This window comes from Helianthus annuus, chromosome 4 (assembly GCF_002127325.2).
Source record: "Helianthus annuus cultivar XRQ/B chromosome 4, HanXRQr2.0-SUNRISE, whole genome shotgun sequence".
In the NCBI taxonomy this organism is placed as follows: domain Eukaryota; kingdom Viridiplantae; phylum Streptophyta; class Magnoliopsida; order Asterales; family Asteraceae; genus Helianthus; species Helianthus annuus.
The window spans coordinates 165,308,151-165,380,239 of NC_035436.2; the positions used below are offsets into that span (position 1 = coordinate 165,308,151).

The 72,089-nt window shown below is 35.6% G+C and overlaps 1 protein-coding gene and 4 long non-coding RNA genes across 20 annotated transcripts; 4 read left to right on the forward strand and 1 right to left on the reverse strand.

Annotated features, from left to right (window-relative positions):
* Positions 1 to 9,939: 9,939 nt before the first annotated feature.
* LOC110933844 lies at positions 9,940 to 10,998 on the reverse strand. Its single transcript, XM_022177047.1, has one exon. The coding sequence runs from the start codon at positions 10,996 to 10,998 to the stop codon at positions 9,940 to 9,942; it is 1,059 nt and encodes a 352-aa protein (XP_022032739.1).
* Positions 10,999 to 19,395: 8,397 nt separating this feature from the next.
* On the forward strand, positions 19,396 to 24,705 carry LOC110937168. 12 transcript variants are annotated; one of them, XR_002590602.2, is made up of 15 exons: positions 19,396 to 19,501; positions 19,649 to 19,721; positions 19,799 to 19,875; positions 20,020 to 20,152; positions 20,281 to 20,463; positions 20,644 to 20,698; positions 20,914 to 21,174; positions 21,377 to 21,767; positions 22,190 to 22,281; positions 22,515 to 22,944; positions 23,130 to 23,245; positions 23,342 to 23,414; positions 23,497 to 23,581; positions 24,315 to 24,347; positions 24,431 to 24,705. It is a non-coding gene; the product is annotated as an uncharacterized LOC110937168 (long non-coding RNA). The 12 variants fall into 12 exon arrangements; XR_002590604.2 differs by having other exon boundaries at positions 19,814 to 20,152; positions 21,377 to 21,540; positions 21,629 to 21,767; XR_002590605.2 differs by having other exon boundaries at positions 19,814 to 20,152; positions 21,377 to 21,532; positions 21,629 to 21,767.
* A 591-nt stretch (positions 24,706 to 25,296) lies between these two features.
* LOC110937170 lies at positions 25,297 to 27,662 on the forward strand. 2 transcript variants are annotated; one of them, XR_002590609.2, is made up of 5 exons: positions 25,297 to 25,565; positions 25,655 to 25,703; positions 26,101 to 26,201; positions 26,640 to 26,710; positions 27,330 to 27,662. It is a non-coding gene; the product is annotated as an uncharacterized LOC110937170 (long non-coding RNA). The 2 variants fall into 2 exon arrangements; XR_002590610.2 differs by lacking the exon at positions 25,655 to 25,703 and having other exon boundaries at positions 25,298 to 25,565.
* Positions 27,663 to 28,932: 1,270 nt separating this feature from the next.
* On the forward strand, positions 28,933 to 39,943 carry LOC118491122. The gene is made up of 5 exons (XR_004890448.1): positions 28,933 to 29,072; positions 29,195 to 29,276; positions 29,409 to 29,453; positions 29,554 to 29,626; positions 39,848 to 39,943. It is a non-coding gene; the product is annotated as an uncharacterized LOC118491122 (long non-coding RNA).
* On the forward strand, positions 30,597 to 35,187 carry LOC110937171. Of its 4 annotated transcripts, XR_004890446.1 has the most exons (8): positions 30,597 to 30,695; positions 30,928 to 31,053; positions 31,153 to 31,211; positions 31,376 to 31,422; positions 32,092 to 32,176; positions 32,409 to 32,591; positions 32,681 to 34,108; positions 35,037 to 35,183. It is a non-coding gene; the product is annotated as an uncharacterized LOC110937171 (long non-coding RNA). The 4 variants fall into 4 exon arrangements; XR_004890447.1 differs by having other exon boundaries at positions 31,139 to 31,422; positions 35,037 to 35,187; XR_004890445.1 differs by having other exon boundaries at positions 31,153 to 31,422; positions 35,037 to 35,185.
* Positions 39,944 to 72,089: the final 32,146 nt, after the last annotated feature.

Below are 72,089 nucleotides of genomic sequence, written 5' to 3' on the forward strand. Positions count from 1 at the left end.
GATTTGTTACCACCATTGAAATCATCTCTTGGCTTTTCTCTGTTCAGCTCATCATCTGTACAAATCTCAAACACTTCATAAGAAATAGTTTCAGATTTAACATTTTAAAGACTATGAAGATCAATATGTAGGTTTACATACAACTTAGAATGCAAGTTTAATGAACCATTTTGACGTTTTAATCTTCACATTTTCACTCACTCTCTCCCAAACCACAAGCTCAACATGTTTAGCATTTGAAATGTTGAAAATCAGTTCTTCACACACTGTTGTCGAAAATCTTTTTGGAGTTTTCAATTTTCAAACAAAAAAATACACTATTTTTGGATTTTTGGATTTAAAGTAATACAAAAAAGAAACACTATTTTTGAGAGATTGTGCAAGAGGATCATATCGGATTTTGAGACATATCACTAACACCGTTGATCTTGATTAATCAGCATATGTTTAAACAAATTTACTTCTGATCGTCAGTATTGTTGTCCACTTAAACCTCTACACAAGTTTTCAATTGATTCAAGATACGTATTTAATATTTTAGAACTAAAACTTATTTGCGTGTCCCACCAATTGAATATACTCCCGTATCCAGATTCCAATATTCTGATTTACAGGTAAGTATACTACGAATGATATCTGTATATAAATTAGGGGATATGCGAGAACTGAGGGATCTCAGGTCGACACTTCCGTATGCGCAGAGAGATATCAGTTTCGACTTTGCGGTGTGTCCCCTTTAGGAGATCTTTTAGCTACAACAACTGATTATCAATTTTATTGTCTAATCAGCTGAGGGCTTTATGCTATGTTTCAAGCATATGAAGAAAGTATTATCCAAGGACTAGGTCAGAACTTCCATTCAGCAGAAGTCCCGGAATAATACCCCAGACATCATTGAGTAGAAAAACCTAGTATATCAGAATAAGAAACTTTTCAAACGAGATTTCAGGGGTTACCTATATACCAAGTAGTGTTCCCCACAAACTAAGCAAGTTTGAATTTAGGTTTATATCTCGAATACAATTTACTAACTGTGTGAAGTCTACTGACACATCATTAGTAAGACTTGTTTAAAAACATTTTTGACTTTACAAATCTCTAGCATGCTGTGATAGTCCACTGATATACTATCATCTCCTCTTTTTGCAACAAAACTCATTTTCATTTTTCAATTTTTAAATTTTTCAAAATTTTATTACTCCCCCTAAAATCAAAATATGTTTCAATTTTGATTTTCTGAGGAAAAATTGAAAACAAGCTATACAAGAAATTTGACAACATTATGTGAATTACCTCAATTCACCATCTTCATGCAAAAGCAATCAGAACTCCCCCTCACAACAAACTATTTTCCCATTATGATTTCAAAACACTTAAGTTTGTTTTAATCAAAATGGTTTTTCCGGAAAATATAAGTTTGTTTACCAAACAGTTTAGGTACGGGGTTACTTCATCATCTTGTTTTCTACACAAAAGTAGGAAAATCCAAGTACAAATTAATGTCCTTGATTTACCATTTGCAGTTCAGAATCCTCTGTACCACTTGCAAAACATAAACTCGTCTAATACCACTTGTAAGAAAAACACATACAAACCTTTTTACCGTTTGAATGATTGACATTGCCGAATAGATTTTGAAAAAGATGCCGATTCATGATCCACGATACCATCTTGAGATCTCCGGCAAGTCAGGTTTTTTCTATTTGAATAGTTTCACCCAAGCCTGACCAACCTTGGGTGATTTTGAATTCTTGTTCAACAATGGTGGAAAGTTTTTCTCATCCATTGTTAAACTAGAATTCTCGACCTTTACCTCAACACATAGCTCTTCTGGTTTTACCATACCAGAATCATTTCCTGACTTAGGCTTGTCTGATTTTGATGAGTCAGATTCATCGCCTGAAGGTGGCTTGTCTGACTTCGGCACGTCAGATTCATCGCCGACCTTTTCCTTCTTCTTCTCCTCTTTTGTCCCCAGATTTGTATCTGATGAATTCTTTTTGCTTGTCTTTACAGCTGAGGGAGTAGATTAATCAGAACTTTTATTCTTTTTGTCCCGTGAATCCGAGGACAAAATCTTTTCGAGATATTCTCTCGGTTTCTTTCTCTTTTTCCTTAGTCGGTCTTTCTGCCCCTGAGAAATCTTCACTTTTGTTTCTTGAACTTTAGGTTCTTTGACCTTCTGTTCTTTGACGTTTTGGCCCGAAGCTTTCAATTCTTTGGGCTTGACAACGACTGGTATCTTCTTTGCCATTTTCTGAGAATTAGCCCTCAATCTGTCATTCAATCTTCTTGGGCAATCTCTGGCAATGTGACCTTTGATGTTGCAGTTAAAGCACCTCCTGGTCTCATACCTCCAATACTGGCAGTTAACAGCAATGTGCCCCTGATAGCCGCAGCTGTAGCACACCCTGTTATCGTACCAGTTACCACCTTTTACACACCAAAAGCTCAGATCATAACATTGTTTTGCTTGGTGGTATTCTTTCTTCCTCAAGTTTGCTGGTTTTGGCGCTTGAGCATTGTGGTCCAACCCGCACCACTTATTACCAACATTTTTTGAATTTTCATTTTTTACTTTTTGTAATTTTTCATTTTGATTGGATGATTGATCTGATGAGCTTTTATTATCTTTTTGAACAATTTTCTCATTTTTAATTTTTTGTTTCTGTTCCGCTTTCTTCTTCAAAGGTTTTTGCTTCGAGCATTCACCCTTTTCAGTCGATTGCAGAACAGTTTTCTGAAACTTTTTCTTTTTATCATCAGATTTTTCACCACAATCTTTAACTTTGACTTTGTCAAAGTTTGTGACATCGTCACTTATTTGAATTGAATTGATTGGTTTTGGACAAGGAATATTCAACTTGTCAGATTTAGTCACAAAACTGATCAATTTCTTCTCAAGTTCATCTATCTTGATCCTAGAATTCTCAGCTTCTTTCTCAAGCTGAGATATTCTCTCAAGATGAGACTTGATAGAATTTTCATTCTCAATCTTCAAATTTTCAAGAACAAATGTTTTATTCTCCAGAACTTTTATCTGTTCTTGAAATTTTGATTCATTCGCTTTCAAATTCTTGTTTTCCAACTTGATCCAGAAATCTTCATCTTCTGATGATTTCTGTTTGCTTTCAAGCTCTTTTTCCAACTTTTTGATTTTCATTTGAGCATACTCACCTTCTTTTTCAAGTTCGATGATTTTCTGAAGATGGGAATTTATCATTTTCTGTTTTTCAATGTTGTTTTTACTGAACACATTTCTCCCATCTTCAAGAATTTTCATTTGCTCTTCAAATTCTTGATATTTCAATGTTAAACTGTTAAAATCATTTAACAGTTTGTCATTTTCTGCTTTTAGGTTTTCACAATTTTCATGTAACCAAAGAATCTGGTTTTCAGCAGTGTGCTTCTCGTCTTTCAACTTTTTGACTTCAGATGCCAAACTTCCCATGTCTTTCACGAGTTTGTCATTATCAGTCTTGACGTTATCGCATTTTGAGCACATTGTTTCATTCTTCACCAATTCTTCAGCTTTTGGAACTTCTTCTTCCTTTGCTATGAATGTATCTGCACAAAAAATTTTAACGAAATCAAGAGGATTTCCATTATTATCAATATAACAACCTTGTTTGAAATCGTATTTCAGCACATATTTTGCCCTGACACATTTAGCAACCCTTTTGTGCATCTCTTCAATCACATCTGAACTCAGATCTAGTACATTATTCTCCAAAACCTTGATCATTTCTTTCTTTTTCTTTCTGGTTTCAAGTTCATGAGCTTTAAGTTTGCTGATGAATTGATTTAGAGGTAGTTTTAAAAAATTTGAGTCCTCCCTTAAATTTTTCAAACATTCACCCCATTCAATCGGTAATGCATCTGCAAACTTCTCTAATTTCTCAGCATTTAACGGATATATCTCATGATCTTTCAAATAATTCAGTAAGACACTATATCGGTCTTTAAGATCTTCCAACGTTTCGTCTTTCAGACACACAAAATATTTAAACCTTTTTGCCCATCCATCTTTGCTCACTTTTCTATAACCCTCATCGAAAAATCCGTGATGCCAATCATTAAATCTTTCGAAATAATAGTTCTCCTGTTCATCAAACACCATTTCCATTTTTCACAAAAACCCGACATGTGTTTGTTGACTGATAAGCGAATCAGGATGACAGAAAAGCGGACCAAATAGTCAATCGGACACAAAAGCGAACCAGACGGGTCAAAAAAGCGAATCGGTCGTATATGCGGACCGAACAAGCTGATTCGGAGCGGACCGGACAGATAAGCGGATCGGATGAGTTGATCTGAAGTGGACCGGACGGATAAGCGGACCGGACAGGTACTTGGAGCGAACCGATCGGACAAATAAGCGAATCTGTTCTTTCGACCGGATAAGCGAACCACTATTCGACCGGATAAGCGAACCACTATTCGACCGGATAAGTGAACCTCCTGGTTTGACCCATTTTTCCTTCGAATTTCAACACCAAACTTTCCAGGGTTTGTCTCGATACAATTGCGCACAATCTGTGAAAATTTGGACCAATTTTGACCGTGAAATCTTCCCGAATCAATAAAAGAAGTTGTAGAAGTAAGAAAAAGTGATGAAATCCGGCTATTTTCGGCAGAGAACCTCCTCCTGAGCTCTGATACCAATTGTAGGATCGTTTCGCGACCTAAACGAGTCGTTCAGAGGCTTTCTCCTTGGTTTCAGGTGTGGAATTACAAGAAACTAAGGTAGAAATAGCACGCAAATCACTTTAACTACTTGTTTATTGATATGACAATCTTTTACAGCTCAAATCTCACACCGGCAGAGCTTCGGCGTGGAAATCACCAACTAACTAACTCTGATTCGCTCCAACAGACCTATTTATATGGGTTTGGGTTCGCTTATTGGACAGGCCCAATAAGCGAACCATGCACACACCGTACGAGCGAACCAGCTATCTTGCCGTTCGAGCGGACCCAACACAATGTTATACAAGCGGACCAGTTGACCTGCCGTTCGAGCGGACCACCCATATGTCCGCTCGAGCGAACCTAACTCTAATGGGCCTAATGAGCGAACCTATTGTCTAATTCTCATACAATCCCGTATTTTCTCGTACAACGAGCCCTAAAATGACATTCTAAGACAAAGACTTGATCCAAGACGAAATCAGCAGATGAAATGCACCAACAATTTACAACTCAGCCCAGTGGGCCCGGTTGGGAGTATTGTGACGTAAGATTAGTATCGTCATGGTCAAACATACACAGAATAGCACAGCGGAAGTCTTAGAATATAAAATATTATTACGTACACAAATGTCTGAAAATATCAAAGTATTACGTATAGACAAGCTTGCAATAATCCACAGGCAGATCATTTAAAACAAAAGAAGTTTATCAGACTAATGGCTTATGCGAAGGAGTTGCAAGTTCCTCGTCTAACAATCCCGAGCAGCTTCCAGCCTATTTACGTATTTGTACCTGTCACTTAGACTTTTGAAAATACGTCAGTTTTCACTGGTAAATACAATCAACCGACACATTTGAAAATGTTTATGAAAATTGGTTTAGGTGCAAAGGGGCATGAAATATTTTATACTTGGGACAAACTATATCTCATGTTATCAGTTTTACATAACTTGCTCTACATACGAGGACCGGTACTATGCCAGTTCATGATTAACCGACACACCACTTATTCCCTTATTGGGAAACCCATATTGGGTATAAAATTATTTAATAAACCATATTGCATCTATCGGGTGTATGCCGACACCCCATGCTTAGGTGGTGGCCATTTGCAATTAATAAGTCAAGGATATCCAGGACACGGTCGCATTAACCTCCAATGTTTCAGTCAAGCAATACGAATTAAAACAGGTTATTTGAATTTCCTGACTTATTGGTCTTCGAATCCCATACCTGACCATGCGGTAATTATATTACCGTATCCCAAGCCCGTATAAGGGAAAATAGGTTAAGATTATTTACCTGAGCTAGCTGCTGTCTTAAATTGCAAGATTTATGATAACTCAGCCATATTAAATTAAGTAAGCGTAGGTACAATTTACCGGAAGGCTCTAGTTCTAGTCTGGAATGATGGTATAAATAACCAATTTAGAATGCTAACGAGTCTTGTTTAGGTCATAGACCCAGACCGGTTAACTTAAAGTATTAGAAACGGTACGATACGCTAGATTAAGCGATGACCGGAATAAAATGTAATTTAGACCCAACAAGTATGAAGACTTATATAATATGGGTAAACTAAATTCATTCTGGATTTTAAAGTAAAAATGATAAGGTTTAGCCCGCTTCGGTAAACTTACGCAAACTAGTTACATAAGTCTAACCGTACGCGTATATGCGATAACGAGTAACCGGATAAGTCATGAACAAGTTCCATATGCCGATATACTTTAGACAAGTCATAATATCAGTAGGATATCAACTCGTATGCCCGTTAAGGTTTTAAAATCAAACTATGCCTCATAAGGGCGTTTTGATCATTTTACGACGTATAAAAGAAAGTGGAGCACAAGCTGATGTTGCAATCATAAACAATATTTGAAAACACTTTATTTATGATATAATATTAGTATGATACCAAACATATGTGTGTTTTATAGTTTAAAACCAAACTATGCTCCGTAGGGGCATTTTGGTAATTTCACACATAGTTTTGAAGGCTAATTTGGGAATCTGAGTTTATAATATATACCTACTGTAAAAATATTTAAAATGATTTACAAAATCAGTAGGTAACAAGTCTTGATTGGTAGTTATGGTTTAAAATCTCACTATGCGCCGAAACGGCGCTAAAGTCGTTAAATGACGATATTTGCGATCTTTTAGGAAAACTAATGTTAAGATCAGGTTTATATGACCAAAATATGTTAATTAATATAACATATTGGTAATAAAAAGGTTTTGTATGAAAATTGTGCTTTTAAATCATTTTAGGTGCAAAAAGGGCATTATCGTCATTTAAGGGTGTAATTCAAGAACGTATGCGTAAACTCAGCCTGTAAACTGAATGAACATCCCAAATTATCCTAATTATGATATTACATCATTAGAAAATGAGTTTGGTATGAAAAATTATGCTTAAAACCGATCTACGCGCATAAAGGGCATTTTGATCAATTTAAAGCATAATTTACGATATTATATGCAAACTCAGTTTATGATCAGATTTGTAACATCAAAATATGTTAAACATGTTAACATATCAGTACCTAAGTTGTTTGAAAGCTTATTGATGTCTAAAACCTTATTTTTACTAAAAAGGGCATAATAGTCAAAGTACGGCATATTAACGGAATATGTGTAGAAACTCAGATTTCTAATATGATCATGTAATATAATCTTAGGAGTTTACGTATCTAGCATGAGAATTTAGATGAAGAAATGATTGAAAACATAATATTAGGGAGTCTCGTATTGGAGACTCTGGGCGTTGGAGCATTGGTATGGCTACATGCGGTTAAATATCATTTCAAAGAGTGTAAGAACTTGGTGTTTGCTGGATACATACATTCTAGTAATCCTGATATTGTCGATATCAGTGCTCCTAATATTTTGTCACTAAAAATTCAACCTGATATCATTTTGTGGAAGCTTTTGTTGCTTAATATGTCTTCTTTAGTTGAAGCTCGCTTAGATTAGATTATACGGAGATTTTATTTCATCATGGAACACCCGCTGAAGAAGCTCAAGAAGAGATGCTTACAGGATTAATACGAACCCTTCTACATTTACCATTCAAAAAAAAAAATGCAAAATTTTCAAGTATGAGAGAATGAGAACCGCTATCAAGTATATCTATAATACTAGGTTATCACATGGGATTGCTTCCCGGGCTGAAGAAAGTAACTTATATTATTATTTATTTTTTAATGCATAATGTTTTGAAAAAAAATAAATTAAAAACTTTAAGTTTGAAAGAAGGTTTGAAGTTATATGTTTAAAATATCATTTTGCAGTTTATACAGATATTATATTAATCGATTCTTTAAATAAATAACATTTTTGTACGATTATCTTTTGATTCTTTTGAATATATTGAGTAAACATTATTTGAGTATATCAAAATGCAACACAACCATTTATAATCTAAAAAAATGTAAACACATATATATCATTTATGGTCAATACTAGGTTAGAATCCCGTGTATTACACGAGTTAAATAAATATAATTTTACATATTAAATAATAAAAGGTTATATTTTTATGAACCCCGTATATTGTACGGGTTAAATAAATGTAATTTTATATACCAAATAATAAAAAAGTTATATATCTTTAAAAACCATGTGTATTATACACAAATTAAATAAATGTAGTTTTGTGTACTAAATACTAAAAACGTTGTATCTTTAAAAAAAACCGTGTATAATCGGGCTGAATAAATCTACCAAATAATAAAAAAATACATCCTTAAAAACCCCGTATGTTACACGTGTTGAACAGATCTACAAAAGAGTTATATCTTTAAAACCATGTGAATTACACATATTAAATAAATGTAATTTTGCATATTAAATACTAAAAACATAGTATCTTTAAAAAACACGTGTATAGTTGGGTTGAAAAATCTACCAAATAATAAAAACATTATATCCTTAAAAACACCGTGTATTACACGTGTTGAATAAATCTAATTTTACATACCAAATGATAAAAAGTTATATCTTTAAAAACTTCGTGTATTACACGGGTTATATAAATATAACTTTGTATAGTTAATAATAAAAAAAGTTATATTTTTCAAAACCCTGCATTTACACTTGTTGAATAAATATAATTTAGTATACCAAATGATAAAAAAATTTAATAAATTACGATAACATTTAATATTAATTTATTATTTATATATTTAATACAAGGTAAGTAGGAAAGAGAGGTATTTGTTTTAAAAATATATTAAATTTAGATTTGAGGATAATATTTTATTAAAGTATGATAAGATTTAATATTAATTTATTATTTATTTATTTAATATAAGATAAGTATAAATTTCAGGATACCTTCAATGAATGACATGTGTCCAAAAGTTGGGATAGATGTATAAAACGAAATAATCTATTTATGGTTGATGTACACAATGAAATTAAAAAACCTTACAAAATTTAAAGATTTGGTAATTATTATTTTAATATCTCATTGTATTATAGCTTCAAACTTTATGGATGTATAAATTAGGCATTATATTTTCATCAATTGTATACCAATTTTTGGTCTCCTGTTTTTTTTTTAACGGCCAACAAACTCAATCCTGAGTACTCTCGGGGCACCCACTGGACAAACGGAGTACTTCGAGAGTAACCCGAGTCCACCACCAATTCCGGGGAAAACCCGGTAACCCACCCGCCCGTAGGCACGACGGTAAAATTACCGGTAAAACCCGTTTGGCTCAAGGATCCAACCCAGGTTTCCCTGGGTCTCCTATCATTGCCCACCAATGCCTCGCTCTGCACCAAGTGAGAGTCGAACCTGGATCTCTCAAGAGAAATGCAAGCCCTCCACCACTTGATCTAGAGATCATTGGACTTTTGGTCTTCTGTTTTACTTCCTTAAACGAAGGTATTAGCCAAATACATCTTGTTTACTTACATTTTGAATGTATTGCATATTAATGCCTTGTGTATTAGATTGAATGTAATGAGAAATGTGATTTGAAATGTTTGTAGTGCATCAGTTTATAATATACCGTGTGAATAAAAAATTGGAATTTAGAAATGATATTGATAATAAAGGAAGGTATACAATTATATTATATACTAGTCTAAGTACCCGTGTGTTACACGGGTGGACCAACAATAATTAATATTAGTCAACACCATCTAAGTAAACATCTTAATTAAATAAACGTTGAACTATGAACATCTTTATCAACATTACACGTAATTGAAAACAAACAAAGAAGACAAAGTTCACAATTTGTTAAACACTTCCTTATAAACGACATTTGATGTTTTATCGGTAGGTTTGCCGTCCTTGTCTAATATAAGCAATTTGACTCTGTCTCTAGATTTTACCCTTGATAAAGCCACATACAACTGACCATGCGTAAAAACAGGTTGTCTCAAGTACAGACCAACCCTTGATAGCGACTGCCCTTGACTTTTGTTGATAGTCATCGCAAAACACACAGCTATCGGAAATTGCCTCCTTTGAAACGCAAAAGGAATCTTTTTGTCTGAAGGTATCAAATTAAGTCTCGGTATGTAGGTGCGAGTGCCAATATTTCCTCCAGATATGATTTCTGCTTCTATGACACGGTTGTATAATCTTTTTATCTGTAACCTCGTACCGTTGCATAAACCATTTTGTTGGTCAATGTTACGTAATAGCATTACTGGCACACCAACTTTAAGTACTAACATGTGATTAGGCAAACCTGATACTTTAAGACCATTCAACACATCTGGTGAGTATAGTTTTAGCTGTGTTGAATTAGGATTCTCAGTCTGACAAAGACTATCGGAGCTTGAATACTCTCTTTCTTCGCCTGGGAATAACGCCAACAACCTGTCATTTATCTCATGCACAACCTCGTTCTTAGGCGCAAGTATAGCCCTCTCGCTAAAGTAGTTATGGTTGTTGTAGTTATCTAAAATTGAAGGGGACACGAAATAAATTAAAGATGAAATGGGATCAGAGGTGTCCTTAATTAGAAGATCCGGTGGTATTTCAATTGATGCTTCCCCGTCATTAGGACAACCAACATTTCCCTCACCCAAATCCAAAAGCCACTTGGCAAAATTATTGATATCTTTAATATCAGATGTAGAGCGTCCAATGGTTAATCTCATGTTTTTTGTTAGCCTTAGCAACTTGCATTTACTCCACAAATATGACGAACATAGCGAGGCATTCACTATCTCTTGTCTTCCACCATTGGGGACAACAGGAAGAATTTGTCTAAAATCACCACCAAAAACAATAACCTTACCTCCAAATGATATTTCAGAACCTATGGAAGTGTCCATATTCAAAAAAACAGGTCCCAAACAGACAATACACGACCCTAACCGGTACAAACCCAAAACCGAACTGGTATGCGTTAAAAAAGTTCAACTCCAAACAGTTCGTTTCTAAATGGTTCGCGTTAAAACGCTTCGAGTCGAAATGGTACGGGTTGAAACCGTTTGGGTTTAAATGGTGCGGGATCGAAACGGTCGAAGATTCCATAAGATCAACATGAACTTGATAAAACCTTACAGATATTCGTATACATTGCCTAAAAACACAATAATTTTCATAGCAAAACACATTTATCTTAAACATGATCAGTTCAGAAGCTAAACATCCTCAAAAAATCATTTTTTCCTAAACAGCCCATAAGATCAATATCACAAACCTAAGCATTTGAAAATAGTAACATACTTTTTCATCCTTACATCCTTAACCACTTGTTAATCCAATTTCTTTCATGAACTTCTCCCATCCTCTCAGAGCATACCTCTTCTTAGTTCTTACCTTCAGATCGTTCCACTCGCATTTGTATTTTCGCAATTGATGCATCGAAAATCTTCACTTTGAGTTGCTCGACTTTATCCAATCAAGCCAAAGTAATAAACTTCTCTGGAAAATGATATAACAAAATTTAACAAAATATTTTAAAATTAATTAATGTATTTAAATATGTATTCAATATTTGAATTATAAATTAAAAATGAAGTTTAAAAGTAACATTACAAAGCTGTAGGACAAAAGTATGACTTCCAATTTCAACTACATGGTGCCCGGATTGATCTTTATCATCTTCAATATTTAATTTCAATAACCTCAACTTTGGAAATGATCTTCTATCATCTTCATTAACTGGCTTTTCTGGCTCACAAAGTTGTAGACCATCAGGATGTAGAAGTGACATGGTAAAAAGTAAAAAGATAGTCATCAACACTTCCAAACAAAAGAAAATGTCCAAAGGTTAGACAAAGATCTTTTCCTTTGGTCCATTCGTCCCTTAAGTAGTACAAATTCCCAAACTTCATAATCACCACAGACCACCAGGTCCATTCCAGAAACGTATGATTAGGGATAAGCATTTGGTACTTGGTACCGATACCGGATTTTTTCAGTATTGAAAATATTTATTGGTACCAATTTGGTACCTACTTTTTCCGTACCGGTACTTTCGGTTCGGTACAGTATTAATAAAATACCGATTTAATTATAAATGTATGCAAGTAAAATAATAAATGTATGCAAGTAAAAAAAATAAGTCATGAGAATAGAGGTCTTTGCGCGACTTAATTATAAATGTATGCAAGTAAAATAATAAACAGAAAAATAAAATAACTGAATCAAGCAACTTGTTTTTTAAATGTGTGATGCGCTTGGATGCGTTTTGATCCCAAAAGCCAATGCGCAATGCGTGACATGACCACCAGTTATTTTTAAAAGAAAGCCCCTTTGTGGTGTCATATGCGTGTAAAGGTCACCACTAAGTGCATCCAACATGTTTTAAAAAGCTTTCAAAACATGTCACCCAACACGACTACCAACTATTTCGCCGCCTCTACTGAACATACTACTTCGCCACCTCTACTAAACACTGGACATATATTCTAGAAACATACCTCGACTTCAAGGCAAGACCAGCAACTGCAATAATCAGTAATCACTCCAACTTCACTGATGGTTTAAGCGGGTACCTGAATTATTAGATAAAAAGTAAGTATCACACTTGTTTCATTAAGAACCGAATAGAACCACCTTTTAACTGCTGCTTAGCATCATGAAAAGCTTTTGCAAGTGATAAAATAATGATAACTAATTAACTAAATCATTTTATTCAAAAAACGTAAATTTTTTGAAATAATAGAATTTTGTCTGTAGCAGATTTGACACATTAAATATATATAAAATTTCTGCAGAAAAAGAATTTGAAGCCAAACCGACCCGTCTAACTCTTAACAAAAAAGATATCATCACCTAGCCTAACTAACCCACCCGTTTATCACCTCTAGTCAAGGTCAACTTGTTTAAAAAATCCATTCAATCTAGAAAACAAATAAAAATCTCAAATGCAGCTCTTAAACCATCAAATACACAACTTACAGAGTTTTATTCAATGAGAGCATGATCATCTGTAGGGATTCCCTCTATAAAGAAAGATCAGTTTGGGTGAGTCTATTTATTTAATAACTTTCTTTCTGAAACTGGTCAAACTAAAAACACGCAAAGAGTCACAAGTATCCTAATATTACAATTTCTCTAATCATATATAACACTTTATTTGTACATAACTAAATATATAAAATGGATAAAGTGTTTATCATTACAATTTGAAGTCCGTCTTGCCATCACATGAACGCTACCTGAACCAAGAAGTCCAACATTAGAGAGCTTTCAAAATAAATATTAAATAAAACATAAATATTAGTCCTAAAATGACCAAAGCATAACAACTTTAGGCTCAAATATATATTACACCGGATATTGTAATAGAATGAGTTTTGTAAGCATTGTTAAGAAGCACATTATATATTAAAAAATATATAGCAAGTCTTTTGAGCAGACCTAACCCAGCTTAAAGCAAAATCACTTGCTTTGACTTGTTACACCTGATATTAGTTCCAAACATCTTCAAAACCAAACTTTCATTAGACTAAATAAGTCATAAATTCCCTCGTAATTATGTAAATAGTTTTGACGACAAACCTCGGAAAGCTGAACAATAACATCAATTTGAAGAGGAATGTAAACATCGTGTACATTAGGAACTCTGAGCATCAACTGCTGAAACATAAATACCATGAAAAAAACGACACTTTGTCAGAACTTATATGACGAATGTTTATTAAAAGTAAATTAACTAAAATACTTTCCTTGTCCTCGAACTTAGTCTCGCATTGACCAACAAAGTAATTTCTTCCATAATTTCTTGGTCTTGTGCATTCAACAAACACAGCAGCAAGGCTGCCGCCTCTGTGTCCCAACCGTTGAAACCTACCAAAAATTCTACTAAAAGCCATCAAGTAAAACCCTTTCTAATCGATTACAAATCCATGTGGGCCCTTGTTTTTCCTTCGATTGATTGACCCAAATAAACAACCCACAAATTAAATGTTGGCCTCCAATTCTCATCTAGCAGAATGTAAGAGCCCTAAAAATTCAGTGGAAAATCAATACAAAATTCAGTGATTCATATGTTTACTTATGTTATTCAGTGGAAATCGATACAAAAATAGAGATTGATACAAAAACATATTAAAAAAAAAAAGCCCTAAAAATTTATACAACATCAGAATAAGTCAATATAAGAAAACCCTAAGAGCCCTAAAAATTGATACAAATCAGTGGAAATTGATACAAAATCAGAGATTGATACAAAAACATATTCAAAAAAAGCCCTAAAATTTGATACAGATTAAAGACCAGAGAAATATGCATACATATTAAAGAATCGTACCTTAAATAATGCTTGACAAATCGATTGACAACCAAATCGATGTGAAGAAACAGAGGATGATAATAAATCGATTAACAACCGAATCGATGTGAAGAAACGGCAAAATACGTATGGATTTATAGATCTAGGGTTTATGCAACCAATCATCATTAAACATGGAAACTCATTCATATTTTGGAAGATGATTATAGAGAAAGATGGAATTCGGATCTCTGGTAGAATTATTTGAGATAATATGTGAGAAGGATGGAAACTTTCATTATTTGAGATAAAATGAAAGCGAAAAGCAGGATGCCAAAACACGTACAATACATTGCCGCTCAAATGAATATTCATACATACAATCAGATGACACGTGGCAATAAAGTTTTTAAGAATAGGACAAATGGTATAAGTTTGTTTTGTTTTATTATAAGGTATAGATATTAACACAAAGTTACGAGGGTAAATTACATTTTTCGTCCTTTATGTTTGTATGAGATTGCAATGGATAGCCTTTAATTTCAATAATTACAGTCACAATCCTTTATTTAGAAAACTCATTACACTATACATCCTTTAGCACTAACCAAGTTAAAAATTTCAATTAAGTTTAGCATGTGCCTTGCACATGAGGGTAATTTAGTAATTTTACTAGTATAAAGGACCAAAAGGGTAATTTACCCTTAAACAAACAAACAATCACCACCACCAAATCCCACCCCCACCACCACTTTGACAGTCACAACCACCACCAAATCCCCGAAATCATTCACCACCACCGCCACGAAATCTCACAAATCCAACCACCATCACCATGTGACAGTAACCGAATGGCCTTCTCTTTATTCACATCCATTTCTGCACCTGAATATCATATATCAGACAATAAATAAATATCGTGTGATTCTCCCTTCAACCGAAACAACACTAAAACCAAAACAACAATATCAACACCAAAATCAAACCGCTTTTAGTTTGTTTTAATAATAAATAAACGATATAAAACCTGAAAAGAGCCTTCTCGGCACCGAGGATTTGAAGGGTAGAAGAAGGACATTTTGTAAGATTTGTAAGACTACCAGCATGAGATATTAAACGAGCACCGACAACTTCACCGATTAACGCAGCTAAATTAGGCGCAATGTCACCCATTTTAGTGGTGAGATAATCAAAAAGTTTCTTCCTGTACTCAGCAAGTTCCATCACACGTTGTGCAAACATCTTAACATTGATCAAATCAACTGGTGACAAATCTGACCTGAAAGAACATACATAAACATTATGAATTGCATAAAACACTAAAATAATATAAGCTATAGCATACCCATTGATGCTTTGGCAGCTTCTAGTACTTCCTTTGCTTTATCTTGGTCCCCAATTAACCAGAACCTTGAACATATCAAACACAAAACTCACAAAATCAACATTAATTAATCAATTTTCATCTATCAAATAAAAAAAAACATCAAAGTTTAAGCATGAAACACACCTACCTGTAAGCTAAAAGATGCTGATACAACCCTTGAACCACACCGGTTTGTTTTGCAAACCTTCAGCAGTGTTTTGTGATGATAAACTCGAATCAAATTTGATTCAAGAAACAAGGGTTTAGCATGGGATGAAGATATAACTTTGCCCTAATTTTCCAATTAACCTGGTGAAGTGTTCTATGTAGTGGGTGTGGAAGGGTTAAATGGGGTAGTTCCCGGCGGAGATAGGGTCGATGGTGGGGTGGAGGAGGGTGTGGACGGCGGCGCGGTGGTGGGTGTGGGTGGCACCGACGGTGAAGATGATAAAAGGATGAGTAACTGGTGGGGGTGGAGAAGAGGAGGTGACAGGATTTGGTGTGGGTGTGGACGTAGCTGGAGGTAGATGTTGCCGGCGGTGGTCGTGGCAGTGAGGCGGTGTGGATGGAGGTGCGACAGAAGAAGTAGGTGGTGGTGAAGTGGTCTCTGGGGAAGATGATTTATATGCAATTTTTTATTTATTAAACATTTAAATAAAAGTGTGAATTGACCTTATTACCCTTAAGTGCATAAATTTAATAAAATTTAACTAGGTTAGTGTTAAAGGACGTACAGTGTTACGAGTCTTGCAAATAAAGGATTGTGACTGTAATTATTGAAGTAAAAGGCTATCCATTGCAATCCAGTACAAACATAAAGGACGAAAAGTGTAATTTATCCAAGTTACGATGAACAGTACTTGAGATATTTCAGTATTGGTTTTTATTTAATAATATTTTCTCAATTATTCATTTAATTGTTTAGTAATAAGATAATTATATATTTATTCTTTTTATTATTAGCATTTTATTTAGCACTCGGTTTGATTTTTTTTTTTTTATAATAATTTACGTTAGGATTACTACGATAGCGACACGATATATGTTATCAAACAAAAAAAACATAAAAATTAATATATACCAGTACCAATGTTGTTCAGTTCGGTACGGTATGATAGCAATACGATCTTAGTTTATCGAAAGGAAAAACAATAAAAATAAATCCTGGTAATGATACAAATGGTGTTTAGTCGGTTTCAGTTTGAGTTGGTACGATAGCGGCACAATAGACGTTTTCCATAATGTTTATATGGCAACGTTGAAAAAAAATATTCATAGAATGCAAACCAATCAAACTGATAACATCTGAACAACATACAAATCAAATGATGTGTTGTGAGGGTTGATGCGTTGTATTGCAAGCAGCCGACGAAAGTTGGATTGTTGTTGTGTCCGATTCTATGTTTTGCCAATGTGGGGCTAGCCCACTTGGTAGAGGTATATGCCTCTTAAGGGAGATGTTCCTATAAATGTTAGAATTATTGGTGAATAGAGCAGACCAGATGTTGTCCTCAAAAAAAAAAAAATGAACAACATATTCGTTTTTATTGTTTTCGATCGTTGTAAGATTTTCTCTTTCGATTACTATAGCGAGTGTAGGTACCATAACGAACCGAATAGATACTAACCGAATTTTCACCGCAAAGCGCGGATGGAAAATCACTAGTTATACATATTAAAACATACTTATCATGAACAGTACCCAAACATTATTATAATATTATATTATATATACTTTTGATTATAAATTATTTTATTACTTAATTGATTTCATTAACTTTATAACATTTATGAATTATTATTATACATTATACATATTAAAACATACTTGTCATGAACAGTACCCAAACATTATTATAACATTAAATTATATACTTTTGATTATTAATTATTTTATTACTAAATTGATTTCATTAACTTTATAATATTTAGGAAATTTGATGAACAATAGTTCACCTAATTTAGGCCAAATCAAATTACGATTTTGTCCCCGTTTTAAAATTACGATTTTGTCATCAGTTTAAAATTATGTTTTTACCTCCAGTTCAAAATAAAATTATGCTTTTACCCCAGTTAAAAATTACAATTTTGTCCTCGGGTCAAAATTACGATTTTGCCCCATTTAAATTTACAGTTTCGACATTAGTTTTGTTTTTTTCCTCCCAGCTAAATTACCATTTTGCCCTCAATTTAAATTTACATTTTTCTCATCGTTTTTTGTTTGCTTTCCCAGTAAAATTACGATTTTGCCCCCAGTGTATAACTACAGACACAAGATTGGGGAATAGTGTCAGCAAGCTGCCTGGTACTCCCCATTGGCCCAACCAATTTACGATTTTATCCTCGCTATAAAATTACGATTTTACCATCAGTTCAAAATTACTTTTTTACCCCCAGTTCAAAATAAAATTATGCTTTTGCCCCCAACTAAAAATTAACATTTTGCCCTCGATTCAAGATTACGAGTTTGACCCGTTTAAATTTACAGTTTTGCCATTAGTTTTGTTTTCCCCACCCAGCCAAATTACAATTTTGCCCTCAATCTAAATTTACATTTTTGCCATCGTTTTCCTTTGCTTTCTCAGTCAAATTACGATTTTGACCCGGTATAAAATTACAGTCATGCCATCGCTTTAGTTTTTTTTTTTTTTTACAAAATTATAGTAATGCTTTGTTTTAATTGTTTTACTCGGTGTAATTTTTATTTTTCCCCCAGTTTAAAAGTATTGTTTTTCTATCGTTTTTGTTTTTCTTAAGCAAAAGTATGATAGTGTTTTAAATTCAATTGGTTGACTCAATGTAATTTTTTTTGAGATCGTGTTATGAGTAGTATGTACAAGTAATCAAAACACAGACGGACATGTTATGACAGAGAAATATTCGACTTAGTGCCCCGCATCGCGGGCGGGGCCAAATCTAGTTTTAATTACTAACAGTTGTATATTGGCTTATATTTGGTAAGCATATATATGCTAATGTCAAAAAGTCAAATAATTTGTAATGTATAATGTCTATATGATTTTATGTATTTAAACTGCATATTCATATCAATACATATTCGTATCAAAATAATATATGAGAATTAATAAAATATTCGTATTTATCAATAGAATACTTACCGTCAAAATTTCATATTTCAAGATATTAATTATTGATTTGATGTGGTGTAAGTTGTCATCATGACATTCTTTTTTCTTGAGACAATCAAAATAATAATGTTTATTGTCTTACACCATATAATAATTTTTTATTTTAACTACAATTGAAATCATAAGAACAATGTTGGTGAAATTCTTATTTAATCCGAATGTAACGGTTATAAAAATCGCAATTTAATGAAAATTCTACTTTCATTTGATAACCTACTTACAAAAAATGGAAATGATTTATCACTAAGTAACGACAACAATAAAAAGGAAATTGTCAATTTAAATTTCAAATTTGAATTAGAAGAAAATGGAAAGATGAAAACTATTGTGGATTAATCTATACAACCTAATAAAAGCCTTAATTAGGGGACACATGTCCACCTACTAGGGCCTCCATACCTCATTTTCCCGCCAAAATATTGTAAACTCTTCATTTCCCTGAGGTGAACCCGTACGCGGGATCCGAATCATTCAATCGGGTCGATAAGTTCATTCCATATATAAAGAACAACCCGCTCCTTTCATTCGCAAACTAGGGTTTCCAACATTGAGCGTCTTCTCCAAGCTTCCTCTCTCAATCTCAAACGTCTGATAAGGTAAATCAAATATGTTCTTTATAGATCCAACATAAATTTTGCAATATATATTGATGATTCTTCATGCTTGATTACTTATTTTGTGTAGATGCCATCTTTTCCATGATTTAGGGTTTTTTTTAAGCCTTTTTTTTACTGGATTCGTAGGTGAATGATTGAGGGCTCATTCTTTCCTTTTCAATGTCGCAACATATTTCGCTTCGATTTGTTCAAATCACAAGTACGGTTCTAAGATTAAGTAACAATCATTGTTTATTTTGTTAAGGTTTTTGTTGAATATAACTGTTTTGATTTTAGGGTTTTTTTATTCAGGTTCTAATGTGTTGTTTTGATATTGATGATATATACTGTAAATGTCTTGCTGATCATATCAGGTTCTAATGTTACTTTCATGCTATATCATCATTTTTCACATAATCACATTCAATTGTTATTCACCAGGTTCAAAATGTTGCTTGAATAGTGCATGTTTACTGTTTGATGAAATTCCTTTGAGAGACATTTGTTTTATTTATTAGGTTTTGTCAATCTTTCTTTGAGTTCATCATTTTTTATCACTTGATTGATGTTTATCGTGAATGTTGCGGCATAATATTGGTGACACATTTTGTTGCTGAGAATCTTATGCTGAAAAGGGGAGAAAACAAGGAGGTACCTTTGATGTTCAAACACTTTTGCTTTGAGTTTTTTTTTTAACAAGTTTGACTTATGGTTGCTAACATCTTTATATAATAATGTCAACTGAAATCAATATAATACATATTGGTGTGTCATTGCAGATTTCTATGGCATAGAGGCTTAATCGTAATAATGTCATTGAGATACTAGGATATTGTGTAGATGGTGGTTCGAGATTACTTGCTTACGAGTACGCTTGAAATGGAATGTTGTTCAATGTAAAACCATCTTTCATGGTCAAGTATATGTGTGTGAATGGGAACCATCCTTTGATGTACGCTCAGGTATATTTTCACTGTAGAACCATCTTTCGGTTAACAACTAATTTGTAAAAATGAGAGAAACCATTGTACCTGAATAGAATAAAAGAGACCTTTAGGATTTTTAATTTACAAAATTCATATGCTCTTTTATTTTTTCATGATCATAACTAACTGAGAATGTTTAATTATGAATTTATACAGAGCCCAACCAAATTTCAAGCATCTTAACATCATAATCTTACATATATATGATAAGGTAAGAGATCTAAACCGGCAGATTGGTTTGTTTTTAACTACAATTTCTAATACATTATTAAATTGTTAGCTTAGTTTGTTTTTCTCCTTTTTAGTAATTCTGGATGCTTTTTTTATGATGTCAAAGAAAAGCTAGCCTTTGCTTGAGAAGTGAACTCAAAAGTAAATTTTTTTTTAAAGTGTAATTGTTCTCACCATGTGTGTTCTAAACTACAGGCTTTAATCAAGAAATTGTTTCCTCTTGCAATGGTTGTTGGAGTTGTTATTCTATATTTTGGGTCACGAAGAAAATTTATTGATCGGTTTGTTTCATAGAATACCATTAAATTCAGTCATAAAACCGATGTTTTTGGGTTACAAGATTCAATATTCGGGGAGTAAACGCAGTCACTCTAATCTGGGTTGCATGCGCCTTCAAGATTAGAAGGTATCCCCTAATCGCGACCGGATTTACCCAAAACCTCACATTTGATGAAGGTATTCATGCTATATTATACCTTGCATAGATACTATTTGTTGAAATGCTTAAATGAGATGTCACAATTTTAATGTATGATGTTCAACCTTTTGTTATGGTTAGACGCTGAGAAATGTGGGGGCCATAGATACTATTTGTTGAAATGCTTAAATGAGATGTCACAATTTTAATGTATGATGTTCAACCTTTTGTTATGGTTAGACGCTGAGAAATGTGGGGGCAAAGCGGCCTAATTGACCCCACGAGGACAAGCCATTCATAGGGGTGCACCAAATGAGGCCAACGTCGCCATCTCATATGGCACAACCTGCGAATGAATCGAAATGGGAACGAGCGATTCCCGTGAACGTTGGGCCTGTACTGCAGTATCCTCCCTGTGCTGTTTCATACGACTATCAACCTGTTTCAAAATAATACAAAGATCCTAACGTGGGTTCCCCTTTGATTTCCCAGTGATCATGGATCTAAAACGGAACTAAAGGGTCTGGGATTTTGAGTGTGGTTAATGTTAGTGGCTGAGTGGCTTAAGCAAGTAGTACAAACTAAAGTCGTTGATTAGCAATATCGAACCTAATGCTTTAACTCCACCTCTGTAAGCATTATAACTCTATTCAATTCACACATAAAGTTGACCTTTAACTTGCGATTTATCATTTTCAATGCTGATTTTCTAAATGAACATTATCTTTTTAACTTATATGTTACAATAATACGATCTTCATTTTCCTAGATCTAAATGAACATTATCTTTTTAATTGCATATATCTTTGTTTAATTTAAAGATACACTTTAAAGGAGGATTCACGTAACCATCATATTTGTTAGTAACAGATGATGTTGGTTTGGTATCATAAGGACTTGGGGAATACTTTAACCCTCCTTAACTTCACCTAAAGCTGAAGGGTTTAATGCTCATATCCTTATCTGATTACTTTACAAACTATTTGTCTTTTTTATTGTGTAGAGTTTAGATGCAGCTTCACAAAAAAAATTTTGTTTTTTTTTTACCTATAGGAGAGGATTTTAGTGACTTGGCAGTGGAATATTGAGTTTGTCCATCCAAGAAGGAAGATGGCATGCTTGGTTGGGTGAGAAAGGGCCAGATGGTATGATTTTTTTTTTTTTTTTGTATTCTATGTGGTTGGATAACGGGTCAAGATGGGTCTTTTTTAGTGTCGGTCATGTCTGATTTTGGTTTACCCATCCAACATTTTTTTACCCATCATATTTATAATAATAATTTAGTTCTTTAAAAAATATTTAATAAACTGGTGGCACATTGCAAGTCTATAATGTGTGTCTGGTCTGTCCTTCATTGTTTTATGATGAATCATTGTAGGTGCCAGAGTTTTAGCAAGATGCATTTAACGCCCCATTAAACAAGAACGTATGGAGTGGAATGTCTGGAGTTAGTTTGACTTGAGCAGGGTTGGTTGGTAAGCTGGTGCAAGGGTCCAACCTTCTTTAGAGTCTTTAAGACTGGAGGGTATGGAGAGCCTCATCCCCAAGGGGATGGGCTGCCACATCACCGCCACGTAAGCGGGGCTTGAGGGGGATGGACCTAGGGGGTGGGGGATGAACCCCTTTATATATATGTATGTATGTATAGTTATATGTGAGAGAAGGAGGCACAACGAGTCCGGCTTGTGGGAGACGGATGGGACGAGCCGACCCTATGGGGGGCGGTGTGGGGGACCGGCGCCGGGCCAGGCCGGGCCTAAGCCGCCCCCATACCCTTTAGTCTAAGTGACCCACCATAGCTATACATGGTAATCATATATTCATAATATCTGTGTTTCTTCATTTAAATATATTTATGTAATTTGTAATCTTTAATATTCATCTTGAATTTATTTACTTTTTATAGGAAAATGTCAATTATAATTGAACCTGATCATAAGATATACGATAACAATTACCCGTTACGAATCTTACTAACAAGATGTTTATGCAGCCATTATGCACTTCTTTTGGGATGTGCATTGCATCTGGAAGTCTTCTGAGTTCAATAATGGACGACCTTTAGCTTCTTTTGCTAGAATCCTGAGCCTTGGAATTGGAGATATTATGGTACGGCTCCATTTATATGTTTATATATTTTGTATTTCTTAAAGATTTCATATGCAATGATGATGATGATGAGATCAATTATGTCATTTCCATAAGGATGACTTGAATGATTTATAGGAATCTATGGTTGGGCATGAGTATGGTGTTCTTCGGTGGAGTAAAGCAGGCAGTGAGTTTAACTTATTTCAGCTACAAAGTTAATATATTGAATAATTTTCGTCTAATTTTTTTTTTCAAAAAAAATGTTGAAGGCAAAACTACTAGAATAACGTTTTTCCAACCTGCTTGATCTGCCATGCTTCCACTTCTTGCTGCCACAGGACCGATTTCACTCAGGTATATTATCTCTGTATCTATTTGTATCTATCATCGGTAAAGGCGAAGCAAGGGACGGGTCGAGTTGTGAGCAGGTTGGGTAACGAGTCACAATGGAATGGTACTAAGAGATAAAAAATTAGTATAAGTGAAGGCTAGCTGGGCCGACTCAAAACAATTTTATCCATCTTTAATCATTTTCTATAATGATTAGTTCGTTAGGTATAAATAAAAACACTACACTAATAATAATCTGAAAATTTTGGAGATTGTATGCATTAATATAACACTTTGGGCATGTTTAGACATGTTTGGTTATGGGTGTTTTTGTTGGCAGGGGTTTGGAGATGTAGACGTGTGTTGATGTTTAGTAACAGTGATTTATTATAGTGGTTTTTTTGCCTGATTGATGTTTCGTGTAAAATTTTCGGGTTTAGGTCGGGTTGGACACACCAACCCGCGAACCCGTCCCACTTAGCACCCCTACTATAAGTTCATCCCTGTGGTTTGATAATTGGTATGCAGTTTATTGATTTTTCAGTTTTTCAATGTGTTCATTTGTGATGAGTTTCTTGGTAATTTTGAGGTTTAGATCTGTATCTTAGTGGTGTATTTTGAACCATAATTGTTCCTCACAATAGTTATTTGATAATAATGATTTACACTACTTTCCTTGTGTTGCTAGATATGTGTGGATATATATTGTATGTATGCTGTATTTTTGTATTAATGACGAATCGGTTGCTTTATTCAGGTGGGTCTTTTTAGAAGATCGCTTTCATTCAAGGTAAATTAGACCATGCAAACTCCTAAGACAAGGCATGAGATCTTAAATTTCTTTTATTTATTACTTTTCTATTCCGATAGTAGATTGTTGGTGGTACATGAGCTAGACAAAGTCGGAAGATATTTCGTTCAGTGACGATTGTTTTTTCAACTGGTCTACAAGGAATGCCAGGTTATTGGTTACGAAGCTCCAAAAAGCAAAATTATTAGATTAATAGGTTATTCATTGTTATTTCGCACAAGAGACACTTAATTTCAACGTTTATTTATGTTTTCATTATGATTATATCCATAGTACGTGGATTGTCTTATTTACTTTATGAACCTTTTGCATTCGATAACAATTTCTTTTAAAGATTTTCGATATGTTCGTTATAAACATGTAATGTTCTGTCAATACCTCAAAAACATATTATTTTGTTAAAACCGCGAAATTCGCGGGTATTAACACTAGTTACATATCAATCACATATCTATCATCTAAAAATATCAATGATTTAGTTTTCTTTTGATCATTAATTAATTAAAGAAAAATATCCATCACGGATATAATAAATTCGAATGGTTGAAGAACGGTAATGAGGTTATACGATAAAGTATAAATTAGAATTATAAATTTTTAACACTGAGTAAGTCATATGATGTAAAACATAAACGAAGTTGAATGTATAGCGACACCTATTCAATAGACAATGAAGTAATTTATTGGTGTAAACTAGATAAATAACATTTACCATTAAAAAATGCAAAATTTTGAAGTACGAGAGAATGAGAACCGCTATCAAGTATCTATTATCTATTATATATAATAAATGAAAAAAATTTGGGCCACGTGTCAGCGTGATATTGCACCTCAGATTGTTTTGGGCGGGAAAAATTTTGGGTAAAAGTTATATTCTTTATGCGTTGAGCGGGATCCGACTTTTAACCCGGTTATATAAACCTTCTAAAATACCCAAATTCTAATTTCATTCGATCAGATCTCATTCGTCACCCTCAAAACCCTAGCTGCGCATACACATCTTCTCCAATAAATCCACAGATCCAGCCGCTACAATCCTTTCTTTCGCTAATTCATATTCTGATTGTTATTTTATATATCTTAGATCGTTCTTTCCAATTTTTAACCACAAATCACTTCCTTTCTAAAAACCCTAGGTATTAGAAGCGTTTTCATTCTGATTGAATCATATACAATTCAGACAATACAATCAATCAGGTATGAAATCTCACTTTAATCACTCATTGATTTCATTTTTTTTCTTTAGCAAGGAATTAAACTTTTGATTTTGTTTTTATCATCACTAGATTCATAAAAGATAGGTTGGTTTTAGTCGATGCTAAATGGAGACGAGAGGTAACATACAATAAGTTTACCTCATTTTTTTTTGTGTTTTGGGCGTATGATTGTAGTTGTAGCCCAATTGAATTTTATCATGTGTATAATTGATCTACGGTAAATGGTGTGAGCTTGTGTTCTTAATTGTTGATTTAGGGTTCCTAATAGTTCTATCCATGTAGTTGATTTGGGTTATGGCTTTTGAAGTCTTCATTAAGGGTTCACGTGTGTTGTATTTTGGATATAATTCATAATTGCTTCATATGTTTGATTATTGTAAACATTTAAGTAAAGTGTTGTATGCAAGAATGGGCCATTCGGTAATGAATGTGATTTCGTTCTCCTTGAACAGTGGTTTGTTTGTCTGGTATGTTAGATGTGTGTTTATAATCATTTTGGTTATGTACTTATGTAGGTGTCCAAGATATAGACCATAAATATTTAACATAGAGTCGTGGAAAATGGAGACGGTAGCCTGTTTGGTGCGGTCGTGGTTCAGAATATGATGAGATTGTTGTGAGTCCCCTAATATATTGTAAATGTTTTTTTTTTCATGAAAAACTTTAAAGTTTTGTTGGTCTTCAATCCGGTCTTGCAGCTCACATTAACCTACGAGTAATTGAACTAAGGTCTGTGCTCCTTTGGTTGTGTCTCAATGGTCTATATCTTAACAACCGGGTACTACCCATAATGTTATTTTGGATCCATATAAAACATTTAGGTTGGAACAAGATTTTTCTCAATACCCTACCACCGCTTCCTTCGTACCTCAAAATTCTTCGTTGTCAGCTCTTTTTATGTTTATGATGTATATCATTACAGTTTCGATTGCAAAAGGAGCATCGATAGTCGCTAGGCGTTTTGAAGTCGATCAAATATACTCTTTTTACCTATGTCTATGATTTTGAAGGGGAATTGAAGAACTTTACTTTCTTTTATTTTCTTGAATTACAGGAGTTGGCCTTTTCAATGGGAAGAATCGGTTCCTTGGTGTCATGTTCAAGCACGACTTTATGCTGATTCAGGTTTGGGGCTATAATCTAATTAATTAGAAGTTATCAGTCTTGATCTGTGTTAGTTTTGGTAACTTGAATTGTGTTCGAACTCTAATATCGTTTAATTTGAAGTTAAAATTTATAGGTATTATCATTATTTATGAATTTATTTGTGTTTTTGAGCTTTAAACATGCTTTGATGATTGTTATATATTTTTGTCTATTTCGGAGGCTGGTAGTATAGATATGGAAGAACGTGCTCTGATCCGTAAGAGTTGTACTAATTTCAAACTGCATTTTTGTGTCATTTTTATTAATAGGATGTTTGTATGGTAAATACAGTTCACAATAGTTGAGTTAGCTCATAAATCCTTCTGTTGAGCGTATTCGTTTTTCAAAATATTGAGAGCTGAGATATGTTAGTGCCAAGGCCGGCTCAACCTATTTAGGGGCCTAAAGAGTACTCTAAAATCAAGGACCTTTTCAAAAAGCCCAATATTGGTCAGTGCAGTACGCCTAAAATGTAATATAATGTTCATTTTCTCTCTCTGAGTTGATCCCCTTCCTTTTATGAATACATCCCTTTAAAAAAATCCTTAGGTGTTCTTCGGTGTTTTTTAATGTAAGTGTTGTAAATTTTGAAGTGCAGTATACCCCTGCTATTGATACATGGAGCTTGCTAAGGAGAAGACCAATTGATACATATGGAGACAAAGTTGGGATACTTATGAAACTGAACTAAAAAATTGTGGTGGAGAAGGGAAAGAGGATACTTAAGAGATTCAAAGTGTTATTTATGTACTTTTGTTTATTGTAAATTAAATTTTCCTAGCCCGGGAAGTTCCCGTGTTTGAAAATCATGTTTTTGATGGGGGGTATTGTTGTATGTCAAGATAGTAGATAAATACAAAGCATGAGTGGAAGTCTTTTGCTTTTCATTGTCAGGGTGGCTTAATTTGTGAGATTTTGATTTCAGTTTTCATCTCTTGATCATCATATTTTAGTTTATAATAGTTCAAATTCTTAGTTTGTTCACACTTCTTAATATTGTTCATAGCAACTCCATGCCTCCATGGTGCATGCATATTAATCATAAATCTACTACTTCTAATAAAACAAAATAAACTTAGGCCACTTGTCATCCTCTTACACCCTTAATTGCCACCTGTCCTCCTTATAGCCTCTAATTTCACAAAATCCCGCTCAAACTAAAACCCTAAACCAAAACACGCGTAGATGGCTTCCTTCTCCTACAATCTTCTTTCATTATCGCAAAATAGGTAACTCTTTTTTTCCTTCTTTTAGTGTTCATCTCTTTCGTTACCATACACACTTTCCATAAATTTGAAATCATTTTTCTTTCCTTCTTAATTCCAATCAAAAACCCTAATCAAAGCTGATTTCACCATCAATCTTTCTGTTGGTTCTCTTCTGTTGTTTTCTTCAAACCCTAGAATTGATTGTTCTTTGTTGAGGCTTGATCTAGAGCTCGAATTGATTGTTCTTTGATTGGTCTTGGGCTCGAATTGATTGTTCTTTGTTCATGTCAGCGATGATGGCTATTGAATAAACCCTAGATGATGGCTATTGAACAAACCAAACAACCCAGGTAACTTTCTCTTCATCTTCTTGACCTGAAGAGTTCTAGGGCTAATGTACGTTTAATGTACCCTAGCGACCGAAGAATCATGTTTAATGTACGTTTAATGTTAATTCATGATTCCTACATCCATCTTTTTGTTCGATTGTGAATTGTACCATGTGTGTTTGAATTGTTATTTTTGTTTGTGTGTTGGTTTTATTTGATTTGGGAATCTAGGGTGTCTGTTTGTTCAATTTACAAGTTAGGGTTATTTTTTTTCTTTCACAATTTAGGTGAAATTCAGATCTGTATTGCAATTAGGTAGGTAGAGATCATTGCTTTGGTTTCAGATGGCTAAAACCCTCTTGGAATCGGTCAGTCACAACTAGAGTTAATGCGATCTATCTTCATCCTGTATCTGATTCTCTCTCTCTCTCTCTTTTTTTTTTTTTTTTTTTTTTTGCATTTGTTTCTGTTTATATCAACATAACTTGCAGAGTTATTGTTTCAATTAAGCTTTCATGCAATTGAAACAAATTGTGTTACATATTGATACACAGAAGATGAATTATTCTAATATTTGCTGATGTAAAATGTTTGTGAAACGTATTTGAGCTTATGTTAAGAAATACGGTTCAGGTTTTTAGAATTAAACCCTAGATCTCTCGTATGTGATATTTTTTTTTGAATCACCTCTTCCATTCTTGGTCCCTATTAACGCTTTCTTATTGTGTGCCATCACTGAAACATACCACGTCAAGCAAGGGTGTTAATATCTCTGAAGTTATCAGCCTCCGGCTTCTTTGACGGGTAATTTTTCTCTGTTTCTTCTTTAATTCAATGTGTTTTCTATACCAGATTGTTTAATTTGATAGATTGTTTGATTTAGGATTATTATCATGAATCAATTATTGAAGAACATGTTATTTTAGGTGACTGATACGATTGAGATGTTGGTTCGTATGTGACATAAAGGTGTTTGTGGATGTGACACGGACACCAGCAATGGTAAAGGTAAGAAGTTCTCCATTTTATAAACTACATGGCTTTTTATAATCTAATTTTCTTTGTAATCAGCCCGCTAATTGCGTACCATTACTTCTTTCCTATGTGATGATCAAGATTTTTGTTTTGTGTGTGTTCAAGAAATAGCCACCAATGTGTATTTTGATTATCTATCCTTCCCCTCAGGTACCTTCAACTACATTTTGATCTAGATATTTGTTGTGTGTTGTTCTTAGATTTGTTGAAATTATTAAAGCGTCTGTGAATGGTGATATTATTGATTCAGGAATTCAGTCCATTCGCCTATCAGAATCTGTTATATCAAACGGGTTGCTGAGCAAGGGTTTCAAGCTATTGAAGTAAGTTAACATCTGATTAGTTTTTAATACTGGGTTTTCAATATAATTGTTATGAAATTTTTAAGTTAAATCAATTAACGTTTTCTTATTACACATACCTTATAAGCTGTTTGGCATTTTAGATGAATATTGAGTGGATAAATGGTACATTTGTCAAGCATAAACTTTTTGAAGCCCTAGAATCTCACCGGCTCATGGTTTGTCAAACTTATTTATCTGCAAATGAAAGTCAAAGATAGATTTGAGTTAGAAATTTGGATGTAAACTGTTAGGCATTAGCTAGGAACGGAGATATGAATTCAACCCATACATGGGAAAGTGAAATTTGATCATTTTGAGTGGTATTCTATTTCTAACGAGTCAAAGTAATAACATAAAAAGAAGTTTTGCTATAAAGAAAACAGGTTAAGGAAGCCAAATGGGTTAGAAGTTCGCCTACCAGGGATGAGCAAATGGTACCGGGTACCAGTTCGAAACCAGTACGAAATTTCCCGAACCGACTCAAATTTCGGTACTACTGACCTTTTGCATTTTCGGCATCGGCAATTACCGGATTTTTTATTCAAATATCGGTTCGTACCGTTACTGAAATGTACCATACCAGGTATTTTCGGTACCAGTACCCATTTTTGGGGATTTTCGGTACCGGTATTTTCGGTGCCGGTTGGTACCAAGCTCATCCCTATCACCAACCACATTCTCAAGTCTTTACCACCTAGCATGTTTTAGCAAATGAATGATACTTATAGTCACATCCTCATTTCTGTTCACACTATTGAAATACAAAATAACTTGTGTTATTCTTAATGATTTATTTGCTTTATCTATCTATTATACTAAAGCAAAATAAAGATTGACTTTTTGACTTTGATGTGGCTATTCTCTTTGGCCAGAGAATTACAATTTGGGCGGCATTCTTAGTATCTATATATTTCCTTCTATATTCATTCAATGCTATTCATTTCATCAATAATTTCCACAGCCTTCTCTCTTCCATTCTTTTCTAATTCGACTTCTTCATCTTCTTCAAACGATTTCTCATTTTCTTCATTGATCCATATCCAAATCTGTAAGTGTAGATGTTAATTTCTTAGTTTAATCATTCTTTTTTTGTTCTGAATCTGAATTATTTTTTCAAAAACTATTTTTCTGTTCAAGAAACCCTAGCTCCGATTGTCATTCTAGATTTGTTGTTTATGGTTATTATCTTTATGTTTTTTGGTATAGAATTTGATGTTTACTCATAGCCCTAAACCGATTGTAATGTATAATAGCTTTTGTTTCATATGTTATCTATCCAGATCTGTGTTTATGATAACTTTTGAAACCCTAGAAACCGATACGTAAACAACCGTTCGATCATCTGTGTTCTTCCTTCAATGATCTCGGCAACGATTGGAACCCTAGATCTCTAAAGCAACGATTCGGTAAGTTTTTTTATCTATAATATAATCTATGTATGTTTTTTTTTTTGTATAAATCTGGAACCTAAGGCAATTGTTATGTTGATAGTTTTCGGATGTCAGAAGAACGGTGCCGGAATACTCTCTGGTCTCTCACATGACTTCTACAAGCAGTGAAGCAGGTACACAAGTTATTGTTATCAATAAGGTTTTGGATTTGAACTCATTAAGGTAGTAATCTCTCTATTTTCTTATGATATTATTCTTTGGTTTTGGTTCATATAATTTATTACTGTTTATATATTTTATTATGGCTTATACTGAACTTATTGGTTTGATTGTGGAGTGGTTGGGATTATGGTCTCTGGGTAATCAGATGGATTAAAGCTTAAGGTATAGCACTTTTCATGTTCTGGTTCAACGTTTTTGTTCATGTATTGAAGGTTTTTCTTAATGAATTGAATGTTGCGTGTGTTCTGGTTGGTTTGGGCATGTCTATAAGGTGTTCGATGAAATGCCAATAGTTTATTTTCATTCTATTTTGGTCCAGAAATACAAATACTTCTTTTTATTGATAATATCATTGATTTTAGTCTAATTATGTATAGAATTATTACTGTGTGTAATTATTAAATGTGAGGATTGCTACATTCTAAGTTAGACAAATATAGATAAATAATCTTTTTTAAGTTTTCATTTTCTAAAGGTTCATTACAAACATGGGAAATGGTCATATCATATGCTCCTGGCTTGGTTCTCATGTTTATGTGTGTATAAGTTTACAAAATTGAAAGTTATGGTGTTACATTTGTCATGCTACCTGCTCATTATCTATGACTTTTGGTGCAAGTCATGACCAGCAAATGGATCATGAATGCATCATAATGATCAGATTAATAAATGCATTCTTGGCCACCAATCTATATGCTTTCTTGAAATTGATCTTGATAATGACTTATATGTGAGGTTGAGGCTATTCATCAAAATTCCTTACATCAGCAAATCGAACCTTGCTATCATGTCCATCTGTTCTCATTTGTACTTTAATTTTTTGTTGTTAAGAGTGAATGTTGATGGAAGGAAACAAGAACTAATTGATGCTTCCGAAGCAAGTGTGTTTTTTTCTGGTTTGCTGACACAAAGAAAGGTACATATAGCAATTATTTGCATTCTGTTGGATTTTCAGTATCAAATTCATCACCTTTTTTCAATTGTTTAAAAGATTCTGGTTTTTTGATGTTCTATACTTTACTACTTATGTGTGGCTGATCCGCCACTAATAGGCAAACAACTTTTGTTGTATAGATGGTTAGACCTTGGTTTATATTTTATTTATTTTATATATAAGTTTGTGATGATGATATTATCTTAATTTTTAGGTACATCTTTACTGGTCTTTGTATGCAACCAAAGGACTAAATTCAGCTAGGATATGCGATTTTGACTATTAAGGAACTACACCAGCATGAGTGAAAACATTTTTTGCTCTTGACATTCACCACCTTATTTGTCTAGATAGGATGCAGGTCCACTCATCATTTGACAGAATCAATCATGTTAAGGTATTGTAGTCCAATGTCATTTTCTTTCTTTTTCTTTTTATTAGATATTTGTTTGTGTGTACTTATTAACATACTCTGTGATGTTTTAGGATGCAATCGTGCTCTCTAATATTGTTACAACGATATCACCAACATATGCACAAGCGTTGCGGACTTCACAGTTAGGGGTGTTTACCGGATTTTCTTCGGGTTTCGGGTTTTCGGGTCAAGTAGTTCTGGTTTTTGTCTAGAAAAAACTGACCCGATCACCAACCCATTTAAAGCTCGGGTTAGTCGGTTTTGGATCGTTCAAGCCAGGTTGTTCGATTTTCGAGTTATAGATGTAAAACGAAATTAAATGTTTTTTTACAAAATATAATCAAAATTCATATTGCTACTTTAAAAACATCATCAAAGTTATTATGATATTTAAAAGTTTCAAAACTTGATGTTCTATATATTAAAGAGTCCTACCAAAACATTTTTATAAGAAAAAAACTCTAAATAGTCTCAAAACTTAATGTTCCATATATTAAAGACTCCATACCAAAAGATTTCTACAAGAAAAAAACAATAAATGTTTAGTTTTATTCGGGTTTTATGTTTCGGGTTCGGGTTCGGGTCGGGTTGTTTGGGTTTTTGGCCTGAAAAAAGTAACCTGAACCGAACTATTGAAATAGTGGGTTGGTCGGGTTCGGGTTTTTCGCTAAATCTGGTTCGGATAAAAATGAAGAGCCTTATTCACAGGTAATGATATTTCATCAAATTTATTGCATTCAGTGTATAAATATATATATACAGAAATTTTAATCTATCATACAAGTAGGATAAGGGCTTCATGAAACCATTAATGCTCATGCTCAAAAGTGTGTTGGGATTCTGAATGGAATTGATACTGATTATTGGAATACTTCTACCAACAGTTATCTTATACTGAATGGAATTTGTTTTTTCTCAAAATCTTATGCTACTAAAAACATGTTTTTAGAATGATGGATTTGATAAGGAGGTGGAACTACGAACACTTTTAGTTGAGGCAAAACACAATATTTAGCATATTTTAGACTTTTTTACTTTTAAGGTCGATCTTTCTTCATTCTTCCTTCCTGTCCATAAGCTATTGAATTTTAGTGTAATATCCCAACCAATAGTATTTGCTATACAGTTTACCATAATTATACATGTTTTATACTTCTATAAAAACCTCAACGAATAAAACTTATTTTTGGCACATTTTGACATGTTACTCAAGAAATGCCTTTGACCCAAATGGACCTGAACATTAGCATTCGCCGATGACAAAGTCCATTTACCTATTTATAAGCAGGTCCTTAAAAACTGGTTAAAGTCTTATTCTTGAGTAACATATCAAAATGGGTCGAGTCAGATGGAATTTTTCATAGGTAAATGGACTTTTATCATAGTCATTAATACAAGTGAAAATAGGATTCTAAATCATGATATTATTTATTCATTTAGTGGTTGTATCAGGTGGCAAAGAAGTGAAGTTATCGATGTTGCAGCTGTGAAAAATACATGTGAGTTTAGGCAAGAGCTAGAATATTATTTATATGTACCATTTGGTTTCTAAAGAAATAATCTCTCATGGTTTGGGTAAGGTAAGCTGTTAATAACTTCCACTGAGTTTCTTGATTATTTTAAAGTTTCTTTTTTCACTACATTATATTTTAAAGTTTCTTTTTTCACTAAATTATAAATTATAAAGTTTCTTTTTACACAAAATTTCTTATTTACTTGATTATTTAGTTCCACACGTGTATCACACGGTTTTTAGTACATTTTTGTGTATTCAACCCTTCAACTTTTAGCATTTTCACTTACGCCCCTTCAGCTTTCTAAAAAAAATTGTAAAATGTCATTTTGACCACCTCGAGTTTTACATGCTTATTTTTGTGTACGTGGGTCAAATATAATACGTTTTCGTGCTTATTTCTATGTACGCTTTTGGTTGGTCTATGTTTATTTCAGAAACAAGTTGGGTCAATTATATTACGTTTTCATCAGGCGGTATAAATTCGAGTTACTTCACGTTTCGACTCCACCGCAACACGTGATACCATTCTTTAACGTAAAAAACACTATTTTCCTACGTGCTTATTTTTAACTACATTTCGTTAAAAAAGTCCATGTTTAAATTGGGTGGATTTGTTAAAAAGCTTAGTTATGAAAATGTAATTGTTTGTTTTCATTGGATCTATCTTTGTTTGATAGTTGGTTTTATAATATCATGTTGTTAGAGTTTTTTTTTTAAGAAGCATTGGCTATAAGGATATGATTTATAGTTGGAATCTTTTTTATTCTGATCCACGTAAAAAAAGTGTTTTGTATGTGCCATTATAAACAACTTGGATATGTTAATGATAAACTTATAATCTTTTTATCACGTATTTGACAACGTATTATTTTGTTTGTCTTGTGAAGTTTACGGGTATTATTTTTAATCAGGACAAATTTGGTGGCTGCTATTGTTGATAAGGACTGATTAGTCTTGGGCAGATCTGTCCATTTACTTGTTACGGGTCGTATGCGTCAATTCTTGCATTGATCGGGTAAATTTCCTTAATAGAGACTGTATGAAACTTTAGCAGATTATTAAAATTTTAAGTTTGATTAACTTTTATGAATTTCATAGTTTGAAAATGTTCAGATCATTCATTCATAAATTCATAATAAGGATCCACAAATTCCTTTACAAGAAAGTCTTTGTTTATAAATATAGTAAAAAGACCAACATTGGTCATTTGGTAAAGAAATGATGGCTTTTGATGGGTGTTGCCATGACTTAGGTTTGTTAATATTTTATTATTTAGGTGTTTATTCTATTAAATCCTAACCATTTGAACTTCTTTGCGGTACAAATAAAATATCTATACTATATTTTGAAGTATTAATATAATGATTACTATGTTTTAATTTTAGGTTACTACTTTATTATATAATTGACGTATAGAGTTTTATATAATAGACCTATAGAATTTGATTCCTTAAAGCTTACTTTATAAACTTAATTAATCCAATTTTTAACAGCGAGGTCAAACAATACTATTGTTTAGTTGCAGGTTCAGTAGACAACACTATGTCACCTTCAGAAAAAGATGGTTTAACCATATGGGAACAACAAATGGTTTAACGTTATGGGAATTTGGGAGATCTGGTATTTTGAAGCCACTCTTAGGATACTGACTTCCCTACGAGCAATTAAATGTGGCGTACTCAAAAGTAAAAAAGCGTGGGCAACTTAAAGTTTTTAAAATACTTTCAAGTATTTTTTTTATTTCACAATGTATTATTTATTTTGTCTCGTGATTGTTCACATGCTAAGCCTGACCTTCTATGGTAGGAAGACACAACATTGATACTTTAATTTTATTGCTATTGACAATACATGTTGAAAATTTTACAATATTTATTTTGACCAGCTTAGAAGCGGTGATACATCTGCTAAGTCGGGTTTATAAGGTGATGATATGGCATCCCCTAAAGCAATGAGGAGTTATTCACAACTTAGATTGAATTATCTTCTTGAAGAAGTGAGTATTTCCTTTTTCTTCTTCTTTTTTTTGCTTTTAAACTCTTTATAGCCCTTTTATTGAAATTATAGGCATAAAAGTCATATACGTCTCGCTTAGTGATATCTGAAACTGCAGCTGCATTGCGTTAGTATGTGCCCATATTTTTAGATGGTATCAAAATTTTAAAAAGTATGCATTTTTATTTTGTTTTTACTATCTTTAGAAAAAAGTATTTAAGTTGTGTCATGTTTTATGTAGGCGAACACAATTTGAGCTACAAGGTATCCTGGTCAATTCTCAATTCTCTAGATACGAAGAATGTGTTCATATGGTTATTACATTGATGCTCAAAATGGCCCGTCATTGGTTAGTAAGCATCGTACTTTGTGCTTTTACTTTTAAAGAACAAGAAAAAAAATATTTTTATTTGCTACTAGATGAGTATCCTTGATTGGATTTTGTAAACCTCTAAAGATGGGAATTTGCTATGTGTGTATTTATATAAGGGTGTGCACAATTTGGTTTGAATTTTGGATTAATTTTCATTTTAGTTTTCGGTTATTTGTATAAAACACTTATGTTAGTCAACCGTTGGGCCTTTAATTCTATGACCCGACTTAATTACCACTGAACCGGTATAGTTGGTTACCAAAGATATTTTCAATTTTCAGTTTTTCCCTACCATACATGATAGATAATAGTTAGTTTTGTGGAAAAACTTTTAAGAAACCGAATTTAAAAATGCTATTTATATATTTTTATTTATTGTAAAATAAATTTTCCTAACCGAATTTAAGATGTATTGGTGTTTGTTATCTATGATTATACGTTCATGTGTTAATGTATATTTAGATGTCACACTGCCGGTTCAAGTCTTATTGGCCAAAAAGCATGAAAACATCATGAAGTTTTAGTTAAGAAAAACTTAATATGTAACGAACATTAGGGAGATGTAGTATTGAGATTTGGTCAACAGTTTGAAAACATTATATCCAACCCGTGATTAAAATCGACAACTCATGACACACTATAATCCTAACAAAATATTCATATTTCTTAAAATCTATTAAGAAATGTAATCTTTAATTATTTTTTATAAGATATTATTCATCATAATATTCGAACGAACGTGTAATAAAGTATTTACGTGTTAAAGTATAAGTTTTTTGTTGTTTAGCCATCCGTGTATTACACGGGTACTTAGACTAGTATTTCAATATATAAGGATATGATCCGTAAATCTTACTACTGTTCTAGGAATTTGAGATGATAAGTGATTCAATGAGGAGAGAAAAAAGAGGATATAAAAGTACTTATTGCAATATTGCATTATCAATGAGGGGAGAAGTAGATACTAATGAGATCTTTATTTAATTAAGTTAATAATTGAGAACAGTTATATGTTACAATAACTCGATGCTAATTAACTTTTTTTACTTGATTGTGTTACTAATATGAAATGTCGTTCAAGGTTTAGGGTGGATCAAAAATACACTTCACAGTAGAAAAATTGTGATTGTATTAGTTATGTTTGTATTGATCAGTCCCGTGCATAATAGAGGCGATTCCGCTTCATGCGAGGGGACTCCAAGCTCCACAAGAACCTCTTGAATGGAAGAATATAGTAAAACAAAATAACTTTCTTAACATGGCAAGCTCTTTGGTTTTTTTTTTTGTGGGTTTAGCGGGTCTCATTTTTTAGGGTTTTGCGGGTCGAGTTTCTCAGTTTTTTTTGGGTTTGCGGGTCATGAATACTGAATTTGGTTAAGCTTATGCTTTCATTGTTCATAAATGTACTGTTAGATTGTTTTTTATATTTGAACTTTAATAAAATTTTGTGTAGCCATCGTCTCTTCTTCTTTTCTGTTCATTTTTTTCCACATGACAGGTATTGTTCTTTTTATATCCTTCTTCAGTTTTGAATTCTTAAACTTTGATACTGGATAGCCATGTAGTTGTCTTTGATGCAAAATTTACATGAACTTTGTCGCATATTTATGAATTTCTTTGTGATTTCATCTAACGACATGAATATAATTAAGATGTAAGCTTATTTTACTACTTCTTCAATAATTATTAATAGTTTTTTTCCTGTCAAATTTGCCACTTTAGTCCAAATAGTTTTTTTTCCTGTCATTTTAGTCCAAATAATTTTTCTTTATACCATTTTAGTCCGTGACTTTTTTGAATGGAGTTAGTGGGCTGGATGAAAATTGCAAAAAATGACAAAAGGCAGGGACGAAAACGGCTGAAAGAAAAACTATTTGGACTAAAACAAAATTTTTGGTCAAACTTTGGGACTAAAATGGCAATTTACTCTTATCAATATCATCATTCATCATTAGTATTATGAATATTAATCTTATCTAAGTTTTCATAGTTTAGAGTGTTACACGATCGCACAGAGATTAGCCGATACGATAAATATCACCGGACAGTGAAGACGATCACACATAGAATACCATGCTCAGGATAGATGTTGTCGATATTCAAGTCCAGTTCTTAGCCAATCAGGTTTTTTAAGTACGAGACAAAAATTTATTAAAAAAATAAAGGGCATAGTGGTTTGGGTCAAGACCACACCCTTAGAGTAGTGGTTTTGGATGAAGGATTAGAGGTGGGTGACATGGTGTCTATGTCGCGGGTCATGGTGGTCATGAGTGTCATGACCACACCCTTTAGCCTTAGTAATTAATAATTGCAGCCACATCAGCGATCAAAACCCAATGCTGGTACTTCTCATCGTTTACGTTCTCTTTGATCGATTTGTTGGATTTCCAGTAAGTTAGCTTTTGATAGATGTATAACCCTAGATAACTTACCACTTGACATTTGGTTTATATGAATATCCAAAGATATTTGAATTGTTTTCAACCTTATTTTTTATCTTTTAATAATTTGATATTATTGAGGGTGAAATTGAATTGGTCTGTGAAGAAAAGAGAGTCTTTATCTAATTTACTCAGCCTAATTTACCTTTTCAAGATCTTGAAGGTTATTTCTAGGGTTTAGTTTGGCCGATTGGGATAATCTGTCCATAATAGTTTTACTATTTAAGTTTTATACTTGAACTTGCAATAGACTGTGGTTGAAGTTTTTCTTAAAGCAATTGCTTAATGTTGTGTCACGTTACATTATCCTCTTCATAAGACTGTAAAATGATTTAAAGTCCAATTCCTCAAGGCTTTGCGAAACTTTGTGAAGCTTCATTATTCTTTCAGAACATGCAATATTGCAATTGATAGTGGGCTTAGCTTGAAGACGTGTTATTTTGGGTGGATCGAATAGTATTTTCTTAAAAAATAACATGGATTCTGCGTTTTTTACTTGCAACTCCACCTACGCAAGTTGATAGATAAACCTAACCTCAGTTTATATACACTACTGTTAAAAGATTCCAATGGCGTTGTTTTACCAGATATACCCCTCCCAAACTCAATATTATTTACCACATCCGGCGCGTGATTGTGATACTTTGGGTTTTCCTGCACGATCCGTTATGCATTTTAATTATAAGAAAGTATATGAATGTGGTTAGTTTTGACTATTTGATTCATATATTATGGGGGGGTATTATGATGGGGTTTGATGATGGGGTTTGACTACATGCTTAAGAATGCTCCAATGTTTAAATGTTTAGAAGCTAGAATTAAGGTACAGTTTAACTCCTTCAATGTGTCATGTGTGAATGTTTTTAAATTAGAATATATCTCTAATTCATTTTTTCTTTCTTGAAATGGAAAGGTTAAGAACTTGGTGTTGGTCGGGGTTGTGCTATTGCTATGCGAGCTCGGGTGAGTACTATAATTATATGTTTTACAATATTACTTTGAACATATTTTAGGTCAGAGCCCAAAAGTAGAGGTGCAGGTAACAGTCACACGAGTTTTACTGCAGCGGGTTCAAATTCAAACTGACCAGTTCAGTTTAGGTTGGTCCACAAACATGTTGGTATCATTTCTTTGGTACATATATTTATAAATAGGTAATATGTTAGTTATAAGTAGAAAAATAGTATTATCATTTTAGTATTCTTGATCATTGAATAAAAACAACTTAAGAAGTTTTGTGTATTAAATTAGACTTAAGACGATTAGCTAAGTTTTTCGAATTGATCCATTTGAGGTAAAACATGATCCAAACGACCTATTCATATACAAATGGGTCGAAACTATCACATTAACAAACAAATTCGTGCATGTCATAATTTAGATCTTTTGTTGCTCACGAAGCTAGAATAATGCCAGAGATGGCAGCGAACCACTATCATATCTTATGATTCTATATTTTATAAAAGATCTGCTATCTTGATGTCATTTATGTGTCGAGTTCTTATAAGTTACTGGTATGAAAAAAAGCTTATTCTATTGGTATGTGTAAAAACTTGAATCGTTAGTTATTGTCTCCTCACTTTACAGCAATCATGGGTTAGCTTTTTTACACTTTATCCCACTTTTTAATGTATTTTGGTTTGAAGTGAAATCTTTATTGTTTTTTTTTGCATTGCTTGGATTGATTGAACATATTTAGTACTATGTCGAAAATGTAAATATTAAAATATTTTTAGGCCTTTATCTGATATTGATGATTGTCTATATCTCATGTTATAGCCTAGGTACATTCAAGCATTGATAGACAAAGCAAAAGTGCATGAGTGAGAACCTGAGATAATATTTATCTTTTTGGTTTTATTTATATCAATAGTATGTTGGTTGTATTATTTACTTTGTGAACCTGAGAGTTCCATAATAATTTCATTTGGAGAATTTCATTATGAACATCTTACATGTATAATATTCTTTGTCAATACTTCAAAAGCATATTATTTTGTTAAACACTTCAATTTATATTTCAAACCAGAAAAAACATATTTCCTTCATTTACTTATCTTTTCGGTTTTGTTACATCTATAGTATGATGCTTAGTTGTATTTTAATCTTCAACTTCAGGTGTCCATAATAAGTTCATGCGTACAGTTTCTTTATGATCAGTAACGTAATTTTTTTTCTATAACTCTGTTCGGTTTTGGGTTTGTACCGGTTAGGGTCGTGTATTGTCTGTTTGGGACCTGTTTTAACCCTTAGACATGAAGCCTAAGTTTGGAAAGGCCTAGAAAAAAAAATGATGATATACATGGGCTTCAATGCCGGTAGATATTATATGTTTGTGTTAAGCCACCCGCGAAACTCGCGGGATCTTAGACTAGTAGTATTTAATATAAGAAATTTTCTTGAGCCCGGGAAGCAATCCCGGATGATAACCTAGTATCTATAATATATATTTTTTTGAACGTTATCTATAATATATATTAAGGAGAATATTTCCCACGAAATTGTATTAATGAGTATGACTCAAACATACCAATTTAAAAACATATAAAAAGATGCCGTATATTTGATTTTTAAATAATGTTTAAAACAAAACCCTATATATCCTGAGCTAAAATCATATAGCATCATATGAATATTAAACCTTAAACCCTAAAATCGTATTCGTAAGCCTGTTGTGAATTTTGGGTTTCTGCTGATATGGCGGAGGAAGAGCAAAATCAACTTCTGAAACGGATCCGATGTGAAGACGATGATGAAGATCGAATTAGCAAGTTACCAGACTGCTTACTTGCTGAAATACTTTCTCGTTTACCCTCTACAAAAGACGCCATCAGAACAGGTGCTCTCTCCAAACGATGGAAACATCTCTGGACTTGTGTTCCTATTCTAGTCTTCCAACATCCTTGCGACATTTGGTGTTTGTATGTGAGCCCGGATTTCTTTTCTTACGTCGACAAAACCCTAACTCAGCGTCCCCATTTGAAGGTTAATAAGTTTACGCTAAGTTGCCTCTACGATGATCGCGTTAAATCTCAGGTCCACAATTGGATTCGTTATGCTGTCGATTGTAACGTTGAAGACCTCCATTTGTGGCTATTTGATATTGGGGGGCTTATACGGTTCCAGCTAGATCAGTTTCTTTTCATCAACTCATGTTTCACTCATCTCACACTGAAACATTGTGCTTTAATCCCACTGGGGTAATTAGTTGGAAAAACCTTAGGAAGTTATGTATTGTTTATGGGAAGTTAGATGAAGATTTAATTGAAAATATTTTATCTGGGAGTCCTGTATTGGAAACTCTTGTGTTGAACTATTGCAATGGTGACAGGCGGCTTAATATCACATCTAAGAGTGTTAAGAATTTGGTGTTGCATCCTTGGCCTTATGATATTATCGAAATCAATGCTCCGAATATTTTGACACTAAAAGTGCAATATGCTTTTTTGGTGTTGAGGAAGATTTTGTTGCTAAATGTGTCTTCTTTAGTTGAAGCTCACTTATTTCGGTTTGGGACAACCACTGACGAAGCTCAAGAAGAGATGCTTACAGGGTTTATACTCAACCTTCTACATGTCAAGGACCTCAAAATTGGGAGTTCCTGGGTTAAGGTAAACTTACTTTTCTTTTGGCAGTTTGTGTCCTTGTAAGAAACTAATAAATATTGATTATTTCGATTTGTCTGTGAGAGGGGAAAAGTACGGGTGGGGGTGACGTAGAGAGGTTTTGGAGCTTCTATATATCTTACCATATAAGCCACCATTTGAATTTAATGTTGAAATTTGTTTGCATTTTTCCTTTTTCTTGGTTTGTAGGTCCTTGATCGTTTAAAAGCTAAAGGTTTCATTTGTCCATCGAACTTGAAGGTCCTTGATGGTTGGTAATGATCCTGTAGGGGTAATGAGGTTAGTCGATTAATGGTACTTTAGATTCATGTTAATTACGCTTTGTTGGTGATTACAAATTCATATAATTTTGTTACCCAAAGTGATCTTGATTCAGCAGATTCTGAATAATGCTTGTGCTAACCACACAAGAAGGCTACTTATTGACAAATTGTAAAATAAATTTTACTGACTCATAAATTTAGGGTGAGGGTATTGGTACATCCCCCAAAAGTAATGACACCCCCCCGCCCCCACAGCAGGGCTGGTGGTGGTGGGTCGGCTATGGTGGTGGTGGTGGGTTGGCTGGGGTGGTTGTGGTGGTGGTGGGTCGGTTGTGGTGGTGGTGGTGGGTCGGATGGGGTGGTTGTGGTGGTGGTGGGTCGGCTGGGGTGGTGGTGGTGGTGGGTCGGATGGGGTGGTTGACGTTTTATAATAATAATTAATTAATAAAAATGTTGCCATTTTCTAAATATATTAAATAAAAAATGACATTTCTATACCTTCCTTTTATAACAATAAATAATAATAAATATAAATGTTTATATTTTTTTTTTTATTTTAACAACAATTTAAAAAAATATATATAAAGTTTTTTTTTAAATAATATTTCACCCACTTGAAAACCCTCCATACTCTTCAAAGTTATTCCATGCAAAAGAGCCAATGTTTGGGCAATCATTGGCTGACACCCAATCATTGACAATTAATAGGATGTGTGAAAAAGTAACCAAAAAGTAAATGTATAGGGCAATGAGGGGCTCATCAGGTGGGTCCATTTTCAGGCGTATAGGGCAATGAGTGGTGTATAGGGTTAGGGGATGTGTGGATAAATTTAGGGGGATGTGTGGATAACCAGACCCTAAATTTATCAGATATTGGTTTTGTTCTCTTCATTTTATTATAACTATTAGTTATTAAGTTCTACTTGATTAATATACTTGTTTTCAGTTCTTAACTCATAACAACCATAGATTCAACTAATTGCCTTTGGATTATTGTTAAAAATCCATATAATCCATTTAATGGTTACAAAAGTTACATAAGTTTAAATTTTCAACCATGTTTTTTGAAATATATCAAGACCGGACTACATGTGAATTTTATCAAGGAAAAATATGTTGGTTCAAACCTCACTCACCCTTTTGTCCAATGACAAAAGTTTGACCCGTTTAGCGTTTCTCTTAATGCGCCCGATGAATTCTAAACATTAGAAAAGAAGACGCATCTTGGTATGCAAAGATCAAATTATAGAACATTAGAGGTGATAATCTAACCAGTGTACTCAGAAATGAGTCAACTCGGGTTATACTATATATTGATAGGTCTTGCCATAATTGATTGAAAAGTTACACATGTAACTGGACAAAATTTGAAATTTGAACATGTAACATGATCAAGATTGAAACACGTGACTTAAACTTGTTGAAGTTGATTGCTCTCTGATATAAGACTTGTTTTTCTTCTTGTACAATATACATAGTTAAATTGTATTTTTGATATATTTATTGATTATGCATGATACATTAAATTGTGTGGTGCTTCCAGTTACAAGGTTAAGTTGATGCTTCAACCAGCAGTGGCGGGGAGGATGGTGAATCCAATGCTTATCCTTGAGTGATTATATTTTGGTGAATCCTATGTTTGAACCTACAGAGATTTAACTTAACCGTCATAGATATTGTTAACATACTCGTGTTTTGTAGCTAGACCATTTATGTAAACATTTATTTTCTTGCTTGATCGGTTATATTGCAAGTTTAGCTATGAGTTACACACCGTGAAAGTTAATTGTTGATTCAGTTTTCAAAACGATAAATTTCGTCATCAAGTCCGTTCTAAATTTTGAAGCTGATTTTTCATATCTAAATACAAGGTAGTGTTTTTCTTAAATGATCAAGAGAAAGTATAGTCAGGTACTTGATTGAGGTCAAGAAGAATATTCACAAAACTGGGTATACAATTATGGAACATCTATTTCTTAAGTTGTGCGTATCTCTCTATTTATATAGAGGCTGATGCTTTAAAATTCCTTTTTAGCGAAGTTTATGAACTGGGTATATAATAATGTAACATCAATTATGGAACATATGTATATGGTAGCACACTGTTATTTATAATGATGCACATTCATGTTATTTGTAATGTTGCATATTCATATGAAAATGTCATACTTAAAATTACAAAAATGCTTGATTTCACGTCTAGGCATCCGACAATAAGACGATAACAAGAAGTTCTAAAATCTTTATCCTGATATCATTAGAAAAGACACAAAAGATAGACAATTTAAAGCTTTTTGAAAAATATAATAAGGTCAAGGATACATATGTTCATTGACTGATCCAGGATATAAGATACATTATATATATATATTTTTTTTTGAAGTGGGACGCCCACACACCTAAGCTTTCACTTGGATCTGCCCCTGCCCATGTTTCAAAAAGATAGTGCAACAAAATAGAAGGTTAACATGTGTTCTTTGCAAATTACAAAGTTCAAATTGTTTATGAATTTGACCCCATTGTCATCTTAACCAGGGATTTGCTTGGTCCAATAGGTAAAAAGCAGGAAACAAGGGAACATTATCATCTCAGAAGGTCAAGGATGCCTTCACGTAACCCTGCACAATGACTTCTCCATGGAAAGCTGCCCCCCTCCCACACCCCTAGAAGGATCGCGCAACCTTGCTATCGCACACCCAGCCCATGCTTTGTAGATGAAACCCAAAAAGCATTTAAAAAATTTCTCGCTACATGCCATAGCACACATGTTGAATTATGGTGCATTGGCAACCCAAGTCTTGCTTGGAGCAAAATTGCTCTAGGTTGAGATGGAGGTTTTACCACGGTAGGCATTCGACGGTGGGTTTCCTTTTTATTGGTGGCGAGTCGGGTCACTAGTGTCATCTGCGCTCACGGGCGTGGCCGCATGGATGGCCTTTTGCCATTTGCTTTTGTTGGTCGTTAAAAAAAATTATCAATATTATAATACTTCATTTTTTATTTAGTTAAGAAATAGTAAGAAAACATATAATTCTCGAGCATGGCTTCTGTACAAGAGATGAACCTTATACGAAGCATACTCAAAACTAGGCCGTGACATTTTTGTAATTACGAGGTTCAAACAATTTAAGAAATAAATAGAGGAATGGTATTATGGTCCTTTCACACTTGAACTCTTTACCCTCCCCCCTCTTGATTTTCAAACGACTGTAACTTTTACATACGTTAATATATTTAAAAAAAATTACACAGTATTTATGAGCATTTCATTCTCTTTAATTCGAGCAGTTTATTGCTATAGTTTTCTTAAAAAAAATTACATGATTTTGAATATGCATTACGTGATTTTGAATACCCACCACACAACTACGTGATTTTAAATATCCATTACGTGATTTCATTATAGTATGTGTGTTGGCCCATGTAATCCTTCCTTAAAGAACAGATGATACAAAAGGCAAAACTGGTTCTCAACAGTTGATCCACAATAAGCAGTGTTTGAAGACTAATTCCCTCCAATGACAGTGGCACTTAACAACTAATAAATCTAAAGACTGTTGCTTTGTAAAGACTGTTATACCAAAGCCCTGTTGATTATAAAGACTGTTAAAGACCAATCAACTGCTGTTTGTCAAAGTGATGTTGAAGACAAAGCACTGCTGGAATCAAAGGCCTGATCAACCTAAGAGGAAAGTACTGCCCAGACTCATCAGTGTTTGAAGCATCATCAGTGGGTTACTTTATCAGTGTTTGTCTATCAGTCTTTTAATGTAACAGTGTTTATGTAACATCAATGTTTAGAGGTTGTTATAGCTGTTAGCTGTCGCTGTCTAGGTGATGTCAGCAAAGATGCACAGTGGTTAGGATTTGTACTATAAATAGAACAGTACATGTATTGTTCTATTAGCTTGTTTTGCACACTCTATCTTGTATGAACAATCATAGTGAGCTCAGGCTGAGGGGGAGTTAGTGTTTCATGCATGCATAAGTCTTAATATTGTAATCTTTCAATCTTTTGACTATGAAAGCATTGTATGATCAAAGTTAATCTTTCCTTGATTGTGTTACAAAGTTTTACATTCATTTCCGCTGCAATTACTTTCTGTTTTATCTTCTTTCATTACCATCTTTTGACTATGAAAGCATTGTATGATCAAAGTTAATCTTTCCTTGATTGTGTTACAAAGTTTTACATTCATTTCCGCTGCAATTACTTTCTGTTTTATCTTCTTTCATTACCATCTTAATTAAAACAACACAATCAAGTATAACTCAGATCCTAACAATTGGTATCAGAGCGTAGAACAGTAAAATTCGATCTAACAATCAATTTGACATAAAAGTTCAGCTCAATCTCATTGATACTAATTTGTTCGTATCAGTTGAAAAATAGAGGACAAGTGTTATCACGTTTAAAGTTGATTATTCAAAAAGTTCTGTAAAACAACCAAGATGTCTTCACAATCACAGGACCCTCACACCGGAACACTCTTCAAGTCACCTATGCTTGTCAGATCTGAATACAATATCTGACAACGTAGGATGGGGCATGTTTAGCACAACAAAAAACCGACTGCTAGAAGTTTGTCATCTTTGGACCTCATGTTCCAATGCTGCCAAGCACAGAAGATCCCAAGGTCCAAGTACCTAAAAGCCTTGAAAATTACTCAGATCAGGATCTTCAAAAAATTGAACTAGATGCAAAGGTTTTTAGTATTGTGGCCTCAGCTCTACCAAATGATATATACGCTGGTCTCTTACATTGTAACAGTGCTAAAGAGCTTTGTGATGCACTAAAAGAGCAGTTTGGTGGGACAGAAGAGGTCATAGAAAACAACAAGGAAGTTTTAAACTAACAATACGAAACATTCTGTCATGTTAAAGGAGAGTCACTGACCCAACAGTTTGAACGATTTAGTTGTCACATTAGTGAACTTAAAGTAGTTAATGTTGAATTTGCAAAATCCACTTTAAATAGTAGGTTTCTTAGATCATTACTAGATAAATGGGACACTATAGCTTTTGTGACCAGAAATTCTGTGGGATTCAAAGAGTTAAGTCTGGCCCAACTTCATGGTAAGCTCCTCACCTATAAGAGAGTTTAACTAGAAAAAGAAGTTGCAGGAATCTGGAAAAGTTGCTGATGATTACACCTTTGGTAACACAACACTTTTGGGTCAAGAAGAGTCATCTGGTGGTTGTAAGGACCAGAGTTATGATCATTATATTGACATAACTGCAGGTGGAGCCATCAACTCTGAGCCTTACTCACCTAATTATGCTTGCACAGCTAATGGGGAAAACCAGATCTCTAATAACTTATCCTTTGAACTCAATGACCTCCAACATTTTGATCCCACTGATCTGGAAGAGATGGACATTTTGCACCAATTGGCCTTATTAAGTGTAAGAACCAACAAGTTTTACAAAAGAACAGGGAGAAAGTTTCCAAGACTGCATGGGAATTTAAAAGTGGGGTTGGATAAGTCCAAAATTAAGTGTTTCAGGTGTAACAGGCTTGGGCATTTTGCTAAGGAATGTAGAAGTCAAAACAATGTACCAATCATGACTCACCCTAGCCCAAGACCTCAAAATACACAAGGCACTATGCACTATTCCCAATACACCCCTGCTTCACATATGCAAAACAATGCCCATCTTGCACATCCTGTAAATACTGTTCCAGTGCAATATGTTCAAACCACTGCTCCACAAATTCAGTATGTCCGAACCCCTGTCTCTCAAATCCAAGTGCAGCAAACTGCTCCACAACAAACTGCACAAACTTTTGCCCCAGCAGAGGCCAGTCAACAGAGTTTCTTTACTTAGGGCTTTGTTGATTGGAGCAGTACGCCTGATGATTTGTCTGATGAAAATTTTGCTCTATTTGCTAAATCTGATGATGCTATTGATGAATTTTGTTTTATGGCACTAGAGTCAATACCAGAAGGGCAGGAATCTGATGAAGTGGAACCCAGTTCTGAAATAGTGGATGAAGTTGCTGAAGCAGTTGTTACTGCTTATGTTGGTGAATAGTTGTTACAAAAAAAACTCGAACCACTGTTGGAACCTCTTGCTGATCCATGGGATGCAAATGAAGTTGAAAAGAATGCTAGTGTTTGTGAAAATGAATGTTATTGTGCCATGATGGCTGCTGCTAAGGTATCACCTCTGGTCTTAAAAGATCTATGTTCAGATAAATGCGTTATTCCCTTTGCTAACATAAAAGAGGTAAATGAAAACCTTAGAGGCAAGATCTTAAAATATGAAATACAATTTGAGAAAACTTTTAAAGAGTTGAAAAGCAAATTGTTTAAAAAAAGATTATGAGATCAGCAGTCTGAAACATGAACACAGCATAACCAAAGACCAACTCCAAACTATGGTAGAAAAATACCAGGTTTGTAAAAATGAGCTTAAATCCACCTAAATCACTAGTGAAAAATGGATGGAATCCTGCAAAGGTTATGAACTGATGTTAGAAAAACAGATCAAGAGCAATGTAAAGTTTGGCATAGGCTTTAGAAAACATGATCAAACTGAAAACACTGTTAATACTGATTTTGGTTTAGTTAAAATAATCCCAACAAACAAGGCTGGTCAAGAGATAAAAGTCATTGACAAAAATCGTAACAAAATCATTTTGGAAAAACCAGAGGGGTCATCAACCTTTGAAGAGATAGAAAAATATCAATTCAAACCCATCGGGTCAGATGAATGTGACATCCTTGAAAATTTCAAGCCTATGGATTTCTCCACAATTGAGGGTGTCAAAGCACCAAAGACCAAGATCATTCCTCTAAAAGACATCCCAACAGAAGTTAAAAACTTTGTTGCAAAGGAAGTTGAAAAAAGGAAAAGAAGAGAAAAGATTAAAAACTTGTTTTGTGATTTCTGTGAGAAAAGAAATCATTCCACAAAGGATTGTTTTCATTTAAAAGCTTTTGATATAAACAAAACAAGTGTCATAGAGACTGCACCTTTGTGCACAATTTGTGGAAAAACAAATCATGTTACTCAAGAGTGTGTGTACCTCAAAACTTTTGGGGTTAAAAGAAAAGAATACACTTCAAAAACACTAGAGAGTCCACAAAAACATTCCACCAAAAACAAACAGACTTTTGTGCCTGTCCAAACAACTGTTATAAAACAGTTGAACAAAACCTCTGCTCCCAGAGAGGTACAAGTGACAGATGCACCTCCATCAAACCAATTCCACAATACCAAAAGGTACCACATGCTTATGAAGCCTACAAAAGGCCTTCTAAGCCTAAAGTGAACATGCATCCTTTTGGTTATCAACACCTGACAGGAGATGGTTCACAACAGTGGTTAGGGAAAAATGTTCAAATACCTGACCAAACCACTGTTTATGCTCCTGGACTTGAGGCTGACCTATCTGTGACCCCATCCAAAGCCATCTTGGCTTTGGAGACCCACCTGAACTAATTATCTACTTGATGTGCAGGGAGCTTCTGCATGCTTAGATAGTTTATGGTATGTAGATAGTGGAGGCTCCAGGAAAATGAATGGATGTAGAGCCCTTCTCAAAGATTTCAAAAAACATGGAGGGGGTGATATATCCTTTGGTAACAATTCAAAAGGAAAGGTGTTGGGGTTAGGGACAGTTCAGGCTGGGAAGCTCAAATTTAAAAATGTCATTCTCATTCACCATCTTAAATTTAACCTCCTTATTGTTTCACAAATGAGTGACAAAGGCTATGGGTCATTCTTCATTAAGGATAGCTGTATAATTGTTGGACCAGAAATGGTGAAAAAGATTGAAGCAATAATAGCTGGGGGTTAAAACACAGCTTGTTGCTCAAAGAAGTGGCAATGTGTATGTGGTTGATATGTCAAAAGAAAGTCTAATGACTGATGCTTGTCTGTTCACACCTGCCTCTAACAAAGAGACAGAGTTATGGCATAGAAGACTTGGACACACAAATCTTAAGACTATCACTACACTCTCAAAACAAGGCCTTGTAAGAGGTCTTCCACACAAAAACTCTTCACTTGTTCTGAGCATTGTGTTTCCTGTCTAAAAGGTAAACAACATAAAAGTTCATACAAGCCCATTGAAGAATCCAAAACAACAAAGTCTGTGCAAATGCTGCACACGGATTTGTTTGCCAGTAAAAATCATGAGCTTGAAAAAGAAAAGATATTGTTTGGTCAATGTAGATGATTTTCTAGGTTTACTTAGACTTACTTTTTACATTCAAAAGATGAGACTGCAGGTATCTTGCAAGACTTTGTCAAACAGGTTGAAAAGCAATTTGACTTGCTAGTAAAAATGTTTAGAAGTGACAATAGAACAGAGTGTAGAAACAAGGAGTTGGATGATTTCTGTGTGTCAAAAGTGATTGTAAGGCAGTACAGCATCCCAAGAACACCAGAACAAAATGGGGTGGTTGAAATGAAAAACAGAACTCTTATTGAAGCTACTAGAACCATGCTTGCAGATTCAGGTTTACCCCTAACTTTTTGGGCAGAGGTTGTAAATACTACTTGTTATGTGCAAAATAGAGTTTTGATCAACCCCATGCATCAAAAGACTGCCTATGAAACTCTGTTCAAAATCAAACCACTGATTTCATACTTCAAAATCTTTGGCTGCCCATGTTTTATCTTAAATTTCAAAGATTCAATTTCAAAATTTGCAGCCAAAGTAGATTGTGGTTACCATCTGGGATACTCAACTACTACCAAGGCCTATAAAGTGTTTAACACATGGACTAGGTGTATGGAAGAGACTTTGAATGTTAAGTTCAATGAACTTTCATCACTGAAAATTCCAGCAAATCCTGCTGAACAGTTTGACCTTGATAAATTTACATTTGAAGATGTGTCTGTCAAGACTAACCCTGCAGGTACCCCACAATCTCCATTACAAGACTATGATATGATGTTGTGATCCCACAATACAAAATCACATCCAACACCAGAGCAGCAGATGTTCAAAACAGCTGTCAAAGCTCATCCACTGCTGCATCATCAGTTGTTGACCAAAGTAGCCCTCTAACCTTTGCCATCTCATCATAACCAACCACTGTTGATAAAAATCCATCAACAGTGGATAAAAATCAATATTGTACCACACCCATTCCTCCTATTCCTCCACCTCTATTTCAAACAGATCTTGGTTCATCAAAGTCTCCAACAGATGTTAGCTCAGATGATTCACATCTGCAGCCTTCACCTCTCAATGCCATTATTCCATACAAGGGGGATCTAATCTTCCTTAAATCTCATATTCCTGATCAAGTGATTGGCAACATCAATGAAGGGGTTCTCACAAGAAGTCAATCCCAAAACATTTGTCTTTTTACTGGGTTTCTATCACTCCGTCAACCAGTCAAGTACTAAGAGGCACTTAAAGACAATAGTTGGGTAGAAGCCATGCAAGAAAAGCTCCAACAGTTCAAAAGAAAACAAGTATGGGAACTTATGCCACTGCCAAAGGATGTAAGTCCAATTGGCACAAAGTGGGTCTTCAAAAATAAAACTGATGAAAGGGGGCATTGTTGTCAAGAACAAAGCCAAGCTTGTGGTTCAAGGTTACAGACAGGAAGAGGGCATTGATTATGATGAGACCTTTGCCCCTGTAGCAAGACTTGAAGCTATCAGACTGTTCTTAGCCTTTGCTGTCAACCACAACATTAAGGTGTATCAAATGGATATCAAGTGTGCTTTTCTTTATGGCAAAATTCAGGAGGAGGTATATGTATGTCAGCCTCCTGGTTTTGAAGATCCTTTTTATCATGATCATGTCTACAAGCTAAATAAAGCTTTGTATGCCTTGAAACAAGCACCAAGGGTCTGGTATGAAACTCTTTCCACTTTTCTTATCTCCATAGGATTCACAAGAGGTAAAATTAATAAAACCTTGTTTTTAAAATGGAAAGGAAAAGATTTGATGATTGTCCAAATTTATGTGGAAGGTATCATTTCTGGAAGCACATGCAACTCAATGTGTGAAGAGTTTAGGCAACTCATGACAACAGAATTTGAAATGCGTGCAATGGATGAACTCAAATGCTTTCTTGGTCTCCAAGTTAAGCAATTGCAAAATGGAAATTTCATTCATCAAAGCAAATATGTAAAAGATCTTTTAAATAAATTTGATATGAATGATTGTAAACCATTTAGTACACCCATGGTAACCACAAAGCTTGTCATGTCTGAAGCAAAAGATGAACCAGTTGATTAAACTTTATATAGAAACATGGTTGGGCCCTTATTGTACCTAATTGCATCAAGGCCAGACATCATGTTTGCAACATGTGTTTGTGTTAGATCCCAGTCAGCACCTAAGATATGTAATCTCATTGCTGTGAAAAGAATATTTAGATACATAAAAGGTGCTCTCACACTTAGTATCTGGTATCCTGCTAATGGGAATGTCAAACTTTCAGGATATTCAGACAGTGATTTTGCTGGATGCAATGTCACACCCCCAAAATACCACCTAGGGAATGTCCCTATTAGGCGTGTGACGTACCAACAACGAGCCACTAATCATATTGAACCAATCACAAGTTGTTTAATAAAATCATCAATTATTACTGAAAAGTACCGTCAATAAGTTTAAATGAAAACAAACATGTTCAGCGGAAGCAAATGATAAACCAAAGGTAAATAGTTTCAAATCCAATGTATAGTATCAAGAAATCAATCACAGGAGCCCTTCCAGTCGACCCATGACCACTCCTGCTACTCCAGACGGCAAGTTCCCAAATCAAAGATACCTAACGACCTGCGAGCATGCAACAAGTGTATCAGACAACACTGGCGAGTTCACAGTTTAAGAAAACGTTTTGTTACCAGTTGTATGTAAAACAGTTCACTGACAAATGCAAGTAATATTGTTAATATCTCAATTCCGAACAAGACGGCTCCTGAAGTACATGACTGCCCTTTCCCACGTACTCCTATCCAGTACTGGGCCCGACTGGGTCATGAGTTCACATCCGTCCTCTCTAGGAGCGGTGTGAGGGTGCCAAACCTAAGTAGCGCTACCAACTAATACCCGTTACCCTACAGGTAACATAATAAGGGACTTACAAAAATGATAGGTGAGAATATTAACCAATATACCCGTTTTTACCCAAAAGACTTATCCCTCCACGGGATACCCACTGACTGTCCCAACCACCGGGACGCATGCTCAAAAGTAGTGAACTCACCTTAGGTTGCTCGGTTTGTTATGTTATCCGTTCCAAGTTGGTCAACCAAACCCTACCGTGGTTACCAAAACAATCAGTTTCGTAATCATATCGAACCATGTATTCGTCAAACATTACACAAGTTACATCCATGAAATATACACACCCTTATGCCTGTTATAATAGTTAGCCATGTCACACCTTAGGCATTTAACACACATATACTGAATTAATCATATCTCAACATAGCATGTCATAATCTCAACACGTATGATTCCATTACTAACTATTTGGTTATATGCATAAATCACATTATCTTACACATTAAGCCATTATAATCCAAACAACGCATAATAACCTTCTACTAAAGATATAACATGGCAATTTATTCCTAGTGTGTGATCAAGAGACATAAAGCTTAGATAAGTGAGCGGCCTAATTACATTTGTACAATTCAGATTGTATGCGTGAATAGACTTGCAGACCATACTTTTCGTTCTCTTTACATTGAGTGGCCCATTTGGGTAGCAGCCCAAATAATGTCAAGTCCAGCCCAATGTTCGATGTTTGCAACCCACAATTTAACTACATTACACAACCCGCTAGACAAGGCCAAAATCAGCAAATCCGATTGTCACATATTATATCTAACCCCTTAAGACCCGATCGTGCAAGCCCAAGTGTAACCAGCCACCAACCAGGTGACTGCTTGTATGTGTGCGGCCCACCGAGACCCAGCCCACACCAATGGTTCAGCTGCCTTGCTTGCACGGCCCATCTACCATACGAAGCACGATTGTATTAACATAATACAACTCCAATCCAGTTTAATCAAGTTATATCTGTGAACCCTTTTCTTGTTATAATTCCATCTCTATTCACGCACATCAACAATCCTTAATCATCAATCTATAACACCTCCATGCCCAATACCTCACACTAACATCACCGGTTCACTGTTATAATTTACAAATCCATCCCTAGTGTTTAAGCACATATCAATCCGTTACATTACCCATAATCAAGCGAGATTACACAGAAGTTAACTAAACTTAACTAGACATATCAACACTTTCATACACGTAAAGGATTACTATCAAATAGTATATTGATCCATAAGTTTGAAACACATACATTACATAATTGATCTATTGATTCTCGACTAGTGTTTATGAACGCGTAAGAGTCCACTAACCTGATTTGAGCTACGAGAATACCGAAGTCGAGAGGGGTAGAGTTTCGATAAGGAGAGGCTGCCCTAATCATTATCAACTAGTGTCGGCCATTAATTCATATTCTATAAACAAAAGGTTGTGTTTTGCATCAGATTATCACATCACTTATCATACATCAATCTACATTTATTGTTTGCATGTGATTCTCAATCAAACTGAAACAACAATTGTGGTCAGTAGCTTTCTTGTTGGAGGTCCAATAGAATTTGAATATATCAAATTAATATCAGCCATTTACTAACTTGATTGATCAAACAAATTAGTTTACAAACATTACATGAAAGATCAAAGATTCGGTCCAATCACAATTAAGGGAATCATTATATATCTTAATCATATAATACCAAGAGATCACATATAATATCTTAATTACTAATTGTTCACAAGATCATACATAACAGGGAACCAAAACAATTAAAAGGGAGGAATCTACTAACCGAAACTCAGATGAAATCGAGGGATGAGCTTCACGAACTTGAGATACAGCCGTCGGGTTCAAGAGGGGCTCTAGGGTTAGAGATATCGCACAACCTATACGTTTATAATAAGAACATGGCCTGGTGAAAAACACATCTCTCATTGGCACAACATCTTGGGCCGAAGCCCAACCAGCAAACAATTTGTGGGTGTCGAAACTCCAGATTTCGTTGGCTGACTTGTGAGTGACGAAACTACATGTTTCGTCGGGTTATTGGGTCGTGTTTCGTCGAGTCTAAACACCGTATGTTTCACCGACACCCAAAAGCCATACAATGCTTCCAATACTCATAAGCATTCAGCAATGCGGTCAATTAATTACATGAAAAATCTCATAGACCAATTGTAATTCAGACATGATTATAGAACAAGTGATTTGCAGAAAAGGACCTTGAAATCTCGAGTTGTCACATCATCCCCAACTTGAAAGAAATTTCGTCCCGAAATTTAGCACGTAGTTAATGAGGAAGCTAGCTAAATTGCATGGTTTCCTGGTTTTCCTGGGGTGTCACATCATCCCCCCGTTGGTTTGGAATTTCGTCCCGAAATTCCATAGTAGCTTCAGTCTCAGTAGTGGTTTCATTGTTCTCGACAACTAGGGATATTTGGGTTTCATCTGGTCTTCTCGTTCCTAGGTAAACTCTGGGCCACGACGGGAGTTTCAACAAACTCGAACAATAGTTATCCTGGTGCGTTTGAGAATCTTGACCTCCCGGTCCAAGATTTCCACTGGTTCTTCAACAAATCGCAATTGATCGTCGATGGTGAGCTCCTTGAAAGGAACTATGAGAGTTTCATCTGACAGACACTTCTTCAGATTCAACACATGGAACACGTTGTGAACTCCACTGAGTTCTTCAGGTAGATTCAATCTGTAGGCCACCTTGCCAATTCTCTCCTTGATTTCGAAAGGTTTAACATATCGTGGGATGAGTTTGCCTCGTTTACCAAAACAAACTACACCTTTTCAAGGTGAGACTTTAAGTAGTACTCGATCCTCTACCTGGAACTCGAGTGATTTCCTGCGCTTATCAACGTAGCTTTTTATGACGATCACGAGCTGTCGCCATTCATTGTCATTTCTGAGCAATCTTCTCTGTTGTGTCTACGACGAGTTCTGGACCAGTGATTTGGTTGTTTCCAACCTCTGTCCAACAAGGAGGTGATCTGCACTTTCGTCCATACGATGCCTCGAACGGAGCAGCTTGGATGTTGGTGTGGTAACTGTTGTTATACTAAAACTCCCCTAAAGGTAGATGCCGCTCCCAGCCGTTACCAAAGTCGATTACACATGCTCGAAGAATGTCTTCAAGGGTTTGGATGGTGCGCTCAGGCTGCCCATCCATCTGTGGATGATACGCCATGCTTATGTATAATTGAGAGCCAAAGGATATGCGAATTGCCTGCCTTAAGTCAGTTATAGCTCAAAATCAAAGGTAACAGGAGTTGGCACCTCGTGTCTATAAGCCATATCTCCCAGAGGAATATCCTCAAGCTGAGTAGACTAGTCAGTTCCCTTGACTGCAAGAAAGTGTGCTGATAACATGAGTCCATCAATGATCACCCAGGGGATAATGTTTCCGTTCCGAGTTGTAAGTAGACCAGTGACAAACTCCATGGCCGTCTGTTCCAATCTCCAAATAGGTGTTTCTGATTACTGACACGAACCAGAAGGTTTCTAATGTTCCACCTTGACTTTAGCACAAGTCAAACGTCGTTCACATGCTTCGTTGTGTAGGCCTTCAAGCCCAGTTGCCAGTACAAGATCCTCCGATCCTAACCTATTCCATCAAATCCAGATGACCAACATATCGAGGCTGGTGTGCTTTGCTCAACACAAGTTCCCTACAATTGCCGTATCATGAGACCCACATTCGTTCCATGAGGTAGAGAATATCGTCCATGCCCCACATGGACTCAACTTGAAAACTCTCTTCCTTCAGTGCTTCTATGCAAACAGGGTGAGTCTGATCAGGTATGTTAAAGTCGACAGCGAGCTGCATAGCTCGTGCATGTCCAGGTTTCACGGTCGTATTCATTCAAAAATTCCATCCAGCGATGCCATTAACCGATTTAGCTCTTTCGAAACCAGGGTACACGACCTTGTGATCGGTCTAAGTAGTGCATTTGGTACCGTCCAAGTAATGCCTCCAACTTACATCCAAAGACCACAGTTTCCACCGCAGATTGTGTGTCGTGCAATTCTCCTTGTAAGTCTATTTCGTAAGCTATCACCTTCTCGTGTTGCATCGGCGTGTAACTGGGACTCTGACTCGAACCATCATGGTATACCACTAGATCACCCATACCCTCGAGTAAAGACGATGCTCAGTGTATTGCAGAGTTGGGATTCGAAAGCTGAAAAGAAGTCCTCATGTTTTGTCTTCCCGAGCACAGCACCCTGCTGTGCTAAAGAAATTCAAGCTGCGCGATCTTCGAAAATCCAATAATGAATCTGCGATAGTATTCAGCGAAAACAAGGAATTGCTGTATCCCCAAAGGAATCTTTGGTGTCGAATCAGTTTCTAACCAAATGGATCCTAGCAAGATCCACGTGCATTCCCACTTCGATGGTTACATGATCAAAATGCATCTCTCGAATCTAGATGTTACATTTAACAAGACTTCACACGCAATGGCTCCTCCCTTAGGAGCTCTAAAATATGATATAGATGTCGTCCATGATGTTCCTTTCTCCTGGAAATGATTCGACACGTCATCAATAAGCATAGTTGATTCATGTGATCAATAAAGCTGCTGGTGTGATGATTAGCCCAAAGATCATAGAATACAACGTTGCAAAGGCCACACTGCGTTTGATATGCCGTTGTAGGAACATTCTCCTCTTGGTCTTCCGTCAGTACATGGTCGAGGCAAACAGTTCTTGGTTGTCACCTTGCTGAGTTCTAGATAATCAGTACACATACGAAAAGGCTTTATCTCCCCGAATATAGCTGGGGCTCCCCAAAGCGAACAAAAACTATGTCCAATAAAACTCCTGTCCAACAGTTCCTGTAGATAGTCCTTGCAACCCTCCTGGTGCAAGAAGGTATATAGCATGAATAACCAGGGCTGCTCCTGCCGTGAGATCAAACTGAGATTCTGCCTAACAGTGGTGGAAGCAAGTCTGAAAGTTCCCCGGGTAGCACACTGGGAGGAATCACGAACAATTGGTGGATCCTCGATCCTCCTTTCCTTAGCCTCAACATCAGTAACGATTGCTAACGTAGCAGGGTGATCCCTCCGTAGACACTTTTGAGCCTTCATAGTTGAAATGGCGCTAGCCTTTGCACCACTCTGTTGCTTTAGAACAAATAACGATTCTCCACACAAAATTTTCTCCTCACAAGGTATGTCTGCGTGATTTCTGAATAACCAATCCACACTAACTACTGCATTGCAACCATCAAGGGTAGTAGAAGGAAGGTTGACGTCGAACACTTGTCCCACAAGGTCGAGTTTACATCCCAGCGGATATATGAGGTTTCATTTGACTTGCCATCTGTTGCTGCCACAACAAGTTCGGTTTCAAGAAACATCAGGGCAAACAGATCGGAGACGAAGCGAATAGCTACCCATCCAAGCTATCATGTTGCTATTACGCCGGGTATAGCCTATGCCCATACTAAATGTCCTTCCATGAGCTTCATTTCTAGTGTTGTTTTCGTCACGAGAATTTCCAGTACTGCCGTCGTTCCCTTGGTTGTCGTCAGCTTGACTTAACCCAGTCAATCCTTGTCGAGGTCACTTTTGTTTCCATACTGTAAGCTACGATCACGAGTACCTTGATGTTGTCGCGACTGTTGCCTCTAATATTGTTGCCTGTAACCGTGTCCTGTGTCCTTTCACCAACAAGGTCCATCTTTTCACATTCCGTGCCACGTCCTAAGGCACTACTCATGGTTTGGGCGGTTACACATTCCGCAATCGTCATCGATTTTGTCCCGATTGGTTCGTAAGAGTCGACTCCCATGAGTCGCTGGCTGGGGTTAAGGATTTGATTGGAGTCAAATCCTTGTTGTTCGTTGCTGGTAACTAGGGTCTTTCAAATTCTGAAGTTGGTAAGGTACTATGTTTACCCACTTGTCCATCGTTCTTGCAAGTTGACTGAGTAATACACGGTATGTCGTGAGGGTGTTGCAGAAGTGATCGCACTTCGGGATTTAAGACGTCAATACGTTAAGTTCCAGCAAACGAAGAAAAGTGAGAAAGGTATAGACCAATCGTTGTCGTTGCAACATCCAACTCAAGGATGTTCGTACAAGCATCTAACATTCTACACAGTTCGCTAGGCGTTCAGATGGGTGTTCACGTACTACTCAATAGCATCGAGGTTCGAAAGGATTCAGAGAGGAATGAAAAGATCATGTTCAAGTAGGAGACAAGCATTACTATGATCTCCACAGATTGCTGAGTTCTAACACAACGTCATCTAACAGAGCGGAACCCCTTTTGCACTCGTCGAGTTTCACTGGGACTTACATGCACCCCAGATTGTTATTATGTGTGCACCCATAATAATAATCCAATTTGCATGTTTATCTCAGCTCCTCTCAATTCGTGTCAAAAAGGTTCCCCGAATTCGAGCAATAAGACATACGACACCATAACATAGATCATGAAAGTTCAAGAAGAGTCACACGCTTAAAACACGTAACATGGGTTGGTAACATAGAAACTCATACTGTAGTGCCAAGTGTGCATTTACGTGTAAATGTCATACATAAGGGTACGCTAGATATATTATGCAATAGTAAACGAGAAACGAACCTTGCAGTCTGGAGCTGAGTGTCATGGTCGATTTCGGAACTGTTCGGTTATAGTCTGGTTTTATAAAAATGTTTTAAAACCAAGTTCACTATAACCAGTGGCTCTGATACCAAACTGTCACACCCCCAAAATACCACCTAGGGAATGTCCCTATTAGGCGTGTGACGTACCAACAACGAGCCACTAATCATATTGAACCAATCACAAGTTGTTTAAATAAAATCATCAATTATTACTGAAAAGTACCGTCAATAAGTTTAAATGAAAACAAACATGTTCAGCGGAAGCAAATGATAAACCAAAGGTAAATAGTTTCAAATCCAATGTATAGTATCAAGAAATCAATCACAGGATCCCTTCCAGTCGACCCATGACCACTCCTGCTACTCCAGACGGCAAGTTCCCAAATCAAAGATACCTAACGACCTGCGAGCATGCAACAAGTGTATCAGACAACGCTGGCGAGTTCACAGTTTAAGAAAACGTTTTGTTACCAGTTGTATGTAAAACAGTTCACTGACAAATGCAAGTAATATTGTTAATATCTCAATTCCGAACAAGACGGCTCCTGAAGTACATGACTGCCCTTTCCCACGTACTCCTATCCAGTACTGGGCCCGACTGGGTCATTAGTTCACATCCGTCCTCTCTAGGAGCGGTGTGAGGGTGCCAAACCTAAGTAGCGCTACCAACTAATACCCGTTACCCTACAGGTAACATAATAAGGGACTTACAAAAATGATAGGTGAGAATATTAACCAATATACCCGTTTTTACCCAAAAGACTTATCCCTCCACGGGATACCCACTGACTGTCCCAACCACCGGGACGCATGCTCAAAAGTAGTGAACTCACCTTATGTTGCTCGGTTTGTTATGTTATCCGTTCCAAGTTGGTCAACCAAACCCTACCGTGGTTACCAAAACAATCAGTTTCGTAATCATATCGAACCATGTATTCGTCAAACATTACACAAGTTACATCCATGAAATATACACACCTTTATGCCTGTTATAATAGTTAGCCATGTCACACCTTAGGCATTTAGCACACATATACTGAATTAATCATATCTCAACATAGCATGTCATAATCTCAACACGTATGATTCCTTTACTAACTATTTGGTTATATGCATAAATCACATTATCTTACACATTAAGCCATTATAATCCAAACAACGCATAATAACCTTCTACTAAGCATATAACATGGCAATTTATTCCTAGTGTGTGATCAAGAGACATAAAGCTTAGATAAGTGAGCGGCCTAATTACATTTGTACAATTCAGATTGTATGCGTGAATAGACTTGCAGACCATACTTTTCGTTCTCTTTACATTGAGTGGCCCATTTGGGTAGCAGCCCAAATAATGTCAAGTCCAGCCTAATGTTCGATGTTTGCAACCCACAACTTAACTACATTACACAGCCCGCTAGACAAGGCCAAAATCAGCAAATCCGATTGTCACATATTATATCTAACCCCTTAAGACCCGATCGTGCAAGGCCAAGTGTAACCAGCCACCAACCAGGTGACTGCTTGTATGTGTGCGGCCCACCGAGACCCAGCCCACATTAATGGTTCAGCTGCCTTGCTTGCACGGCCCATCTACCATACGAAGCACGATTGTATTAACATAATACAACTCCAATCCAGTTTAATCAAGTTATATCTGTAAACCCTTTTCTTGTTATAATTCCATCTCTATTCACGCACATCAACAATCCTTAATCATCAATCTATAACACCTCCATGCCCAATACCTCACACTAACATCACCGGTTCACTGTTATAATTTACAAATCCATCCCTAGTGTTTAAGCACATATCAATCCGTTACATTACCCATAATCAAGCGAGATTACACAGAAGTTAACTAAACTTAACTAGACATATCAACACTTTCATACACGTAAAGGATTACTATCGAATAGTATATTGATCCGTAAGTTTGAAACACATACATTACATAATTGATCTATTGATTCTCGACTAGTGTTTATGAACGCGTAAGAGTCCACTAACCTGATTTGAGCTACGAGAATACCGAAGTCGAGAGGGGTAGAGTTTCGATAAGGAGAGGCTGCCCTAATCATTATCAACTAGTGTCGGCCATTAATTCATATTCTATAAACAAAAGGTTGTGTTTTGCATCAGATTATCACATCACTTATCATACATCAATCTACATTTATTGTTTGCATGTGATTCTCAATCAAACTGAAACAACAATTGTGGTCAGTAGCTTTCTTGTTGGAGGTCCAATAGAATTTGAATATATTAAATTAATATCAGCCATTTACTAACTTGATTGATCAAACAAATTAGTTTACAAACATCACATGAAAGATCAAAGATTCGGTCCAATCACAATTAAGGGAATCATTATATATCTTAATCATATAATACCAAGAGATCACATATAATATCTTAATTACTAATTGTTCAATAGATCATACATAACAGGGAACCAAAACAATTAAAAGGGAGGAATCTACTAACCGAAACTCAGATGAAATCGAGGGATGAGCTTCACGAACTTGAGATACAGCCGTCGGGTTCAAGAGGGGCTCTAGGGTTAGAGATATCGCACAACCTATACGTTTATAATAAGAACATGGCCTGGTGAAAAACACATCTCTCATTGGCACAACATCTTGGGCCGAAGCCCAACCAGCAAACAATTTGTGGGTGTCGAAACTCCAGATTTCGTTGGCTGACTTGTGAGTGACGAAACTACATGTTTCGTCGGGTTACTGGGTCGTGTTTCGTCGAGTCTAAACACCGTATGTTTCACCGACACCCAAAAGCCATACAATGCTTCCAATACTCATAAGCATTCAGCAATGCGGTCAATTAATTACATGAAAAATCTCATAGACCAATTGTAATTCAGACATGATTATAGAACAAGTGATTTGCAGAAAAGGACCTTGAAATCTCGAGTTGTCACATCATCCCCAACTTGAAAGAAATTTCGTCCCGAAATTTAGCACGTAGTTAATGAGGAAGCTAGCTAAATTGCATGGTTTCCTTGTTTTCCTGGGGTGTCACATGCAACACCACCAGGAAGTCCACATTAGGAGGGTGTCAATTCCTAGGCGATTGCTTAGTGTCTTGGCAAAGCAAAAAGCAAGCAGCTGTTTCAACATCCACTACTAAAGCTGAATATATTGCTGCTGCAAGCTGTACAGCCTAATTGTTGTGGCTTCAAAACCAGTTGCTGGATTTTGGTATAACTGCTTTAAAGACTCCTCTCTTTCAACCACCAAACACATTGACATCAGACATCACTTTATGAGGGAATGCTATGAAAAAGGTTTGATTTCTCTGCACCATGTTCCAACTAAAGATCAGCTGGCAGATGTGCTAACAAAAGCATTAGACACATCCACCTTTGAAAGCTTGATCTCTAGGACTGATATGCTTAACTTGGATTAAAAGGTTCAAACCTTCTTGATTCTTGAATAAAAAGAATTAAAATGTTTTCAGAAAATAAAAAATTCATCCTTAAAAATAGCTAAAATGAAAAGTTTCATAAATCCTTAAAAGTCTGTTCACAACCACTGTTCGTTTCAAACCGCTGATAGTTGAAATTTCACCCACTGCTGAAAGACAACCTCTATTTCTTCATTTCCTTGTTGACCACTATTACATAAATCTCAGTTGTTTTAACCACTGATGTCTATCCACTGATAGATAAAAATCAGTCCCTGATATTTCATTCACTGTTCCTAACCACTGATTGTTGCCCAACAGTGGTTTCCAAACAACTGTCATCCACTATTTTCATCAAAGGTTGCCATGTGGGCAGATGTTAACCGTCCGATCTTTGAAACCGCTGCTACGTCAGCATTCACTTTTTCCCTTTTATAAAACCCTGATTTAACCCCCAAACAGAGTTTTCACTGCCGTATCGAATTCAAAAAAAATTCCCAAAGCGGTTACCATTTTCTTCATCTCTTCTTCAATCATTCGCAATTCTCTACTTCCAATCATGGAACTCATCATCAAACACCCACACAATTACCTCTGTACATTTGAGAAAACAGATAAAAATACAGAGTTCCACTCCATAATCGATACCCTGTCATCCTCAAAGTACAAAACTTTGCTTACTTATGATGCACCCATTTTATCAAGATACCCTACGTGATTTCTAGAAAAATGCTGAACTGCAAGAAATAGATAAAAAGGCATGGGGAATCTCCTCAAAAGTAGGAGGTGTTTTGGTACCAATAACCCTAGAAACCATCTCAGAGGTTTTTCAGATAAATGATCTAGCAGGTAAAACTTCTTTTTCTAAAAGTGAGTATCAATTGGATTTGATCGAAAGAGGGTATGATGAACAATTGTCAAAAGCAACAATTCAAAAAGGAAATTTTCCACCACCTATGAAATTTTTGTTCCATACCCTGCTCACTTGTTTATCATACAAAACAACTGCTTTCAATGAAATTCCTTTAAAAATTCAATACTCGGGTTATGCAATTTTGTCAAAAACAGATTTTAACTACTCTCAAGCATTGTTTGCTGATTTGGTAAATAATGTGAAAAATGTCAAAGACAAGAAAAATTCAGCTTTTCTCTTCTTTCCAAGGTTCTTAAGCTACTACCTACAAAAGAAAATTCCACAAAATGCTTTTGAACAAGGAAAAGCTTTCAAAATGAATAGTCTTTCTTCTGAACCATTTATTCGCCTTATGGGCAAAGAGTCAAAAGTTTCAAAAACACAAGCAAAGGGGTCTGAGCAAATTTTAGATAAGTCCACATCTGCTCCTTAAACCTCTGTTGCTGAGCCCACTGCTCATGGTGAACACAGCAGCACAACCACTGCTGTGCAACCCTCACCATCCAAACCCAAAAAGACCAAAAAGAAATCCACCAAGCCCACCAAACCTACAAATAAGGGTTCTCTGGAAGATGAGATCTCAAAGGTTAACCCTATGACAACACAAGAGTCACTAGAAACCATTGTTGCTACTTCCTCACAACAGTTGGAGAGATCTCAACCTGAAACCACAACTCCTCATGTCTCCTCACAAATGGAACATGTTGTAAGCACAGGGACCCCACAATATAAAGTATTACCCTCACTTGAGAGTATGCTTAACAGCCCTCCTCCCGGGGCAAATTCTCTTTCAACACCACTTCCCACAACTCCTATTCCATCTACAATAATACCACTGTTTGAGGCCATTGAAATTCAGACAAAAGACAGCCCCTCTCACCAACACATTATTGAGAGTACAACTTCTACAATGGCTGTGTCTGAACCAATTCAATTGGCTAACCCACAAACAGCTGAGGAGGCTACACCACTTGAATTTCAAGAAATTCTTGTTGGTAGTTTAAGTGGAGCAGCTACTACAGATGTTGGATCCACTGATCTACACCTGGACAATAGTTTCATAAGTAAGACTCCCTTAAAGGCAACCACTACTGAGTCTACCAAGGTAACCACTGATGTGAGTACCAAGCTAACCACTGATGCAGATGGAAGTCCCCAGTACCAAGAACAAGGAGCATCAGCTAACGAAAATTTGGAGACTCCTCCTATCTCAAAAGTTGATACAACCACCTCTGGTGGGAAATCAAATGATCCCATTAAGTTGGGTGATGGTTTAAAATATCAAGATTTGACGGAGAGAATATCCACAATTGAAACCACTGTTACTGCAATGAATGATTCAATAAAGATATTGGTGGAAGCTTCCAAAAGTCAACCAACTCCTCAACAGTTATCCCAAGAGATCTGGAATTCAGTTCAACTCATTCTTGCTGCCCAAAGGGAACTGGCTGATGCTCAACATAAAACACAAATGGAACTAATAAGGGTTATGGTTAATGCAAGATATAAAGATACTCAGGCCGACATCAGGGGTATCAAAGAAGCCCTTGCAAAGATGACTGGCACTACCCCTGCACCTATCTTCGAAAAAGATGATGCCAAAAAGGGGGAGAAAGATGATTCAATGAAAAATTTTGGTAAACCTACACCACGTAATATACCAAAACAAAAGCCAGAGCCTGTAAAGAAGTCTTCAGTAAAATCTGTTGAAACATATGTCAATGACAAGAAAAAGGGAGTTGATGAAACCCTAAACATTCAGGCAGATGATGATGTTACTAGAAAGAATACTATACAAAATGCAAATGAAACAAAGGAAAAGGTTTGGAAAAGTGAGCAAAAGGAAAGAAGAGAATGGGAAATAAAAACAAAGAACCTTGGCACCTCAACCAGAAGAAAATCAAAGAAACACAACAAACCTCCCCTTGCCATATTTCCTAAATCACCATCACCACCACAAAAACAAACCACTGATAAACCCAAAAGGCCAAACACTGACACAACCAAACCAAAACATCACCACAAAAACCACCTCTCAAAAAGCAGAAAACAAAACCCTCATCACCACTACCAACTTCCATTGCAACAAATGTTGATACAACAAATGTTTCAACAGATGTTAAGACAACAGTGGTTGAGACACCAGTTGTCTCAACAGTTGATAGTCAATCCACTGATTCCATAAAACTTCAATTCCCATCACAATCAACCCTTACACCTATAACACATTCTCCTGCACAAACTCCTCCTCCTCCAAAATCTGTTTACACAAGAAAAAAGAAAATTCATGGTGCATGAAGAAGAAAAGGAAGAAAAAGTTATACCTGCACCAATTCCACTATCATCTGCTCCATTCATTCAAACTTCACCCAAACCATTCATTCCAACATCATCACCAACATCTAATCCACTTGATCATCCACCCATTGGTTACCTCCCAAGAGACATCCCATTGGCAGTCCAATATCCTCTGGAACTCCTTCCAGTTCAAAAGGAAATGATGCAATTTTATATAGAGGAGGATCCATCTAAAAGAACCTTCCCATCTCTTCATGGATTCAGAACTCCAAATAACATTGAGGAGTATCTAAAGTTGAAAGCCAAACAAGCTAAATACATGGCTAAAGAAGAGAGTAAAGGGTTAGGCGACAGCAACTTATAAAGTCGAATGCAACATGGGCTAAGTAAAATCAGGAAACTGGAAGACTTTGCTAAAGACCTTAGTAAGAAAATGTCAAATCTTCCACCAAATGCTGAGCTTCAAAAGACATTGAGGGATGATTTCTTGAACATCATCATGGCAACAAAGCCCTACAAAGCCTACAAGCCTGATTTCAAAGACTGGCCTCTTGAAGCTGTTAAGGAGGAACTTGACCGAATTGAAAAAATGAAAAATGATCCAAAAATGCGAAAATCTGCTCCCAACTGGAAGAAATACAAGAAGGTTGATGTAGATGAAGCATTAAAGTATAAAAGAAAGAGAGAAAAACTTGTAGCAACAAAATATAGGACTGCTAGGGCTATTGCAAGACGGTCTAAGTAGTATGTTGACCAAACCCACAAAAGGTTAGAAGAACTAAGAAAGACTGATCCATCAGTGCCTCAGAAGCCAGTATATAATGATGAAACCACTGTTAGACCTCAGCAGACCCTTCCCTCTAAAAAACTATTCTCATCAGCAGATGTATCCATCAGTGTCTTGAATCAAAGAAAAAGACAACAATTGATTGATGAGGAAGATGAAAAGAGAGAAGAAGAAATCAAAAAAGAGGCTATCAGAAATCAAATAGACTTTGGAACTGATGATGTCTCCTTACAACTTCAAGCTCAAATTACTGCAACTATTCAACAGCTGGCAAGAAGACCTCAATCCCCTAACTCATTACAAATAAAGATTCTCCCAAGAAACCCATAAGACCCAAAAATACTAAAGTGGAAGTCTGATAAACAGACACACGTATTGACACTGCTTGTAACAACCCGACTTTCAGGGTTCTTACTTAGACCTGTCATTCCTTGCTTAATTGCCTTGTACTCTCGAGATTCGATAAAAGTTAACCCTTTGTGGTAATCGATATATTGGTTTACACTATTTTTGACGCATTTTAAACGATATTTTAAACTATGTTTTACAACGCATTCACAAAGCTTACTCAAAACGCGGCTATCGCATTTTAAACGCAGTTTACAACGCATACTGTTTAAACGCATTTTATCGCATATTACATCGCTTATATACACTAACGCTACCACATCGCTATCGTAAAGCTATCGCATCGCAATCTCAACGCAACTCGAAACGCGGATTTACTTGTATGCATTATGTGATTATGTGATTATGTGTTATTGTATGATTATTTGTTTAAATGTTATGTGTGGTTATCTTATCACAACGCTCACTCGCAACTCGCTTAAATGCAACGCAATGCTTAACGCACGAAATGAAAGTCGGAAACCAACAAAACGCAACTCGGCTGGTCGAATGACCACCCAATCGAATGCACATCCGACCGGATGACCATCCGATCTGATAGCCATCCGATCAACTGGCCATCCAACCCACTTCTCCACCGCCTTAACCTCTTCTCTCACACTATAAATACCGCTTGTCACATCATTGTTCACTGATGTGACAGCCCTTATCCGACCAACTCGCTCCCAGCTCATTCTCAAGCACTTTTAACTTGATCCAAGGCTATTTCGTAAGTAATTCTTCCTAAATCTTGTATTTCCATCATCACTACACACTTTCTCATCATCTTCTCCATCAAAATCTTACATTTTCTCCATGAAATCACCTGATTTGGACCTCTTGAATGTGGTGTTCACTTGGTGATGTCATCTCATCAATAATGGTTCGGATCTAAAGGATTTCCACACTGTTTTACATGAATCTCAACAAGACTTCCACTGATCTCAACATATTTCAACATTTATCAACTGATTTCTACTTTTCTTTAACTTTTACTCAAAACCGATGGAATCTAGGTCCATTCAGGCTCTCTACTCAATCACTAGTGGAGAACCGGCTGGAAAATGGATTTCCACAAGAGAGATGACCGATTCACGGGTTGAACATGAAACTCCATCAAGAACAATTAGTCCGATCGAACAGGGTGGTTCCCATTCGATCGACTGAGCTGAACCATGGTGTGTTTCCTTTGTTTGACACATCATCACGCCCTCCGTTAAAACTTCAAAACTTTTTAACTTAGAAAATTTCCAAGTTTTCAAAACATCAGATCACCCAATCGAATAGCCATCCGATCGGATGACCATCCGATCGAATGACTATTCGACCAGGTGACTCGTCCTTGAACTACGTCTTGTTCAGAACGACTTGATCAAAACTTCAAAGAATATCACATTTTCAATCGAATAGCCATCTGATCGAATGGCCATCCATCAGGATGACCATCCGATCGAATAACTTGATTTATGCTACAACGAAAACTTCAAAAGTTTGAAACGATTTACAAACACACCAGCTCATTCGAATGTTCAACCGTTCAAATGGTCATCCGTCCGGATGACCATTCGTCCGGATGACCATCCGATCGACTCACCATTCGACCCACATTCTGTTACGCACTGTTCAACGCTTACGCTATCGTTCTATGCTCAGGCTAACTCCAACGCGCTCCCTTCAATCCAAGACTGTGTTTATTTGTTTAGGGTTTTACTTCACATGGTCACAGTGGTGATAATGTGTTGCGCATTTTACTACTCGCAATCATGTCGGTTGCATACGTCATTGTCGATAGCTTACTTGATTCACATTTCTACGTGTTACATGCTGGTTATGCGTAAACGCTTTCGTTATACTATGTACCATGCAAACTTGTGTACTCACCTTTACACTCTGTGTATTGACTTTATTTTAACGTATGTGACAAGTTGATTAGGATGCTTTGCTTGCTATGCTTTGGTGAATCAAGTAGGAGGCCTAGAAACTCACCAAATAAGAAATCTGAGTTGTCGGAACAGTTTACTTGGTTTTTTGAGAAACTCTGTCTGTAATAACTTTTTTTACTTTATATGTTATTGGTATGGGACTTTAACGTTAAATATATCGTCATTAATAGTTGTTATGGATTCTCTTGAACAATTTGTTTCGCTCAGTGCCACGCCCCGATTATTCCTCCATCGGTTGGGGTGTGACAGATTGGTATCAGAGCCATAACTATAGGGAATTAGGTAAGACACGACCTAGTTCCAGGTTTGATGTCTTAGGATTGACCTAGTCTATAGTCTAAGTACCAACAGACCGCCTTGTGCGAACCCTGTAGGGGTTTAAACAAGCTTACTCTCCTTCAACCTCGCTAAAACTACAACTTTGTGCGAACACCACATACAATAGCTTCGCGCGAAGAAGGACTTTCCTAAGGCCGGAAACTACTTAGCTTTTCCTAAAGCTGACACAACACACAACGCTTTCGAAAACACTCGCATAACACAATTGAGCGATTTTGTCGAGATTAGGTGTGAAAACCGAGAACTCTTGATAAGATTACTCACTCTACGCGTATTTTACCTCAGCACGAAAATCTTTCGTTGAGTCAGGAGTGAAATCCGTATCTCGACGAGATTCTCCATCTCTTTGTCGTGGTTTTGGCACACTTACAGGAACGAAGTTGTTAAGTTAGGGGTGAAACCCGCATCTTAATGACTAATTCCACTCTTTACTTGGATTTTTTACAAAAGTCTCACCAAAGTCTCGATGGATTCCAATGACTCGGATTCACGTGATAGCAGAAGGATGCGTTCCGTTTGCCTTGTATTGGCGAGAGCACAGTCTATTAGGCCGAAGTGTGTACCCAGAGTCGTTGTGAATAGTCAAATCACTTTGGGTGTTTAGACATGTTTCGATAGAGCCAAGACAATCTATTCCGATTCTGAGCCCGTAACCGCTGATTTGTATGAATGATCGATTTTATGTGCTTTTACGTGTTTATATGTTTAAATGTTTCGATTTTGGAGAATATACGCTTTTCCGGTCATCAAACGAACACAGCTCGCACAACACCCTTAACTCAAAACGCTAACAAATCACAGTCAAACTATAAAACTCTCGCACGTTATCGCTACTCGCAATCGCTACTCGCAACACTCGCACACGCTACACGAAGATTTAAAAAGGGAGTTTTTGGTAGAGATAGGTGAATATGTGCAAAACATGTAGGTGAATACGTGCAAAATATGTGCTTACGTGGACTACGTGCTTACGTGCTTCTGTGCTTACGTACTTATATGTCTATGTGGACTATGTGCCTACGTGACTATGTGCCTATGTGTTTGACGTGTCCCTGTGCTTCATATAATAATAATAATAATAGTAATAATAATAATAATAATAATAATAATAATAATAATAATAATAATAATAATAATAATAATAATAATAATAATAATAAAGGATGTTTTACGAACGCTAAACTTTTTCGAAACCCGTTATAATCGAATCTCGTCTGAATCCTATGACGATGTCTGCTGCAGACAATGTCATCATTTAGATCGCACACCTCACGCGCAGCTCGCCGAAACCATGTTGATAAACGCATCACTTCACTGGTTGCCAAGGAAATGGCTAAAGTCATACCTCAGGTCGTCAGTGAGATCAACGAGGTGAAAAGCAACTCCTCTGTTGAATCAAAAAGCGATACACCTAAATCACCTTTCAGCTTTAAGCAATTCAAGGCCTGCGGTCCTTCTAGCTTCACTGGTGAAGATGGACCAAGTGCCATGTTCCAGTGGTTTGAT

Excerpts from the sequence above, each read along its gene's own strand:
- LOC110933844 (XM_022177047.1), bottom strand. The coding sequence starts at position 10,998 with ATGGACACTTCCATAGGTTCTGAAATATCATTTGGAGGTAAGGTTATT.